At 40.3% G+C, this 60,948-nt stretch overlaps 1 long non-coding RNA gene across 2 annotated transcripts; it reads left to right on the top strand.

The window, feature by feature from the left end:
- The first annotated feature begins 13,613 nt into the window (after positions 1 to 13,613).
- On the top strand, positions 13,614 to 27,036 carry LOC140492401 (uncharacterized). 2 transcript variants are annotated; one of them, XR_011963558.1, is made up of 4 exons: positions 13,614 to 13,650; positions 14,704 to 14,810; positions 20,116 to 20,241; positions 26,928 to 27,036. It is a non-coding gene; the product is annotated as an uncharacterized lncRNA (long non-coding RNA). The 2 variants fall into 2 exon arrangements; XR_011963557.1 differs by lacking the exon at positions 13,614 to 13,650 and adding an exon at positions 14,447 to 14,542.
- Positions 27,037 to 60,948: the final 33,912 nt, after the last annotated feature.

Raw genomic sequence — 60,948 nt, 5'->3', positions numbered from 1 at the left:
TTTGGGCAGGTACATGGAGAGGAGAAGCTTTGAAGGGATTTGGGTCAAATGCAGGGAAACTCGAATCGTTCAGGGTCTCCGGTCATTATGGACTATTTGAATCAAAGGAACGGTTTCCGTGCTGTATGACTCTGTCTCCAGTGATTGGAGGAGGAGATTACTTAGATAAGGCATGTTGTAGACACTGAAGCAAGTTACAGCGACAGGGATGGTAGTCTGGAATGCAGTACATTTCAAATATGTGGAGGGACGATTGGGATAGGAGGAGGTTACAGAGATAGGATCTGTTATAGGAGTTACAAATTATTGAAGACACTGGTCCACAAGACATGCCGTAGATGCAACGTTGGAGAGTAGCAAGTCTTAGTACAACAGAACGTAAAGCCAGGGTGGTGATTGTGCATGAGGTGGGGATATTCTGTACTCCCCATCCAGAACTGTATCGATGTCATGTCTTGTTAACAGAGGTTTGGAGCCTTCTCATTGCTTTCTGCTCGGTTGTCGAGACTGGATGAAGTTAGCAATACTGAGGGTTGCAGAGTTAGCAAGGACTCTTTAGACTGGTCACGGTTACAAGCCTCTCGTAGGAGGCCTGCTTTCCCCTCTGTTGTCCAGATGCTCACCATGGCAGCACAGGCCTGGATTGAAAACTGGGAACTCTCGATGCTGTCTCAGTGCAAGAAAACTTACAGTGGGGGTGGTGATTGAGCCTGAGGTGTGTCTGTACTGTGCTCTCCCTCCAGCACTGTATCTGTGTCATGTCTTGTTAGCCGATGTTTGGAGATAGCTCATTGCTCTCTGCTCTGTGCACTGTGAGTGATCTTACCTCACTGCAGGATTTATTGAATGCTCCAGATCTCCCTGCCCTTTGTCTCTCTGGTTGACCAACCATCATCAATGAGGTGATGGATGAGACACCCAGCAATTGGGAAGACTATTGAGTCGGGAACTTCCTAAATACCTACAGGAGACAGAGAAATAGACAGTCTCTGAAATTAGGGTGATGGAAACACATGCAGAATGGTAATAATTGCCATACTGACCTGAAAAATCCCAATCTCTATCTCTGGTCTGTGTTGCTTCATCTCTCTGGAGAGATGGGTTCTGTTGGCTCAGGATCTGGAGTAGCTGGAAGAGTGAGAGACACTGACAGAGGCAACAATTAGACCCTCACAGTGAGGAATACCAAATGGAGAGATACTGAGTGATATCAGCAGAGCGCAGGAAGATTTCGTAACAAACCATTGTGTAGAAAGAAGGTTTTGATTCATGTTGCTTCTGGTGTCAGTGCTCAGGGATGGGAAACCTGTGAGAAGGTGAAGTGATGGCCTGGTGGTATTATCGCTGTGCTATTAATCCAGAAACTCAGCCATGTTCAAATCCCACTATTGTAAATAGGTGAATGCATGAGTGGTGTGAAGACTGGGGAGGGTTACAGTGATATCATGTGCTCTCCAGGCTGGAGGAAGGTGCACAGATGGGGAGGTTGGTAAGGATTCGAGAATGTTAGAGACAGGGTGGGCTGTAGGTTCTGGACATGATGACAGAGATGAGGAGCTTTTTTGAGCACAGAGACCATAACTGTTAGCTTCAAAGACATTATGGAAAAAGATAAGGGTAATGCAGAAGCTAAGTATCTAAATTTGGGGAGGCCATTTATCATGAGATTATCACTGTCATTCAACGTTATCATTAGACTGGCAAGCCTCGACTGCAAGGAACTACACTTGTTGGAGTCTCTATTTGGAAAACGGGAGATGTTAAATGTGATGCAGTGAGAATTCAGAGCAAATGTGTTTTGCGAGGAGTGAATGGCTCAAACAGCACATTTAGCAAATACTGATCAAGCGATATTGTGAGTTTGATAAAGAAAATACAGAGCAATAAAAACAGACGAAGCCATTCAAAAGTCTCGAGTGTGTGGGGCAGGGGGGGATGGGGTGGATGCTGGGGGTGGTGGTTGTAGTCCTTAAAAATGAACAGGCAAACAACGGTCACAAAATATCCTTAGCTAATAATGTTAACGATAAGCCACAAGGTACTTAATAAGCACAGTTAGAGTAAGAGAATTCCCAACTAAGCAGTGGGGCCTGTTAGAAACCAAAGGGACAATCAGTGCATGGAGCCAGAGGAAGAAGGTGAGGTCTTCAATGAATACTTCCCATCTGTATTCACACAGGAGAAAGACATTGAAGCCAGGGATGGTGAGGTTCAGGAACATGTTAAGATCAATGAGGAGGAGGCATTAAATATTTTCACAGGCAAAAAGGTGGAGAAATCCCCAGTAACAATAAAATACATCCCAAGCTGCTATGGGAGGTCATGGAGCAGATTGCTGGGGCCCTGGTGGATATATTTAATACTTTGCTGGCCACAGGTGAAGTGCTGAATGACTGGAGGATCGCTAATGTGGTTCCTTTGTTCAAGAGCAGCAGGGATAGGCCAGGTAATTACAGAGCAGATAGTCTGATAGGAGGGGGAGGGAAATTATTGGAAACAATTCTGAGGAACACGATGAATCAACATTCGAAAGGACAGGAATATATTAGGAATTGTCTGTATGGATTCGCTTGAGGACTGTCCTCTGATTTTGATGAGGGCAATGCAGATGATGTGGGTTACATGGAGTTCATTAAGGTCTTTGACAAGGTCCCACATGGAAGGCTGGTCCAAAAGGGAAGAGCCCATGGGATCCAAGGCAAGTTGGAAAATTGTATCCACAATTGTTGGAGGATTGTTTTTATGATTGGAAGCCTTTGTCCAGTGGATGTACAACAGGGATCTGTGCAGGAACCATTGGTGGTTATTATGTACATTGATATATCGGATATGAAAGCAGAAGGAAACATTAGTAGGTTTACCGATGACATGAAAAGTGAGAGTGTTGTCCACAGTGAGGGGGACAGTCTCAGGCTGCAGTCTGATATCAATCAGATGATAAACTGAGCAGAGGAATGGCAGACAGAGTTTACTTCTGATCACTGTGAGGTAATGCACTGTGGGGAGTCTCATAAGCGAACAGTATACGTCATGAATGGTAGGTCCTCCTGGAGAACTGAGGAACACAGGGACCTTGGTGGGCAAGTCCCTGGATGTCTGAAGGTGTCAGCACAGGTACACAGTCATTATGTAAATGGCCCAACTGGAGAATGGGGCTAAACCTGACCTCCCCTTGGGAAACAAGGTAGGGAACAGGACTGAGGTGTTGGTGGGGGAGCACTTTGGAAAGTCACCACAATTGTATTAATTTGAAAATAGTGATGGAAAAGGACAGGCCTGGTCGACAAGTTCAAGTTATACCACGGAGCAAGATAGTATTAGACATAAATTTTAAAAGTAGATCTGGGAGGCTATTTGCAGGTAAAGGGAAGTCTGGCAAATAGAAATATTTTAAAACCAAGATAAAAGGAGCGTTCAGCGCCAGCGTGTTCCTGTTAGTGTGCAGCTCAATGCTGACTGAATTAGGAAATACTGGCTGAATTTCGAGGCTGTGGTCAAGAAAACAGGGGGGCACATAACTGGCTGACTCAAGTGAATCCCTTCAGGAACATCGGGGCTGTAGAAATACTCTGAGGATGGAAATCAGGAACGTAAAGAGGGAGCAGAAGATAGCTTTGGCAGAGAAAGTTAAGGAGAATTGAAAGAGATTCTATAAGTGTATTAAGAGCAAAAGAAGAGTGAGGGACAAAACAGGTATCCATAATGATCAATGAAGCCAACAATGTGGTCAACTACAGGATCCGAAACAAATATTTCACTTTGGAACTTACTGAGGATAAAGACTGGGGCGCTCAGGGGACTAAACCATGTTTGTCCTGACTACTATTAGAATACTGTGTGCAATTCTGGTCTCAATGCCATCGGGAGGATGTTGTGGAACATGAAAGGTCTCAGAAGAAATGAAAAAGGATGCTTCCAGGGTTGAAGGGTTTGCTCTTCAGGGAAAAGCCTGAATAAGCTGGGGCTGTTTTCACTTGAACGTGGGAGGCTGAGGAGTTACCTGATAAAGGTGTTTAAAATCATGATGGTCATCGAGAGGGTCAATAGACAAGGTCTTTTTCCCAAGCTGGGGGATTCCAAATTGACAGGGCACAGCTTTAAAGTGCGAGGGGAACGTTTCGAAGGGACCTAAAGGAAAACTGGTTCCGGCAGAGTCTATGGAATAAACTGCCAGAGGAAATAGTGCAGGCTGATAGAAATACATTTTATATGATGGGTATATGAATAAAAAGGGTTTAGAGGGATATTGGCAAAATTCTGGCAAATGTGACTAGATACATCATGCAGGAGTTGGTCTGAAGGATCTGTTTCTGTGCTGTACATCTCTATAACTCAATGTCTTGAAATGAGTCCACATCATCGAAGAGGAGGTGCCGGAGGTTTTAAACCACAAAGGTAGATAAATCCCCAGGCCCTGATTCAATGTATCTCAGGACATTGTGGGAAGCTAGTGAAGAAATTGTAGGGCCCCTAGCAGAGATATTTGTACCATGTGTGATAGGCAGGTAGACTGGATGGTGGCATTGTGGACAGTGAAGAAGGTTTTCTGAGATTGCAAAGGGATCCTGATGAAATGCGTGAATGGCTGAAAAACTGTAGATGGAGTTCAATCTGAATAAATGCGAGGGAATGCATTTGGTACAACAAACACAGGCAGGGCCTATACAATTAATGGTAGGACCTTCAGTAGTGTTGTAGAACAGAGGGACCTCGAGGTATAAGTACATAATTCTTTGAAGTTTGCAACATGGAGACAGGATGGTTAAAAAGGGACTTGCCACACTTGCTTTCATTACTTTGGATATAGTAGTTGGGAAGTCGCATTGAGATTATACAGGCCATTAGTGAGTCCTCTTCAGGAATACTGTGTTCAGTTCAGGTCGCCCAGTTATCGGAAGGATATTATTAAGCTCGAAAGGGTTCAGATGAGATTTACTGGAATGTGGCTGGGTATGGAAGTTTTCAGTTCTAAAGAAAGGCTGAATAGGTTGGTATTTTTTTCATTGAAACCTGAATGTTGACAGATGACCTCGTAGAAGTTTATAAAATAATGAGGGGAATAGATAGAGTTAATGGGAGCTGTTTTTTTTTTCCCAAGGACAGGGGAGTTTCAAGACTAGAAGCTACATTTTTAAGTGTAAGAGGAGAGACATTTAAAAAAAAAGTCGTGAGGGTCACATTGTTACACAGAGGGTGGATTGTGTGTGGACTGAACTTCCCAAGGAAGGGGTGAATGTGGGGACAATTACAATGTTTAAAAGACATTAGGATTAGTACATGAATAGGAAAGGTTTGAAGGGATAGGATCAAGGTACAGGCAAGTGGGACAAGATCAGTTTTCGAGTATGGTTAGCATTGACCGAACAGTGTGGTCTGACTCTCTGACTATGATTATAATGTTGTGTCATTAATTAACAAAGGCTGCAAGAGGAAGCCAGGAAACTACAGACTGATGAGCCAGACATCAGAGTGCGTCAGTTGTTGGAGGTCATTCTGAGAGGTAGGTGGTATTTGGAACGACAAGGACTGATTACGGCAGCCAATATGTCTTTGTGCGTGGGAAAACATGCCTCACAAATTTGACTTGAAGATAGATGAAGGCAGAGCAACAGACGTTGTTTCTGGCTTCAGCAACAGTTGGTCAGGGTGTCGCATGATACATTGGATAGTAAGGTTAGGTCACAAGGGATCAGGGAGAGCTAGCCAACTGGATACAAAATGGGATGACAGTGGGAGACAGAGGGTGGTGGGAGAGGGTTGTTGTTCAGACTGGGGCCTCTGACTAGCAGTGTGCTGTAAGGATTGGTGCTGGGACCACTGTTGTGCACCACTTACATAAACAAGCTGAGTGAAAAGGTAGCAGTCCCTGTTAGCATTTTTGCCGATACCAAGATTAGTGGAAGAGTGGGCAGGGAATATAGTGATCAAAGGGGACGTTAATCAACTGGGCCAGTGGGCTAAGGAATGAAAGATGGAATTTAATTCAGGTGTTGGATTTAGTTCAGACAAACCAGGGAGGACTAAAACAGTTAATGGTAGGGACCTGCGCAGTGTTGTCGAACAGAGGGAGATCAAGGGGTGCAGTTACATTGTTCCTTGGAAGTGGCATCACAGGGGGACAGGGAGGGGAAAGCAGCATTTGGCACACTTGTCATCAGTGGCCAGAACATTGAGTACGTGAGTTGGAGATATTTGTAACATTGTCGTCAATATTTCTCCTGGGCAGAGGAGGCCACAGGTTGACCTTATAAAGGTGTATGAAACAATGTAGGCCTTAAGTAAGGTGAATTGCGAAGGGTAGGTGAGTCCAAATCTAGAGCCATAAACGTGTGGTGAGAGAGCAAGGATTTAAAGAGGGAGCTGACGGGCAACATTTTCCACAGAGGATGGTGCACAGATGGAACGGACTACCAGAGGAAATGGTGAAATCAAGTACAATTACAACATGGAAATGACACTTGGTCAGGTACATGGAGAGGAGAAGATTGGAAGGGATATGGGCCAAACACAGGCAAATGCAACTCATTCCATTTAGGAAACATCAAACAAAGAGTAATGCAGCACAGAAACAGACCCAACGTCTTCAGTTGTTGTTGGAGGAGACTATCGAGACAAGGCATGTTTGTCGAGACTGAAGCAAGTTACAGCGATACGGGTGGTCGTCTGGACTGGAGGTTTCAAATATGTCAAGAAATTGGTGAGAGGTGAGGAGATGACAGAGATAGGAACTGTTATAGGAGTTCGAATGATTGAAGACACTGGTCCACAAGATGAGCCATAGATACAGTATTGGAGAGGGAATAGTTAACAGAAAGATCCCAGGCAGCATTACCACTCTCTCATTGCAGGCCTGTTTTCCCTTCTGTTGTCCTGGTGCTCAACAAGACAGCACACGCCTGGATTGAAAACTGGGAACTCCCGATGCTGTCTCAGTACAATAAAACTTAAAGTAGAAGTGGTGATTGAGCCTGAGGCGAGTCTGCTCCCCCTCCAGCACTATATCTATGTCATGGCCTCTTAGCTGATGTTTGGAGCCCTCTCATTGCTCTTTGCTCTGTGCACTGTGAGTAATCTTAGCTGGCGGCAGGATTTATATAAGGCTCCCGACCTCCCTGACCTTTTTCTCTCTGGCTGACCAAACATTTTCCCAACCAGCAGTTGGCAGGTCTATTGAGGCAGTACCTCCTTCAGTACCTGTAGAATACACAGAAATAGGCAGAATGGGAAATTAGACTGATGCTTGTGAGGGTTACACATGTAAAATGGCACTGAGCCCCACAGAGATCTGGAAAATTCCAGTCTCCATTCCTGGCCTGTACTGCCTCATCTCTCTGGAGTGGAGAATTCTGTTGGCTCAGGATCTGGAGTAGCTGCAAGAGTGAGAGACGCTGACAGAGGCAGCAATTAGACTCCCCGAGAATGCTTTGGCCCCTCTCCTCACTCACTCTGGTTGGAGGACCGGCCGCTACTCGGTCCTCCTGTTCCGCCCCTTCCTCCCAATTGCAGAGTTGATTCAGGCGAGACTTCGCAGGCAAGGGACAAAGGAAGTTCAAGTCGATGTTTTGTGACGCGGTGAAAATATCCCGAATCTTGGACCGAGAGGCCTGGGTTCAATTCACAGCTTGTGCAGATGTGTGTAATAACAACTTTTAGCAGGTTCATTAAGAAAAACAAGGGAAGTCAGAAACAGAGAGAAAACAATAGAAAATGCATGCAATGTAGTGGGGCTCTCAATGCTCAGATGATTTGACTCTTTACCCAGCGTTTCAGGGTCCCACTACAGACTGTTGTGCGCCTCTTAGTGCACAGCCAGAAACCACGATTGTGGGGGCAAAATGTTGTGGTGGAATATAGAGATGCTTTTCTGGAAGTCGCTCGGTATTTGTGGTGGAAACTGTTGAGAAGGAGTCGGGTTTTGTATGGAGCTACCTGTCCCCCTCCTGTTGCAGCCTCTTATTATTGTCCTGACTCTATCTCGTACATGGAGAAAGTGAGGACTGCAGATGCTGGAGATCAGAGCTGAAAAATGTGTTGCTGGAAAAGCGCAGCAGGTCAGGCAGCTTTCTCTACCTCTACATGTTTGGTTGAGATCAGTGACACTTCGTAAGCCCACAATACAAGATCCATCACTCTATTTAAGACAGTAAAAATCTCTTGTCGCACAATAGTCAGAGAACAATACAGCGCAGAACAGGCCCTTCAGTCCTTGATGTTGCGCCAACCTATGAACTATTCTCAGCTCGTCCCCCTACACTATCCTGAAATCACCCATGTGCTTATCTAAAGGATTGTTTAAATCTCACTAACGTGGCTGAGTTAACTTCATTAGTAGGTAGTGGATTCCATGTCCTAACCACTCTGAGTAAAGAACCTTCCTCTGACATCTGTCTTAAATCTATCACCCCTCGAATTGGAGATATGCCACCTTATGCACACTAATGTCATAATCCTAGGAAAAAGACTTTCACTGTCTACCCTATCTAAGCCTCTGATCATCTTGTATGTCTCTATCAAATCCTCTCTTCGCCTTCTTCTTGCCAATGAGAACACGTTCAAGTCTCTCAACCTTTCCTCATAAGACCTTCCCTCCAGACCACACAACATCCTGGTAAATATCCTCTGCGCCTTTTCCCATGCTTCCACATCCTTCCAGAAATATGGGCACCAGAACTGCACACAATATTCCAAATATGGTCGCACCAGTGTTTTGTATAGTTGCAGCATGATATTGCGGCTCCAGAACTCAATCCATCTACGAATGAAATCTAACACACTGTATGCCGCCTTAACAGTACTGTACACCTGGTGGCAACTTTCAGGCATCTATGTACATGGCCTCCAACATCCTTCTGCACATCTACACTACCAAGAATCTGTCCATTGACCCAGTACTCTGCCTTCCTGTTATTCTTCACAAAGTGCATCACCTTACATTTAGCTGCATTGAACTCCATTTGCTACATTCAGACGAATTCTGCAGTTTATCCAAGTCCTCCTGCAACCTGTAACATTCTTCCACACTGTCCATTACTCCACTGACTTTGGTGTCGTCTGCAAATTTACTAATCCATCCACCTATGCCTGCGTCTAACACCTTTATAAAAATGACAAACAGCAGTGGTCCCAAAACAGATCCTTGTGGCACACCACTAATAACCGCACTGGAGGCTGATTATTTTCCATCATCCACCACTCACTGCCTTCTTTCAGAAAGCCAGTTTCTAATCCAAACTGCTAAATCACACTCAATTCCATGTCACTACATTTTCTCTAACCGCCTACCATGTGGAACCTTGTTAAAGGCTTTACTGAAGTCCATGTATACCACGTCAACTGCCCTACCCTCATCTATATGCTTGGTCACCATCACAAAAAACTCAATGAGATTTGTGAGACACGACCTGCCCTTGACGAAACCATATTAACGATCTGAAATCATATTGTTGTTTGCCAGATGATTACAAATAGTGTCTCTTATAATCCTTTCCAAAACCTTTCCTACAACAGAAGTAAGGGTCACTGGTATATAATTACCTGGGTCATCTCAACAGCCCTTCTTGATCAAGGGCATAACATTTGCAATCATCCAGTCCTCTGGTACTGAACTTGTAGGCAATGACAGCTCAATATCAAAGCCAAAGTCTTTGCTATCTTCTCCCTAGCTTCCCAGACAATCTACGGATAAATCCCATCTAGCCCAGGGGACTTGTCTACATTCAATCCTTCTAGAATTGATAACACCTGTTCGAAACTAACCTCTATCCTTTCTAGTCTAACATCTTCTACCTAATTATTATCTACAATATTCTAATTTTCCTGAGTGAAAACCAATGAGAAATATTCGTTTCGCACCTCTCCGATTTCCAGTGTCCACACTCAACTTCCCACTTCTGTCTTTGATCGGCCCGATTCCTACCCTATCCTTTATTCCTCACATACCGATAGAAAGCTTAAGGGTTCTCCTTTATTCTATTCACTAAAGACTGCTCGTGTCCTCTCTTTGTTCTTCTTAACTCTCTTTAAAGCCTTCCTCCCTGATCTGTAAGTCTCCATCGCCTCATCTGTACCATTTGCCTCATCAAAACATAAGCCTCCTACTTCTTCTTAACAAGAGATGCAATTTCTGTGCTAAACCACGGTTCCCTTACCTTATCACTTCCTCCCCGCCTGACAGGGACATACCTATCAAGGACACGCAATATCTGTTCCTTAAACCAGCTCCATATTTCCATTGTCTGCATCCACTGCATTTCGGTACCCCATCCTATGCATCCTAATTCTTGCTGAATCGCATTATAATTGCCACTGCCCCATCGATAAGTCTTCACCTGTGGCATGTACCTATCCCTTTTCATCACCAAACTAAACATAACTGAATTATGATCACTCTCTCCAAAGTGCTCACCTACAACTAAATCAAACACCTAGTCCGGTTCATGACCAAGCACCAGATCCAATGTGGCCTCCCCTCTTGTCGGCCCTTTGACATACTGTGTCAGGAAACCCTCCTGTACACATTGGACAAAAACTGATCCATCCAATGTACTATTTCCAGTCAATGTTGGGGAAGTTAAAGGCCCCCACAATGACCACCATGTTACTTTCACTCCTCCCCAGAGTAATTTTGCTTATCATCTCTTCCCCCTCCCTGGAACTCTGTGCTGGCCTATAAAAAATCCAAGCAGTGTGACCTCCCCTCTCCTGTTTCTAACCTCAGCCCACACTACTTCAGTAGACAAGTCCTCATCAAATGTTCTCTCAGCCACCGTTATACTATCCTTGACTAACATGACATGCATGGGCCCATTGCGGTGCTTCAAATTCCATGAGGCAGCCATACTGTCTATGACAGACAGACTCAGTCTGGAACCTCCTCTATCCTTAAGACCTTATGCACTGCCTACGCTCCTCCATTTCCCCTTTGCATGTTCCCTTTTCAACCCACCCCACCTGCATCACTCCACAATTGGAGCTGTCAAGGGCAGAAGTCTGTGGAATACCCTCTCTAACCTTTTCTCTCCTCCGTTAAGATGTATTTTAAAATCATTCTCCTTAATCAATGTTTTGGTCATCCATGAAGCACCTTAGGAGATTTGCCATTGTGAAAGATTCCATACAAGTAGTTGTTGTTATTGCTGTACATTAGGAGAAAAAGGAATGATGCTTTCAAAATTCTAACAAGAAAGTTACTGATAGGCACAGTGTGTAGGCCAAATAATAACATCACAATGGGATGGGCAATAAACAAAGAAATAACTAATGCCTGTAAAAATGGTACGGCTATTATCATGGATGATTTTAATCTTCATGTAGATTGGTCGAACCAGCTCAGTCAGGGTAGCCTTAAGGAGTTCATTAAGTGTATCCATGATAGTTTTTTTGAACAGTATGAAATGTAACCGACAAGGAGCAAGCTATCCAAGATCTGGCCCTTGTGCAATGAGACAGGAGTAATTAATGACCTCAGAGTTGGGATCCTCTTGGAAGAAGTGATCACTGTATGGTTGAAGTTAGAGTACATATGGAAAGTGTGAAGATAAAATTTAATACTTGGTCCTGTGTTTGAACACGGGAACTAAAATAGAATGAGGGAGAACCTGGATAAAGTAGACTGAAAACAAATATTTTATGGTGGGACAGTTGATGAGCAGTGAAAGATTTTCAAAGACGTTTTAGGAAGTGCTCAGCAAAGGCATATTTCAGTGAAAAGGAAGGATTATAAGAAAAGGCGGTGGACAAAAGATAGGGAATGCTACACCAGTTAGTTTATTCTCTGTCGTTGGAAAGATGCGTGGGTCTATTATCAGGGAAGAAATAGCAGGGAATCTCGATAGAAATTGTCCCATTGGGCAGACAGAGCATCGATTCATGAAGGGCAGGTCATGCTTGACAAATCGTTTGGAATTCTAAGAAGACATTTCAAGCAAGGTGGACAACGGGGACCCAGTGGATGCGGTGTACCTTGATTTCCAAAAGGACTTCAACAAGGTGCCACGCAAGTGGCTGTTGCATTATATAAGGGTGCATGGGATACAGTATTAGCATGGATAGAAGATTGGTTGACTAAAAGGAAGCAAAGAGTGGGGATAAATAAGCCTTATTCTGGCTGGCAATCAGTAACTAATAGTGTGCCTCTAGGATCAGTGTTGGGACTGCAATTATTTAGAATTGATACAGATGATTTGGAGTTGGGGACCACATGTAGGGTGTCAAAGTTTACATATGAGACTAAGATGAGCAGCAGGACAAAGTGTGCAGAGGACTGGGAAACTTTGCAGAGGAACATAGATACATTGAGTTAGTGGGCAATGGTTTAGCAAGTGGAATATTATTTTCATAAATGTAAAGTCATACTCTTTGGTTGGAGTAACATTAATAAAAAGATGATTACTTGAATTTTTAAAAAAGCTACATTATTTGCTATGCAGAGGCACCTGAACATTCTTCTGCAGGAGGGTGGGTCACCAGGTGTAACAATCAATTCAGAAGGCAAATGGAATTTTGTCCTTCACTGCTGAAGGGATTGTGTTTAAAAGCAGAGGTTATGTTCTCGCTATAGTGGGTGCTGGTGAGGCCACACCTGGAGTACTGCATGCAGTTTTTACTTCCTTACGTGCTCAAGGATGTACTGGCACTAGAGGGGGTGCAGAGGAGATTAAATATGTTGATTCCGGAGGTGAGGGGTTTGCCTTAACAGAGACTGAGTAGATTGGGATTATATTAATTGGAATTCAGAAGAATGGGAAATATATAAAATAATGAATGGAATGAATAAACTAGAAGTAGAGAGGATGTTTCCACTGGCAGATGAAGCCAGGACAAGAGGGCATCACCACAAGATTAGAGGAAGCAAATTTAGGAGTGAATTGAGAAGGAATGTCTTGACCTCGATCGAGTGCATTGCCCAGGGAAGTAGTTGATGCTAGTTCAATGAACGTTTTTAAAGCTAAGTTAGTTTTTTTTTAAAAAAAGAAATAACTAATTAAGGAATATGGTGAGAACGTGGGTAAATGGTTCTGCATCCACAAAATGATCAGCCATGACCTTATTGAATGGTAGAGCAGGCTCGAATGGCAAGACGGCCTTCTCCTTTTCCAAGATCTTTTGTTCTTATGTTATGCATTCCTCCCTCACTCGTGACTTGGAGATGCTGATGTTGGATTAGGATGGACAAAATTAAAATTCACAGAACACCAGGTTATAGTCCAACAGGTTTATTTGGAAGCACTACTTTGCTGGTCCTTCATCAGATGGTTGTGTGATTTTAACTTTGTCCCTCACTCTTGTAATTGAGAATCAGCAACAAAAGCCACGAAGCAGTGCGCAAGCTCCAGCCAACAGTTGGTTTTGTGGACAATGAAGAAGGTTCTCTCAGAATACAATGGGATATTGATCAGATGGGCCAATGGGCTGAGGACAGGCAGATAGGATTTAATTAGGTTAGGATAAATGGTTGGCATAAACCTGTTGGACCGAAGATGTGATTGATGTCAGCGGCGGACCAATGAAGAGGCAGGGGCGGAGCTGGAGGACCTGGCGGGGCAGTTGGTCCTCCGGCCAATCAGTGAATGAGGGTGGGACTAGACTATACCACGTGATCATCCTCGTGGTGGGTGCGGATGTTCGGAATGTCTGCGCGGAGAGCTGTCGGTAAGGAAAGAAAAAAAGAGCAGGAAGCGGGAGGGAAATGGTGTTGGTATGGTCTGAGAGGTTTTACAATCATTTGGTACACATCGGAAGATACAAATTTGAAACTTACAGTCCAGTTTTTGCAGCAAACGGGAATATGCCTCGTTGAGTAATCGGCCCGAGTGATCGCCGCCATCTTTATTCGGGGCAATGATTCACTGGACACGTGCGAGGCCGCCAGCTTTGTAGGGGGCAAAGTTCAGAGGGATGTATGTACTGCCTTCCCTGGTAAAAAGAGTCATAGGGCAGGATTTACACAGAGCACATTCAAACCCAGAGAAATGGACTTTTTTCTGGATTTGTTTCATCATTCATTTAAATGATTTGGATGTGAATAGAGGCCGTATAGTTAGTAAGATTGCAGGTGACACCAAAATTGGAGGTATTGTGGACAATGAAGAAGGTTATCTCAGAATACAGTGGGATATTGATCAGATGGACCAATGGGCTGAGGAGTGGCAAAAAGGATTTAATTTAGGTAGATTAGGTTAGGATATCTGGTTGGCATAGGTTGGACCGAAGAAGTCTGTTTCTGTGCTCGACATCTTTGACTGTGGGATCATAAAAGTGAACTCTGCTCTGGTTCACCTCTGGGTTCTCTGATGTCCACTTGTTCATGATCTAGCTTCCTCAGTCTCTCATGGGTGTATTTTTGCTCTGTATATTATTGTACTATTACTTTCACAGCTGTTTTGTAAATGAATTGAAAAATGTAGAGCTGGAAAAACACAGTAGGCCAGGCAGCATCCGTGGAGCAGGAGTATCAACGTTTCGGGCATAAGCCCTTCTTCAGGAATGTAAATGAATTGTCCACTGCTGCCCGGCTCCTGACCGTATGCTGTTCCATGATCAGGTTATTTTTTCCACAATATCTTTGACAGTCAAGAATTCTTTTTTCCAATAAGCGAGTGCATTTTCCTTCAATTTCTGACAGTCAAATTCTGCAACATTTTCATTCCCTGTAATTCATATTGCACTCCATGAAACATCAACTGTGTATTTCTCCTTCCACAGAAACCAGCGATCAATCCCAAAGCCTTGTTGCCTGTGGAGAGGGTGATGTTTGACTTCCTTGTACTGCTGTAGTTTGTATGGTGAAAGTGCTCCTACAACGTGGTTGGGTAAGAGACATTACAGATTATTCACTCAACGATATTGAAGAGTAGAAGATATCTGTACAAATCATCATAGTTTTAATTTCACAAAAATATTATTGAGAAGCTTTGACAGAAGGCTACAAATGGAGAATATTGTGCCCAGTGAGCAAAACCATTGCCAAATAAGCAGTTTTTCAAGAATGCCTTAAAGGAAGAAAGTAGATCTTAGAGGGTTAGAGTGTGGATTCCAGACCATGTTCCCTTGGAGTCTATAGAAACAGTCACACAGGTGAACTAAAAAATAAACACATCATTGAGAGTCTGAACTAAAATGAGTTATTGAGATATGAAAGGGTGTGTGGTGCAGGGAGGTAGGAATGATTACAGCCAGGAATTAATTCAAAGGTGCGAAAGTAAATTGTTGTTGCTTACAAATGGGCGTCTTTTGATCAGCAAGTTTTGGTACAAGTGAGCACTTCGGCAGGAGAGTTTTCAATATTCTTGAGATTATCGGGAAGGTGAATGTGGGATGCTGGCCATGAGTGGGTTTAGACAATGAAATCTAGAGTTAACAAAAGGAATGAATGAGAGTTTCAGCAAATGAGCTGAGACTGTGGTGAGGTCAGGTGATATCACTGAAGTCCAAATAGTGGTCTTGGAGTGGGTCTGGCCTGTCATCCTCACCTCATTGTGCTGTTTGTCAGTTTGTGAATCAAGTCTGTAACAAGCTCAGGAACTGAGTGGCCCTGGCAGAACCCAAACTGGGCATCGCTGAGTAGGTTATTGCTGAGCAGGTGCTTGACAGCATTGTTGATGACACCTTCCATCACTTCACTGCTGAGCGAGTGTGGACTGATGGAGGGGAATTGGCTGAGTTGGATCTGCCCTGTGTTGTTGTGTTGGAACATCCCTGAGCAATGTTCCACAAAGTCATTAGGTGCCAGTGCTGGAGCAGTACTTGCCTTGTTGGGCAGCAGGTTCTGGAGCACAGCCAACAGTATAATTGCCAGAATATTGGCAGGGCCCATACCTTTACACCGCTTATCCATTTCTTGATTTGATTGGAAATGAGTTTTCAACCAAGTAGATTCATATCTGTGATGTCAGGGACCAATGGAGAAGGCTCATCCACTTGGCACTACTGGTTGAAAATCGCTGCTAATGCTGTCCTCTTATCTGGTGCATGAATGTGTGAGACCCCTCCATCGGTAAGGGTGGGGATATCTGTGATGCTTCCTCCAGTGAGTTGTTTAATTGTCTATCACTATTCTTGACTAGGTGTGGCAGAACTGCAGAACTCCGATCTAATCTGTTGGTTATGGGATCACTTAGTTCTATTTGGTGTTGCTTGTGCTGTTTGGCATGCAGGTTTTGTAGCTGCACCAGGCTGGCACCTCATTTTTAGGTATGCCTTGTACTGTTCCTTACATGCCCTCCTGCATTCACCATTGAACCAGGGTTGATTACCCTGGCTTGATGTTAATGGTTGAGTGGGGGATATCAGGCTGTGAGGTTTCAGATTGGGCTGGAGTACAGTTCTGCTGTTGTTGGCCCACAGTGAGGCAGAAGTTGCAGGGTCAAGAGGGCTGATTGTGTGGTTGTATTTGCGAGTGCATTGGTAGATGTAATGTGGTCCATCCAGTTTCATTCCTTTGTTGAGACTGTGCAGTGATTAATACAATGAGTGACATGATGGGCCACTGTCGGGTTTCTTTCCCTCAAGGACATTGTAAATGACAGAAAAACATCCCCAATGGTTCCATGGCAAACAGTAGATTCTTCATTCCAGTTATTTTTTTCATGAATTCAGAGCCAACCTCTACCGATTTGGGATTCAAACCTGAACTTCAGTTGTATATTTTAATATTCTTAACAAATGATAAATATGACAGGTTTGTTCACTTATTTTTAGAATCACTATCACAGGTTTGGTTTATTGTTTTGGAGATAAAATCACTGTCCATTATCCTGTCTCCTCCATCCTCCCCTCCAACAACAAGAGTGAGGAGCACATGGAGTTTCTCTGTCCATAACATTGAGACAATCCGATCAGCTGCCTCTGCTTCTTTCCTCCCTCTCCACTAGCCCACCGAGCCACACTGCCTCACAAGGGTGCTCCTCATTTTAGTCCTAAACTTGCATTTCCTCGAGTCCCTTGTCAAGCCTTATTAGAGGTCATCTTGACCATTTACCCTAGTGTAGCTAAATCATGGACATTCCAAATCTGTGTCATCCTCCTGCTTGTCACCACTCTCTTTCCCCCCCTCGCAATTCACAGATATTGTTCCATGATCTGTCTGTCTGTCTGTCTTTTCTGGTTATGTCCTTCTCTCCCATTCTGCTAAAACCTAATATTTGACCTCACCATCATTGGAAAATCCTGCTCAATCTCCACTCTCCCTTTCCTTTCTGAATTCATTGTATTTGGTGTCCCTCCAGGATCTATCCTTGGTTCGTCCTGTTTCTCACCTACAAACTGCCAGGAGGTAACATCGCTCAAAAGCACTGTGTTAGGTTTCACATGTACACTGACAATGTCCAGCTCTCCCTCCCCATCATCCGTCTCCATTACTCCACTATTACTCAGTTATCAAACTGCTTGCAACGCTTCGATTAGCTGCAATTCACTCCAACGGAACACTGTAATTGTTAAACCCATTGCCTTCAGTTGCTATTTCAAATTCATTTCCCTTACTGCTGTGTCCCTCCCTCTCACTGGGAAGTGTCTGAGGCGGAACTACATTCTTCACAATATTGCTCTCATATCTGACCCCAAGGTGACCTTCTGATCAGACATCCACACAATCACAAACACCAGGAATTCCAATCTCTAAAACGTTGCTTGTCTCCTTCTCACCCCAGCTCCATTGCTCCTGAAACCCTAACCTGTGTCGGTGTTGCCTTTAACTTGACAAATCTGAAACAGAATCCTTGATTCCGCGACTGACCCAGAATCTGGTTCAAGACTCACCCGTAATGGGACACATCCTCTCCATATTTACCCTGTCAAACCTCGATAGAATCCTGTATGTTTCAAAGAGATCACCTCTCATTCTTCCAAAGTCCAGTGAGTAGATTCCCAACTTATTCAGCCTTTGCTTACAGGATAATCCCTTCAAAACAGGGATGATCCCAATAGATTTTCTTTGAAATGCCTCCAATAAACTATTCTATTTTGTTAACTAAAACAACCAAATCTGTTCACGTTACTCCAGATGTGGTCTGACTCGCCATTTGTTTAGTTGCCCTAAGGTATATACTCCAAACTCTTTGAAATAAGGGACAGCATTCCATTCCCCTTCCTGATTCCATGTTGTAACTGTGTGCTCCCTTTCTGTGTTTCCTGCTCATTTCCCCCAGTCCCTTTGTGGTGCAGCTTTCTACAGTTTATCCCAAGTTATACTCTATTTGACAACTTGTTGCCCAATTATCCTGTGAATATCTCTCTGTAAACTGTTTATAATCCTTTTGGAACTTTCCTGTTATGCCTTTTCTAGGAGATTTCCCCCCTCATTATTCGAAACATGTATTGTGAGCACTGGGCAGTGGGAAGCATGCTCAGTTGCTATCTTTCAGGGATACTCTGTTTCATGACTGGGAGGAGCTTGTTGCCCATTGGTCAGAATGGAGACATCTTGCCCATCGAGCTGCATGAACCTTTCACACCCCACGTCTTATTGAGGAGGCACAGCGGCAGAATGGAAGGAAAAAAAAGGAAGCAAATCCTGCTGTCCATATCTCACTGAATCTTGGGACATTCTGTCCCATGTTCAGTCACATGAAGTCCCAAGGTGGAAACTCATAGAAACCCACATAGATTTGCCCTTGAAGTGCCTGCTAACCTCCACCAGGTGTAATGTGTACAGTCCTCCTGGGCCAGGAGGAGGGGATTGTATGAGTTTCAAACTTGAACTGACAGTGACGGATTTTATAAACTTGTATTACAGACAGATATTCAGATGGTAATCTCAGTCATTGTAATGTCAAACTCTGACAGAATTACTGCATTCATCAGGAACTGGATATTCATATTGTGTGAGAGTATTGTGTTCCAGATCAATACCATTTGCTGAATAAAAGTTCTCCTTTGAATCAAACCATTCTCTCAATATATCTTCCCAAATCTTCAACATGTGTCCTGTAATCCTTGTATAATGAGCTGATGGGTGAAAGGTTTATTATTATAATGTGTAACCCCCCCCCGCAACAATATTAAAGAAAGTGAACATCCTCCAGGATAAAGCACTGTACCTGAGTGGTTTCCCATCCACCACCTTCAGCATTCCCTTTCCCCACCCTCGAGGCACAGTGGCATCACTGTGTAAAAGATCCAGTCAGAATTGTCCTACCCAACCATAGGACTGCTCTCTCATTAGAGAGAGAGATCTGGTAGTGGTTAACCTGAATCTTTACCACAGAGAAGGCAAGGGGAGAGGTTGAAAAGGAGAGTCCATTAATTGTGGATGGTTTTTCTTGATATGTATTAGCAACACACATGTCACGTGAACAATTAATGTTAATAAAGCCCCACAAATTCTGCAACCAAAATCCCCCATTCCTTGAACCATCCTGGTAAATCTCCAGTGCCCCCTCTCAGGGACCCTGCCATCCTTCCCAATGTGTGAGCGATCTGTGGTTCGCACAGACTCAGCTGCTCTGAACCCTGTGGGTGATAGCATAGAGCAACAGTTGCACTAAACCTCACTGTCTGGAAGAGAGTGAGAGACAGAAATCCCGAAGGCATTTAAAATCTATTTAGGAACACACTTGCAAGGCCAAGGCTGACAGGTCTATGGGCTCTATGCTGGAAAATGGGATTAAAATAGTTAGCTGGGAGATTTCTTTACAGCATAAACCCAATGTACCACAAAACCGTTTTCTGTCATGTTGACCACAGATGCATAATATAGGAATATGACAAGCCACAATAGAAACCAGGTCAGAGAAGGTGATATTAGAATAGATGATACATGATTGATTAATGTTCTTTGGAGGAAAATGTGACAGAGGTTAAGCGGGACATTGTGGAGCTCAGGGTGCAGGAATCTGAAATAGAAATGGGTTATCCTGAAGGCTGGAATTAAAGAAAGGCACATCACAGAGATTTGTGAGGGGGGACAAGATTAATGATAGAGAGTGTGTTGAGACTGGAGGAGATTAGAGATTGGAGGATGTTGCAGAGATTGAGATGTTTTTGATACCAGAGATAGTGATAGTTCTGAGGCTAGAGAGGAATTATAGAGATAAGGATGAGTTGTTCCCTTTCCCAACACTACCTCTTTACTGATAATGATTGTTTATCTGTCCTCATCTGCCATTGCCTCCATAGACCTCCAACAATGAGAGTACACAGACAGTATGTTCCCGTTAAGGCCAAGACTGGGAGGCTTTGAGAATGCTGCATGACCTGCGAAATTGAGGCTCTGGTCAAGAAAATGAAGGAAGGATATGGCAGGTACAGACCACTGTGTTTATGTGAATCCCTAGAGGACTATAAGGGCAGTAGGAGTATACTCTCGGGAAACCAGGAGGCAAAAAAGGGGACATGAGATAGCTTTGGGAAATAGGTTTAAGGAGAATCCAAAGAGATTCTACAAATACACTAAAGACAAAAGAATAACTAGGCAGAGAATAGTGAGCCTCAATGATCAACAAGATTGTCTATGGAACAGCAGGAAGTGGGAGAGATTCTCTAAGTATTTCATGTCAGTTTTTACTGAAAGGGCATATGGAAGTTAGAGAAGTTGGAGAAATAAATAGTGATAACTTGGCAAGTGTACATATTACAGAGGAGGAGGTACTGGATGTCTTTAAATACATAAAGATGGATAAATCCCTGGAATCTGATCAGGTGTATCCCAGAACATTGTGGGTAATTAGGGAAGCTTTTGCTGGGCCCCTCGCTGCGATACTTGTATCATCGATCACCACAGGTGAGGTGCTGGAAGATGGGTGCCATTATTTGAGAAAGGTGGTAAGGAAAAGCCAGGGAACTATTGACCGGTGAGCCTGAAGTCAGTGGCTGAGAAGTTGTTGGAAGGGATTCTCAGCGACAGGATTTACATGTCATTGGAAAAACAAGAAATGATTAGAGAGTCAGCATGGCTTTGTGCATTGAAATCATTAACTTGGAATTGAGAAAGACACAAGGTTTCACATTACACACTGGTTAGCAGGTTCAACACCATAGAATTCTGGCGGAACTCGCTGTTTGGATACGGAATTGGCTGGAAGGTCAAAGAGTCATAGATGGACACCACAGAAACAGAGACCTGTTGGTCCAACCAGTACATGCTGATCAGATATCCCAATGCAATCTAGTCCCACCTGTCCGCACCCGGCCCATATCCTTCCTATTCATATACACATGAAGGTGCCTTTTAAATGTTGCAATCGTAATGGCCTCCACCACTTCCTCTGGCAGCTCATTCCATACACGTACCACCCTCTGTGTGAAAACGTTGTCTCTCAAGTCTCTTTAAAGTCTTTCCCCTCGTACCATAAACCTATGCCCTCTACTGCTGGGATCCCCCACGCCAGGGAGAAAAGTCTTTGTGTATTTATCCGATCCATACACCTCATGTTTTTATATACATAGATGAGATCACCTCTCAGCCTCCGACGCTGCAGGGAAAACTGCCCCAATCTATTCAACTTCTATTCAACCCCCCAGCCTAGCTCAAATCCTCCAATCCTGGCAACGTTCTTGTAAATCTTTCCTGAACCCTTTCAAGTTTCACAAAATCCTTCCAATAGGAGGGAGACCATATTTGTACGCAACGATCCAAAAGTGGCCTAACCAATATCCTGTTCAGCCACAACATGACTTCACAACTTCTGTACTCAATACTTTGTCCGATAAAGGCAAGCATACCAAATGCCGCCTTCACTACCGTATCTACCTGCACTCCAAGGTCCCTTTGTTCAGTAACACTCCTCAGGACCTTACCATTAAGTGTATACGTCTTGCTAAGATTTGCTTTCCCAAAATGCCACACCTCAGCCAATTCACCCATCTGATCAAGATCCCATTGTACTCTGAGGTAACCTTTTTCACTGTCCACTACACCTCCAGTTTTGGTGTCATCTCACTAACTAAACCTCCTATGTTCACATCCAAGTCATTGATATAAATGACGAAAGGTAGTGGATCCAGCAGTGATCCTTGTAACACTCCACTCGTCACAGGCCTTCAGTTTGAAAGCAACCCTCCATCACCACCCTCTGTGTTCTGTCTGTGAGCCAGTTCTGTATCCAAATGGTTAGATCTCCCTGTATGCCATGAGCTCTAACCTTGCTGAGCAGTCAGTGTCATAGTGGAGGGTGCTTTTTGGACTGGAAGCCTGTGATGAGCAATATGCTGTCAGGCTGGGTACTGAGTCCACTGCTTTTTGCCATTTATATAAATGATTTCTATGTGAATATAGGAGCTATGATTAGTAGGTTTACAATAGATACCAAAATTGGAGGTGCAATGGATAGCAAAGTTACCCGAGAGTACAATGAGACTCCGATCAAATGGGCTGAGGAGTGGCAGATACAGTTTAATTTAGATAAATGTGAGGTTCTGTATTTTGGAAAAGCAAATCAGGGCAGGACTTCTACACTTAATGGGAAGGTCCTGGGGAGTGTTGCTGAACAAAGATCTTGGAGTGCAGGTTCATAATTCCTTGAAAGTGGAATCATAGATAGGCAGGGTAGTGAAGAAAGTGTTTGGTGTACTTGCTTTTATTGGTCTGTGCATTGAGTACAGGAGTTGTGACGTCAGTGTGCGGCTGTACAGGACATTCATTCAGCCACTTCTGGAATTCTGCTTTCAGTCCTGGTCTCCCCGCTATTGGAATGATATTGTGAAACTTGAAAGGATTCAGAAAAGATGCAAAGGTGTTGCCAGGGTTGAGGGATTGAGCTATAGGGAGAGGCTGAATAGACTGAGGCTGTTTTCACTGGAGAATCGGATGCTGAGAGGTGACCATAGAGGTTGATAAAATCGTTAAGGGCATGGATAGGGTAAACAGCCAGGGTCTTATTCCTGTTTAGGTGAGTCCAAAACTAGAAAGCACAGGCGTGAGGGAAAAGATTGAAAAGGGATATTAAGGGCAAAGTTTCAAGCTGAACGTAGTATGTGTATGGAATGAGCTCCAGAGAAAGTGTGGAGGCTAGTACAGTTACAACATTTAAAAGGCATCTCATTGGATATGTGATTGGGAAAGGTTTAGAAGGCTATGGGCCAAGGGCTGGCATATGGGACGAGATTAATTTAGGATATCTGGTCGGCATGGACAAGTTGGACTGAAGGGTCTGTTTCTGTGCTGTACATCTCTATGACACTAATAAATTAAAATTAAGATGGGTTTCTCTTTATGGAGAGTTAGCAGAAGTTCAGACAATTCTCCTTGGAGCTGAGAAGGTTAAACAGTGATTTCGACCAGGAGTTGATTTGTTTCCAGGGTATTTCATTTACAGAGAGACAGTGAGAAATTTTTAATGTCACAATTTATAGTAACTATTTTCGGGTAACTGGCAAATAATGCAGAGGAAAAATGTGAAGATTATTTTACTCACTAAGTTCTTAGCATCTGGAACAGTTTAAAAGACAGCTGGATGCAGATACAGTAGTTATTGTCAAAACAAATTTGAAATTTAACCTTTTTAAGGAAGGATTTGGAGGGCGATGTCCAATGGGAGGTGAGTTGGGATAGACTGGCACCATCTCCAGAGGGAGAGAGTACAGCCCCAATGGGCTGAATAGCCCCCAGCCCCTGTGCTCTGTGATACTGACCCATTCACTGTGAATGATGAAGCTCATCACAGGGCAGAGCCGTAGAGATGTACAGCATGAAAATAAACCCTTTGGTTAAACTGGTCCATGCTGACCAGATATCCCAACCTAATCTAATCCCATTTGCCAACACTTGGCACATATCACTCTACACCCTTCCTATTCATATCCCCATCCAGATGCCAAATGGTTTAATTATACCAACATCCTCCACTTCCTGACAGAAGATTCCATACACACACCAACCTTGGTGGGAAAAGAAATTGCCCCTCAGATCCATTTTAAATTCTTCCCCTCTCATCTTAAACCTATGCCCTCTCATTCTGGACTCCCCGACCCCAGGGAAATGACCTTGTCTATTTATCCTACCCAGGCCCCTCATGGTTTTATAAACCTCTATGAGGTCACCCCTCAGCCTTTGATGCACCTGGGAGGATCCCACCACTCATGTCACAGTAGGGCCTGGCTGATTGACACAGATTCAGACCAATAGGAGAGTTGGTGTGATCCTCCAGCCAATGGGAGTGAATGAGGGGTGGGTCCAGCAGGCCAACACATGACAATCAGTTTTGCAGGCGCAGTGTCACTGTGAGGGGGGACTGAATGTGAAGGAGTGGGAGAGACAGCAGATACTGGGAGAGAGATGGAGTTAGTGTGGACTGGGAAGGTTGATAAACACTGTTTCCGTCTGCTGGACCTGAATTAGATACTCCGGGTAATGCATCCAGCTGTCTTTTAAACTGTTCCAGATGCTAAGAACTTAGTGAGTAAAATAATCTTCACATTTTTCCTCTGCATTATTTGCCAGTTACCCGAAAATAGTTATTAAAAATTGTGACATTAAAAATTTCTCACTGTGTCTCTCTGTAAATGAAATACCCTGGAAACAAATCAACTCCTGGTCGAAATCACTGTTTAACCTTCTCAGCTCCAAGGAGAATTGTCTGAACTTCTGCTAACTCTCCATAAAGAGAAACCAATCTTAATTTTAAGAACTTCGGATGCTGTAAATCACACACAACAACCAGAAGGTACTGGAAATGCTCAGCATATCTGGCAGCATCTGTGAAAAGAAATCAGTTCGCATTTTCGATCCAGTGACGCTTCCTCAGGAACTGATGTTACTAAGAAAAAAAGTCTGTTTTTATGCAGAAGGTAGGGGTTAAGGAGTAAATGATAGGGGGGGGATAGAGTCCAAAGAGAGAGATAGGAGCAGTTGGACAAAGGAGTGAATAACGATCGGACGGGGGGAGGGTGAATAGCTGTTTATGGGGACTGTATAGTGGCTAACCATAGGTAGTGTGTAATGGCAGGCTACGTAATAACAAGGCCTGGAATGTGGGGTGGGGGCAAAGACACTAGGACGTGGGAGAGTTCAGGACCTAAAATTATTGAATTTGATGTTGAAGCCAGAGGGTTGCAGGGTCCCCGAGTGGAAGATGAAGTGTTGTTCTTCCAGCTTGTGTTAAAGTGTGATGCTGGAAAAGCACAGCAGGTCAGGCAGCATCCAAGGAGCAGGAGAATTGACGTATTAGGAATGTCAGCACTTCATCAGAAATGTGGGTGGTGGAATACGGCTGAGAGATAAATAGGGAGGGGGGTTTGGGGTTGGGGGGAAGGGAGCTAGGGAGGCAATAGGTGGTTGTAGATGGAGGGTAGTGGTGAGAGGGTGGAATGGACAATTGGGAAGGAAGATGGACAGGTGGGCCTGTTCAAGAGGCCAGTGCCGAGTTGGAGGGTTGAATCTGAGATAAGTTGGGGGAGGGGAGATGAGGAAACCTTGATACCGTGTGGTTGAAAGTTCCCAAAGTGGAAGATGAGGTGTTCTTCCTCCAGATGTTGGGTGGCTCGGATTTGGGGATGGAGGACTTGCATGTCCTTGGCAGCGTGGTGGCGGAGGGAGTCGGGGGTAGCCGAAATGGTCGGCCACAGGGCGGTGGGGTTGGTTGGTGCATGTGTCCCAGAAATGTTCCCTGAAATATTCCACAATTTGGCCTCCCGAGAGCAAGGGACACACTAGGTGAGGTGTTTGGGTGGGCAGGGAAATCTCTGCTGGATGTGGGAGGATTCAGTGGTGCCTTGGATGGAGTTAAAGGGAAGGTTTGGGCAAAGATTTTACATCTCTTGCAGTGGCAAGCGAAGGTGCCTGGAGTGAAGAGTGGGTTGGTGGGGAGTGTGGATCTAAAGTGGAAGTCACAGAAGGTATGGTCTCTGTGGAATGGTGAAAGGGGTGGGGAGGGAAATATATCTCAGGTGGTTGGATCTGATGGTGGAAAGAGCAGAGGATGATGGGTTGTATCTGGGTGGAAGGTGAGGATGGTGGGATTCCATCTTTGTTGCATTTGGAGGGGTGGGGTTCAAGGGCAGTGGTGTGGGAAGTGGAGGAGATACACTGGAGGGCATTGTTGACCACATGTGAGGGGAGATTGCAGTCCTCGAAATAGGAAGCCATTTGGTATGTTCTGAAGTGTTCTTCCAGCTTGCATCAAACTTCACTGGAACACTGCAGTAAGCATGAGACAGATGTTGGACAGGGAACAGTCTTGTGTGTTAAAGAGCCGGCAACTGGAAGCTCAGGGTCTTTTTTGCAGGCACAGTGTAGATCATCAGCCACCACTGCCACTGAGATGCTAGAAGGTTCCTGTCTCCTCCATTAACAGCTTTCCAACTTCCCACTCCTTTATCTTTCCAAATGTTCCTGTCTCTCTTTGGGCTCTGTCCCCAGCTCTTTTTACTCTTTAACCCCTATCTCCTGTAGTCCAAAGATCTGTAGGTTCGGTGAATTGGCCCAGCTAAGGTTCCTGTAGGGTGCAGGGATGTGCATTAGTTCGGGGGAAATGGAGAGTAATAGAGTAGGAGAATGGGTCTGGGTGGGATAAACTTCGGAGGGTGGGTGTGGAATTGTTGGGCCAAAGGGCCTGTTTCCTGAAGGGATTCTAATTTTCCCAGCTGTCATCTTTTCTGAGGAAGGGTCACTGGACCCGCGATAACCCATGGTGTGTACAGGAGACGGAAAGGGGAGAGTGGCAGCAGAAACCAGATGAAATGTATCAGTGTAGACTGGGAGGGTTTAGTTACACTCTGTGCAGGTCGTTAGTCTGAAATAGAAACTCTTGGTCCCACGTTTGATGCAAAGGGGAAGATGGCTTGGGCCTCAGGCAGTGAGAGGTCCTGGGTTATAGCCACCATCTTTATTTGGGGCAAGGTACAGCAAGGAGCATGCACCTGTCCTCTTCCTGGGTGGGGGCGGGGTGATTTGAAGAGGAGCATTTACACATCAAACACATACCAAGAGAAGTGTTTGCCTTCGCTGTTCATCTTGCACTGATTGAGCTTTGTTTTGTGAATTCATTTTATAGAATATTAATTGAGAATAATTGAGACTGGGATCTCAAAAAACAAGTTTCTACAGTCAGCGGAGTCATCAGGATCTGAATATCATCGGCATTTAACTGTGGAACGAGAAAGGTTTGTCTGTTCTGTCTGTGGGAAAATAACTTCAATATTTTTGTCAAGCCAAAAGCAGAAATATGTTCAAGTTCATGGTTGGATGACCCTTGGGGTATGAGTTCAATTCTTAGCCCTGCAGCTGTGGAAGGAGGTATTGGCCTGAGAGAGAGCACAGATTTATCTAAATTACACCTCGTCTTTTTGCAGGAACTGTCAGATTTAGTCTCAATCATACAGTTTATAACGTTAATCTGTAAACTCCCTACTTCCAATTCTCTCATTGAAATTTCTCATTGAATTTCCTTGTGAACTCAAATTCCAGCACCATTTCAGCTGGAACGTTCCAGATTCTGACAACTGTCTGTTCATTCAGAAACTGCTGAAGTCCATTTTGACTCTGGGGTTACAAAGGGCTGAATTGAAAGATGATTTGCTGTCCCTGAGCTCCCATTGTGTTGTATCGGAACAGTACAGGAGGCTGAGGGCAGTGTAGGTGTGAGCAGACAATGCAAATGCCCGGGCTACACTGTGATTGCTGTTTGGCTCAGAGAGAGTGTTTTGGAGTTGGGTGTAAATAGTGAGGTGAGATAGGGAGAAGGTGAAGCTGAAACTCCGTTTTAGTTCAGGCCTTTCAGAAATTCACAGTCCCAATGGGAATAGCCAATTTGTCAGTGATACCTGTGGAGTATTTAAGTTTTTAAAGTATGACATATCAGCTTAAGTAAAGATTTTTTTTGTTATTATAATGGACATGTTTGAAGTGAAGGAAGGTTACTCACTCATTTAAATTCTCTTAATGGGAGTAACTAGATGAATGTAGAGAGGCGTTGTGACAGGAGCCCTCAGACCCGTGGTGTGCTCCTCTTGCACAATGTGGGAAATAAGGGCCGCTTCCAGTGTCCCTGACGGCTATGTGTGCAGGAAGGGTTCCCATCTGCAGCTACTGGGAAACTGCTTTTCAGAGCTGGAGCTGAGAGTGGACTCACTGTAGAGCATCTGCAATACTGAGAATGTTATGGACAGCACGTTTAGGGAGTTAGTCACACTGCAGGTGAGGGTTACACAGGCAGAAAGGGAATGGGTGAACATCAGATCTAGTAAAAGGCTCAGGAAGTGAGTACAGGAGTCTCCCGTTGTTATCCCCTTCTCATACAGATACTGTCTACCACTTGGGATTCTGTAAGTTCGTGAACGGGTGGGGTGGCTTCTCGGGAAATCAGTATCAGCCAGGTTCATGACACGACAGAGAGCTCTGCTGATCAGAACAAGAGGAATGAGAGTGGCAGGGCTATAGTGACAGGGGATTCAATAATCAGGGGTACAGCCAGGCACTTCTGTGCCCACAGAAATGAATCCAGGATGGTATGTAATCTCCCTGGTGCCAAGATCCATGATATCATGGAGTGGCTGCAGGACATTCTGGAGCTGGACGGTAAACAGCCCGTGGTCGTGCAACACACAGATACCAACGACATCGCGAAACAGAGGGATGAGGGCCTGAAAGCTGGACATAGGGAGAGCAGAGATGCATTAAAATGTAGCTCCTGAAATGTACTAATATCAGACTTACTCCCAGTGCCATGTGCTAATGAGAGCAGGAATGAGAAGGTAGATCAGCTGGATGTGTGGCTGGAGAAATGCTGTACCAGAGAAGTGTTTTGATTCTTAAGGCACTGGGACTGTTTCGGGGTGGGACCTATACCAGCCTGACCGGTTACCCCTGGGCAGAGCTGAGACAAATCTGGTGGGGGCTTTTGCCAGTTCTATTGGTGAGTTTGTAACTAGTCTGGCAGTGGGATGGGAACGGAAGTGTAGGCTTCTATGGGTCAGATTCAGGACAGGGAATGGGAGGTAGAATATTAGTGATGTAGTTTGCGGCTCGGAAAGCCAAAGAAAAGGAGGATTAAACGAAGATTGAGTCCCTCTTCATCCATCAGTCCTGACATCCCAGGAATGTGAGTCAACAAAATCTGGAGCTGTTTACATGTCGATGACTCTGTGCTTCAGCAAAATGGAGGAAATCTGCAATTAAAAAAAAGTGCTGGAGATCCTCAGCAAGTCTGTCAGCATCTGAAATGATGACAGATGCAGGAAACATTGCAGCCTTGAAGAAGTGTTTAGATGATCACACCAAGCACTACAATATCGGTTACACGCTGAGTGCCAGAACGTGGGACTAGAATTAATAGGTGCTTGATGACCAGCATGAATACGATGGGGCTGGAAAGTTGACGTTTCGGGTCAGGGTTATTTATCAAGACTGACAAAGGGTCCTGACCCAAAACATCAACCTTCCTGCTCCTCTGATGCTGCCTGACCTGCTGCACCTCCCCAGGTCCACATTGTACAGACTCTGACTTCCAGCATCTGCAGTCCTTAACTATCTTCACATCCCAAGAATCATCTGGTGATCCTGCTTTACACTCTCTCAATAACCAGGAGAGCCTTCCTTGGAAAAGGGGAACAAAGGTGTATACAGTACTCCAGGTGTGGTCTCACCAAGGCCCTTCCAGAAAGGGATCCCTGCCCCCATCTTATCCATAATCATCAAGCACACATGCCTGGTGTGATCATCTAAACACCTCTTCAAGGCTGCAATGTTTCCTGCATCTGTCACCATTTCAGATGCTGCCAGACCTGCTGAGGATCTCCAGCACTTTCTGTTTTCTCTGTTATAGAGTATTGAAAGGGGGGATTTGTAGTTGAGAAATTCAAATTGAACTTCATGTTACTGGATCCATGCCGATCGGAATATCATTGACCTTTTCATCTGGATGGAAAGGTGGTGCATTCTGTCCGTGGACGAATATTTCAAATGTCCGTGTGACTGGAAAAAAGCACTGAGACAGTGAAGTCCATGTTAGCGTGGGGACTGTGGTGAGAGATTTCATTGGTTTTTGAAAGTCTAAACAATCATGGCACATTTTCCTGGAACAGGTAAGACACAGATTGGTTTTGTATGAGGACAATTAACCCTGAAACCAGAAAGACAAAAGGATTCCTGCATCATGGAAAAATCTATGAAAATGGGATTGTTGTAATGGAGTGAGTTATCGATCATTGATTGTAATCCATTGGCGTTGTCACATCGGTTCCAGTGCCGTGGGGAAATACAGGAAATTTGATGAGTGCAGTGTAGGTTTCAGTTATTCAACTGGAAAGGTGAAGAAGAAATTTACAAGGATGATGCCAGGTCTCGGGGGTCTGAGTTACAGGGAGAGGTTGGACAAGTGAGGACTTTTTTGTTTAGAGCAGAGGAAACTGCGGGGGAATATTTTATAGAAGTGTATAAGACCATGAGAGGCTTGTGTAAGGCGAATGCACTCGGTCTTTTTCACAGGGACTCAAGGATTGGTGGGCATTAGGTTAAAGGTCGAGGAGAAAGAATACATGGGAAACTGAGGGGCAACTGTTCTACACAAAGATGGTATGTATATGGAATGAGCTGCCAGTGGAAGTGGTTGAGGTGGGTATATTAACAACAAGTAAAAGTCATTTGGACAAATACATGGATAGGAAAGTTTCAGAAGCAGATGGACCAAGTGCAGGGAAATGGGGTTAGTGTGGATGGACATTCTGATTGGCATGGGCCAGTTTGGGCCAAAGGGCCTGTCTCTGCTGCAGGGCGTTATAACTCTAAGTGCATTTGCTATTTCTCCCCCTAACTCTGTTGGTATCATGGGATGTATTCTATCAGGGCAATGAGACTTGTGTACCTTTAACTCCATTAGCTTGCCCAGCTCTAACTCTTTCACGATAATGGTTATTATCTAGGTCCTCACCTTCCTCAGTCTCCTTATCAATTACTGGCATGTTCTTCGTATCCTCCACTGAGAAGTCTGACTGCTGTGTACTCATATTCCTGAACCCTGATGAATCGGAATTACAAGGCACAGAACTCTGAGAGGTCTTCTTTGAGTCTTTATTGATGAGACACGGCAGCTCCCTGGATGGTGTACATGCAAAACGCCTTCAGGCAGCATCAGGTCACTCCCCGCCTGTCCGATGTATGGCTCCCCTTCTTATACCTTTTGTGGTTTGTGACTTTGAATACAGACTATCTCTCAATATTATCTCCATGGCAATGGCAGTTCAAAAGTCTAGTTTAGTTCAGCACTTTGTGGTTTCTATCGGGATTCTGATGTGGAGGAGCTGGGGTTGGGGTGGGGTGGACAAAGTTCAAAACCACACATCACCAGGCTATAGTCCAACAGGATTATTTGGAAGTACAAGCTTTTGGAGTGTGCTGTGATTTTTAACTTGATCAGGATTATCTCTATGGTAACAGTTATGTGCTTCAATAATTACAGAGGCCATATGTTCCCCAAACAATAGGTTTCCCTCGAGCAGAGTAAACTGCTATTCTGTCCCTGCGGATAGCTACTCATCACTTTTTATCCCCAATTCCATCATGCTTTCTGTTGATCTTTTGAAGTTTTTCCAATCTCCAAATTTATCCTTGGTCTTTGCCAATTTGTATGCCTTCTACTTCAAATTCATAGACTCCCTTATTGCCTTAGACATGGCAGATTACTCCTTTTTCTACAGTCCTTCCTTTTCACTGATATATACTTTTGCTGAGAAATTTGAAAAATTACTTTGATATTCCTCCACTGTCCATCAACTGTCCCACAGTAAAGTCTTTGCTTCCAGTCTGCATTAGCCAACTCCTGCCTCATCCTATTGTAGTCTCCTTTGTTTAAGCACAGTATCTTGGGATTGGATTTAATCTTCCCGCTTTCCATCTGTGTTCTAAATTCACCCAGATTAATGACAAGTCTTTTTATCAGATTACGAGGGGAGGCGATGTTTCCTGGGTGTTTTGGTTTCTTTCTCAGTGACCTTGGCTTTGTAACAAAGTACAGGATAGATATTCACAACAGAGTACTACACAGTCTAAAACCATAAATCACTCTCTCCCCTCAGTTTAAAATTGCAGAATCATTATCTCCTACACGCTTCCTCACTACCTAAGTTTGGAACGCTAATCCACCTGACTATCCTGCTGTTGCTGAAAATCTCCTTTTGTGAAGGTGGTGAGTTTTGGATTCATCTTTCCGGTTATTACCGTAAGAAGATAAGCACTGGGCACTGGAGAGGCAATGCAGCCCTTCGAACCAGCTCCACCATTTAATACGGTGATGATTGAGCTCACATCGGTCTCGGCTGGATTTTCCCGCCTGCTCTCTCTCACACTGCAACTCATTGCAAATTAAAAATCTGTATCTCTTCATTAAATTTGCTCGTTGTCCTGGCATCCACCGCATTTTGAATAGGAAATTCCACAGATTCACAACACATTGAGATAGGTACATTCTTCGTCATGAGAATAGAATAGAATCCCTATAGTGCAGAAACAGGGTATTCATCCATTGATTCCACACCAACCCTATGATGAGCATCCCATTCAGACCCACCCATTCCCTGTAACCCTGCATTTCCCGTGGCTAATTGCCTAACCAGCACATGCATGGACCATGTGAGCAATTTGGCATGACCAATACACCGAAACTGCACATCTTCGGACTGTGGGAGGAAACTGGAGCACCGAACAAAACCATGCAGACATGGGGAGAATGTGTAAACTCCACACAGTTGCCTAACGCTGGAATCAAACCCGGGTCCCTGACGCTATGAGGCAGCAGTGCTAGGCACTGAAACACCTCTGCTTAAAATTTGCTGCCCATTATTAACCTCCCCACCCCGCAATTGGCTGAATGTATATTCCTTACGTCAGAAATCGGGGTCTCTAAGCGGATGTCTTAGTAAATCCCCGTGACAACCCACATGTCCTGTGTGTCTGAATAGATATCCGAAACACAACACCCTCCAGCCGACTCTTTCTCTCACTTTCCAGGGACAGATCTCCAGAGGCTTCATGGGGACTACAACTCCCACAGTCCCTGAGACAGGGACCACATGTGTGTGGGGAAACCCACCACTGTACATGTACAGAATGTGGGTGGGTTTTGGAGCATGTTCTTTGGGGTAACTAGTGGAAAGCATTTCACACTGTGATTGGCTGGAGAAGGGACGCATCTACCTATAGTATTGATCAGTTGGTGGGGGGGGGGGGGGGGGGGTCAAAGTGTCAATACGCCCAGATGGGACCAAGTTCCATTCGCAACTTGTCATAACACTGGGAATTGACCAATGGGAAACAAGGAAGAATCTGACCCATTCTCCCAGACTGAAGGTTCCTGTTCAGTCCAGGATCTGCCACCTCCCTTTCTGTTTCCTTTTGTTTCATTCTGCTGTTACATTATTGACTTGCAGCAACTGAAGGGAAAGGAAGTGAACCCAGAAAGGGTCCAGAGTCTAACCAGAGACGGGAAGTGTTGGCATGGATCTGTTTATCTGTTACTCCATGAGAATGGGGAGGGTGTACATTAGGGGTAGCAGAGTCAGAATGGTGGGAGAGAGTAAGTGGGCTGGAGGGTTACAGCTTTGGGGGAAGAAAGGGGAAAAAGATATTCCAGAGAAACTAGAATTGTCTGTTCTGAATTTCTAATCTGTACATATTCCTTTATACAGGGTGCTAGATGGTGAAGATTTGCAGACTGAAATCTCAAAATCATGTGCCGATTGTGATTAAGTTAAACAACATTTGAAGAACCAAAGATGGAGAATCACTCGGCCAAAATTCTGCAACACTCTCCTCCCAGCATTGTCGGTCTATCTGCGCCAAATGGACTGTGAATGGTACAAGACAGCAGCTCACTACCATCTTCTCAAGGGTAACCAGAGATGGGGAATAAATGCTGGCTGAGCCAGTGACGCCCATATCCGGGAAATGGGTTCTATCTCTCGTTGCTGAAACCCAGTTGATGTTACTGCAGGATGATGAGGGACGCTGAGTGCATCCTCCAGGAGGCAGCACCATCACATTACTCCTGCCTACACCCACACAGTAACACCGCAACGCCACTGGAACAAAAGTCAGTGAAGCCAAAGGAGGATTGAGATATAGTTCTTCAAGGTAAAGTCATGAAAAGGGATTGGAACACAACAGGAGACTGAGCTGGATGGTCAGCTGTTTCCCATTGAATGATGGATTGAAAGGCTGAATGGTCTCCTCCTGCTGCTATCTCCCAGGTATGTATATAACCACGGAGCCCGGGTAGGAAGAAGGGGGCAGGGATTCTCCAGGAGATTGCACTTCCACAATAGTTTTCAGTGAGGGATGGTTTGATGGATTTTATTTAACATTTATCTTTAACACAAGGTTTCTAAATTTTGGTTTTAAAATGTTGCAAGAGCTTTTTGCACCGCAAGTAAAATTAAAGAAAATAAATTGAACTGTTTGAATATAACAGTTTTAAAGCTTTCAACCTTTGCAAAACATAATCCTGTCTATTCCCAGACACCATCACTTTCCAGCTACTCAAACTCCAGGGAAATATTCCCTCCCTGTTTGAACCTTTTGTTTGATTTAACAGCTTTTCAGTTCTCGTTCTGTGAGCTGTGAAGCGTTCTTTTTCCCCATTTCTCTGACCCAGAAATGTTATCACAGCAACCTTCCCACCATCAAAATCATCATTATGCCATTTTGCTTTTGGTTAACATATAATCACCAGCAGTGCAAAAGTGAGGACTGCAGATGCTGGAAACCAGAGCCTAGGTTAGAGGGGTGCTGGAAAAGGGCTTTTGTCAAAACGTTGATTTTCCAGCTCCTCTGATCCTGCCTGACCTGCTGTGCTTTTCCAGCACCACTCTAGTCGAGACATATCATCACCAGCAGTAAACCATTTGTGTAACCAATTGAATATTTCCAAACAAAGCCCATTACGGGCCAAGCAAACCATTACAAGTGACGGAGTGAGAAGGGACTAAATCAAAGTAGAGTTGTGCGGAGGGGGCAGCGGTGGAGATAAAGCACTATATCCCCTGCAGTGCCCATCTCTATCTAAAGGCATCGAGAGCATTGATCCACACTACATGCTCCTTCTCCAAGGACCCCCTGCTGTGTAGCCTTAGAATAAAATTATAGAATAAAATCCCTACAGTGTGGAAGGAGAGCATTGGCCCATCAGACCCCACCGACCATCCAAAGAACACCCCACCCAGAGCACTCCATCCCTGTAACACTGCATTTCCCATGGCTGATCCACCGAGTCTGCACAATCCTGGATAGTGTGGGCAAGTTAGCACGACTGATCCACCTGACCTGCACATCTTTGGGCTGTGGGAGGAAACCAGAGCACCTGGAGGGGACACACACTATCATGGCGAGAATGTGGGAACTCTACACAGGCTGTTGGACAGGGCTGGACTCCAACCTTGTACCTGGTGCTGTGAAGCAGCCGTGCTACAGTCACAATTTAAATCAAAACAGATGATTCCTGTTTATTGTCACATTGCTGTTTGTGGAGACTTACTGCCCAGGGAGACATCCTGAGGTTCAGAAAGTGGCAATGGAAGTTCCGTCACCTCCAGCCCAGTTAATGTGGTTAACAACAACAACATCAATACTCCAACAGTGTCATCATGTACAAGGTCCACTCCTGACTCTGATGGACAGTAACATCAGAATCAGAGTCCTGCAGTCCACATGAAGCAGGGGGATGACCACTTCCCTGTGAGCACTCACTGGGCTCTCAATCGTGTTGAAGACGCAGCAAATCCCTTGTCTCACAGAGGGGTGAACAGCTCCTACCAGTGTGAACACGCTGGGGTCTCGGGGCATGATGAATCACTGAATCCCTTCTCCCACACTGACCATCTGAATGGCCTCTCCCCTGGTGTGGACTCACTGGGGACTCCAGAGCTGCTGCATTTGAGGGAATCTCCCCGCACACTGGGAACAAGTGAATGATCTTTCCCCACAGTGAGCTCGCTGGTGTTTCAGCAGGTTAGAGGACTGAGTGAATCCTTTCCCACACACTGAGAAGGTGAATGGCCTCTCCCCGGTGCGAATGCACTAATGTCTCCACTGATGAGAGATTTGAATGAATCCTTTCTCACACATGGAGCAGGTGAAAGGTCTAAGTCCACTGTGCCATCTCTGGTGCCTCAGCAGATTGTAAGATCGAGTAAGTCCTTTCCCATACGTGGGGCAGGTGAATTGAGGGCAGCAGAGTTGAGGGGCTGAATGGCCTCCTCCTGTTCCAATGTTATCCATCGGCAGCTTGTGGTAACATTTCCCCTCACTGTTCACTTCACCTCCATGTCTAACACACTGTTTCTGACTGAACAAACCTCCCGTGTTTGAACTAAACCTGCTCTTGTTCAGTGGCTCCCTCTCCTCCCACCTGGGTTTAACTCTCATCATGGAATGCTGTCTTGTATTACTTGTATTACAGCAGGAATGCCCACAAGGACTAATCCTGGAGTCTGTATCCCCTGGGATCCACAATCACTGTTTATTTCCTTCTTCCTCTTTCATTCTGGCATTGAACTCTCGGTTTCAATCCATTCTCCTGTCATGCTCTTCAACGTTCCCCTGTGGGTGGACGAGAGGTAGCTGGGATTTAATGAAGGGAAGTGGGGATAAGGCGGAAGCACGAGGAGCGGTGACAGCAAAGACAGTTCTCATTGTAACGGCAGAGTTTCTCATTGACCCAGTGAGTGGTGAGGCACCTGAGTTTGTCGGCGGAGACAGATTCAATCAGGGATTTGATAAGACACTCAGACATTGACCTGTCCATCTGATTGTTAACTCAGATAGAAAGAAAGAAAGATGCACATTTAGATAGCACCTTTGATGACCTGGGGCAATGAAACATGCTTCCAACCCAATGATTTCAACCACAAATCTCTGAAAACACAAACACAAAGCTTTCTACTTGTACCAGGCTGTCTCTGATCCTCCTCTTTTCTTGAGAAAAGTGTTTTGAGCTGTTCAGCCTTTCCTGGTGATTATAACCGCTATGTTCCTGTAAGATTTGTGACTGCACCTTTATTTCCCTGTTCCTTGTGAGTGATGAAAGGAGCAGAAACAGTTCCTGACCTGTGACGGGTTTCGGTTGGAGTATTTATATTTACAAATCCATTCCCACCCTCACATACAGTATGAAGTTGATGTAAAACTGAAGGGAAGGAGTGAGTGAGCACCCACAGAATCATATGTGTGAGTTGAATGAACCTGGCATGATGAAAATGGGACAACACTCACAACTAGTTAGAATCACAGAATCTAGTGGGTGCAGAAAGAGTCTATTCTGCCCATCGTGTCTGCAATGACCTGCTCACCCACCCTACCCCCATGACCCCACGTTAACCATGGCTAGCACAACCCACATAAATTGCACACTGCAGCCATGTTCGCATGGCCAATCCAGTAACGTTACACATCTGTGGGAGGGTCACAAATTACATCCAAATGCTCGGAATTGTGGGTGAAGGTTCACAAATACTTGACTCTGACACAAATACTCTGCTTTACAAAATAAAATCAGGGGGAAACTGCAACCAGAAAGATTTCTGATTATCTCAGGAGGAAGAGAATTCAAAACTCGTGCCATTGACCCAGGGGGCGCAGTGATAGTTACAGAGGTCTGGAAACCACCAGAAATGTAACAGGTTGTGAGCAAGGTGGGGGTGAGACAAGGACATAAAGACTCTCTGTCACACAGCCATAGGCAGGAGAGATTAAATAGCAGAAATGGTCGCCCCCCCACCCCAAAAAGGTCATGGGGGATAGAATTAGGACTGAGAAAGAAACAAGGAAACAAGGTGTGCAGCTGTCAAAGAAATATGTTAAAAACAGATTACAAAAGCATAGAGGGCAGAGTACAGTCTGAAATTGTTGCTCTCAATGGTGAGTACAAAAAGCTGTAAAGCCTGGGGAGTTTACAGCCTACACGTACTCAGGATTGGCCAAATGGGCTTGAACTGTGCTGTAACTTTCTGATTTTTTTTTCTGACATTTGTAGATAAAGTCTGATGACGCTAGTAACTTTTCAAATTGGACTGGAGTTTAATATTCTGGAGGAGTGTCAAATAAATCACATTGATCACATTCTGCAGATCTTAGTCCATTACCCTGCATGTTCCAGCATTTCAGTTCCATCCATGTCCCCTGCCAGTGGGACAGGACGTACAGGGATGGTAACGGTGGTGTCTAAGTCATTGTAAGCTATGATTCTGTGCGTATGATTGTGTCAGCTTGTTGCTTGACTCGTCTGCGTTCCAGCTCACCCAATAAGATGTTAGCAGGGTGAGACACTACAGTTGGAGCTCCTCTTCTCGCCAGTTCCTTTCTTTTCTCCTTTTAAAAAAATCCTTTCTCTCTTACTCTCCACTTTGCAGACTCTGACACAAGTGTCTCAACATTGAATCATGACAATTTTTGTAAAAGAACATGTCCCTACAAGAAAACCAATGGAGGAAAATATATTATTCTTGCATCAACTGCATTTTTGAACAAAAACAATACTGTTCAATAAACACTGTCTCATTTTTTCCATCAATTCTATCAAGCGAGCTATTATATTTGATCCCTCAGTTTACCGATCTTAATAAATATACAATCAATTTCACAGCAACATGGTTACAAAGTATTGAACCAATTTATTTTTTTAGGTTTTAGCATTAGTTATTAAGCCATTGCCATTACAATAATTGCATAATAATTGGTCTGTGTAATAAGTATACTGAGGTTCACAATTTAATTTATTGATTGTTTGAAAAATGTTACAGTATATTCTTTTTTTCTGGATTCTAACAGTAATTATTAAAGAAATTGCATGACAATAATTATTATATGGTTTAGTTTATGTTGCTAACAACTACAGTTAAGTTTATATTTGAATTTAATCCAATCTTCCCTAGTACCTATACAGTAATATAAAAATCCATTTTATTTCCAATCAACACACCGACAAAAGAATCCATTATTTCTGATGCAACACGCACTGTTAAAAATATGACTTTTGCTCATTTGAATGATCTGTATTATCCCAGCCTTATAAATTTAGAAAAACCTAATTATTTTTCCCTGCAACAATTCCTGTTTATTTTTGCATATCGCACAGTCAAATAGCAAGATGAAATTTATCATTATTCTTAAGTATGCTAATACAATTTTGAAAATCTATATGTTGCTAATATATAAATGTTCATTTCCGTCCATAGAATATAGAACAGTACAGCACAGTGCAGGCCCTTTGGCCATGATGTTGTTCCGACCTTTTATCCTCTTCTAAGATCAAACTAACCAACATGCCCTTCATTTACTATCATTCATGTGCCTATCCAAGAATTGCTTCGATGTCCCTGATGGATCTGAATCTACTACCACCACTGGCAGTGCATTCCACGCACCCACCACTATCTATAAAGAAACTATCTCTGACATCTCCCCACAACTTCGCCCATTCACCTTAAAATTATGCCATTTTGTGGGGAAAAGTCTTTCATTATCCATTCTATCTATGCATCTCATTATCTTGCACAAAGCTATCAAGTAAACTCTCATCCTCTTTCACTGCAATGACCAAAGCCCCAGCTCCCTCAACCTTTCTTCATAAGACATGCCTTCCAGTCCAGGCAACATCTTGATAAATCTCATCTACACCTTCTCTAAAGCATCCGCATCCAATGTGTAATGAGGTGATCAGAACCAACCACAATATTCCAAGAGTAGTCTCACCAGGGATCCATAGAGGTGCAGCATAACCTCGTGGCTCTTAAACTCAATCTCACTGCTAATGAAAGCCAACACACCATGCACCGTTTTAATAACCCTATCATCTTGGATGTCAGGTATGAGGGATCTATGGCCGTGGACCCCACGATCCCACTGTTCCTCCACACTGTCAAGAGTCCTGCATTTAATCTGAAAATATGCATTCAAATTTGAAATTAAAAAATGAATAACTTCACATTTTCCCCGGTTGAACTCCATCTGCCACTTCTCAGCCCAGCTCTGCATCCTGAAAATGTCCTCTAGCAATCTACAAATGCCCTCCACACTATCCACAACTCCACCAACCCTCATGTCATTGGCAAACCTCCTAACCCACCCTTCCACTTCATCATCCAAGTCATTTGTAAAAATCACAAAGAGCAGAGGTCCCAGAACTAATCCCTTCAGAACACCATTGGTCACCGTCTCCAAGCTGAAAACTATCTATGTAATCTCACCCTATCTTCTATGGGCCAGCAAATTTATTATCGAGCCAGGCAGGTTTCCCTGGATCCCATGCCTCATTACTATCTAAATGAGCCTACCATGGGGAACCTTATCAAACACCTTGCTAAAATCCATATACACCACATTACCTACTCTGTCCTCACCAATATGTTTGTCACATCCTCAAATAATTCAATAAGGCTTGTGAGGCATAACCTGCCGCTCACAAAGCCATGCTGACCATCTTTAATCAATTAATGCTTTTCCAAATAATCATAAATCCTGTCTCTCAGAATCCTCTCCAATAATTGCCCACAACTGAGGTAAGACTGACTCATCGATGAGTCCCAGGATTATCTCAATTGCCTTCTTGAATAAGCGAATAACGTTTGCCACCCTCCAATCATCTGGTACGACTCCAGTGGACAGTGAGGGTGCAAAGATCATTGCCAAAACACAGTAATCTCTTGCCTCCCTTCCCATAACAACCTAAGTTATATCCTTTCTGGACCAGGGGACTTATCTATCCCCATGACTTTTCAATATTTTCAGCACATTCTCAGAGTTAACATCGACCTGTTCGACCATATCAGCCGGTTTCACGCTGTCCTCACAAAGAACAACGTCCCACTCACTCGTGAATACTGAAGCAAAGTACTCATTAAGAACCTCCCCTACTGCCTCTGACTCCTGGCACAAGCTTGCTTTACTATAACAGATATAAATGTGGAATTACGCCTCAGCACTGAATTAATGTAAAGATATTGCAGTGTACAATCACTCGATTACTTTGAATATTGAACTGTATTTTAACTGAGAAAACACAGTTGAATTGATTTGATTATATTTCACATCATGCTAATGGTTATTGTATTTCGAACCACAGTAAGAGTTTCATTTTTACATATATAAAACTTAAAATTCATCGCACGTTTATGTACAGAAAATAGAATTACCATCTGCTTGTTCCTTCCTTTTTCAATGACTGTTCATTTTGAATTTGTGGAAGTTGTACGTTGTTGAAAGGAAGGGAAATTGTCTTCAGCTGAATATTCGCATTGAATTACTGATGCATTTTTAAATCAAAGTACAATGATCACGCAGTTTTGTCAATTTGTCTTTCAAAGAATTGTCATGAGATTCCTGTTTATTTAAGAGTATCATTCATTTATTCTATTGTTATTGTAAAATATGGTTTAATTTCCAGTCCATTACACACAGAAACTACCGAATTAATTCCCATTCAAATTACAACAATAAACAGCTGATTAGTTTTCATTTGAGAAACTACATGAAACACAATGTTGCAGTCCTGCCGTCCTGAGTGGGAACATTATGAAAGGAGCTTATGGAGCTGTGGTAGTGTCTCTATTACTAGACCCGAGGGAAGGTTTCAAATCACACCTTCAACAGAAATATAGCAAGAGCTATCTGAATGTTGATTAGAGAGTATCTAAGCACAGACTGAATTGCTATTCAATCCAACATTAGATCTGCTTTTATCAATTATATCAATAATCACAAAATTTAATACTTATCAGATTACCAGGTTACCAAGAAATATGTGTTGGAAAATTCGTTTTAGCCACTTTGCTTTTACAAAAGACTTTCATCTGTCCCTGTTTTCTCTAACTGAAAGAAATATGAAGAGGATTTTCACTTTTACGAAAAAAGTGGACATGTTTCCCATATAAATTAATGCTTCTTCGACTAACGCCTTTTCAGATTATGTAAGGTTTCATAATAACGCTTTACCTTCGGATAGTGGGGATACCTGTATCTAATTCTGTCGCTTATAAGTTCCTGGAGAATATTTGAAAATGTTGCAGAATTCAAGATTACTATGTCTAAGTAATTAGATTGATTTTTTTTTTGTTGCAAAGGGGCAGGCCAAACAATTGAAACACATTAAACGTTGTTCTCTCATGCTATAAATTTGAAATAAAGTTGATACCTTCTTCAGTAAACTAACAAACTCTACCATCTATTACTTGTCAGTCAGCTGATTGCCTCCTTTGTAACTAAATGTTGTGATTCATCTAAATATTACTCTGTCCTTTGATCAAAGTGAATTTGTAATTGTTGTTCAGTTTATGAGTTGTCAGACACTTGTTTTTATTTTTCCATTCACCTGTTCATTTTGACTGTAAGATTGAAATGCTTTGAAAATATTGGAGTTCGTTCATTTAAAAATAAGGTTTGCACATCTCTCACATATCTCATTTCTTGTATTATGATTCAAGAATGTTTTCTGGTGGAATTCAAGTAAATTCCAAACATTTGCTCACTTCAAATAAGGTCTTTAACACTGATGTTAATGTTTCAGCTGCTTACATTGACATTGATTAGGTACTCATTCAGAGAGATCAACTGACAATTATAAACTATTTGCAGGATTATTGAATTGAAAGAAAGATTCAGACGTGCAAACATTTTTTGGAAGGAATTGCTTTTTCATTCAAATGTGGAGGCTTTTCAAGAATTCTATATTGCCTTTCACTGGTTTTCTTGACGAGAAATCAAATTTATAATTCATGTGAATTCTAATTTGTTCGCATTTTGAAATTTGCATTAGATTTAAGAAGAAAAAGAGGAAGAATTAACATGGAAACTTCAGTGAACAGAAAGCACAGTAAATTAAATTGACAGAGGCAACATTTAGTATTATCTCTGAATATTCAGTCAAATATTTCTAATGTCAAACGAGTGTGGTGCTGGAAAAGCACAGCAGGTCAGGCAGCATTCGAGGAGAAGCAGAATCGACGTTTTGGGCATGAGCCCTTCATCAGTAATCTTTTCTGATGATGGTCTAATGCTCGACAGATTGATACACCTGCTCTTTGGATGTGCCTGCCCTTTTCCAATGCTACAGCTTTCCTCACTTTCTCCAAATATGTTTAATGAACACGAACTGAAAATGTTCGCATCAGCAGTTGAACAGGACCAAATTAACACATTTTCTTGCAATATTTATAGTGAAAACCTGTTTGAGAACATGCCACAAATCAGATCAAACAACATCTCTTGCCATTAGAACCGTTGGCCATTCATAATAAAGTATAACCATGCTTTGAACAACCAGTATGGTGTATAACTACTGAACTGAAATGCCAGAGGACAACGATTGCATTTATTGGAGGGAATGATAACCAGATCCTTACTGTGATAGTGATGATTCATCTCAGAAACAATAAAATTTTACTGTGATTATTCCACTGAACAGTAATTAGATGGTCATGAAGATATTTGTGTGGCTTAATGTGCAGTGTTTTGTGTGAACATTGATTTCAGTAACATTGAGATATTTTACAAGATTGACAATTAACAGTTAAAGATAAGTTTTAAATGCAACATTTAAAAAAATTGTCAGTTTTGTTTAGCAAAACACAATTCTAAGTTTATGGAATCCCTACTGTGTGGAAACAGGCCATTTGGCCCAACAAGTCTACACTGACGTTCCAACGAATAATCCACTCAGCACCATTCTACTCTCAGATTACTGGACATTTAACCCTGACTAATGCACATAACCTACACATCCCTGAACAGAATGTGCAGCTTAGCATGGTCAATGTACCTAACCTGCATATCTTTGGATTGTGGGAGAAAACCAGAACATGCAAACTCCACACAAACATGTGACCAAGAATGGAATCAAACCCAAGTGCATAACACTGTAAGACACGAGTTCTAACCACTGATCCTCTGTTCTCAATGTCCAACCCCATGCAAGAAGTGAGATAAGTGAGAGACGTGCAAAGTCAAATTTCAAATGAACACTCTCTGATGTTGCCAAAGCGTATCAATCTTACATTCAATACGAATAGGTGAATCGAAAACAAAAAATAGAAATCCCTGACAAATCATGAATGAACAATCATTAGAAAATTAATACGATCAAAGGGCACAACAACTAACTAATGAATAACGGGAAGTGACATTTGTTTACTTCACTGATGAAGAAATTGACTTGCTTTTCATCTTTGTAACACTGCAGAATAGCAATTTATGTGCCTGAAATGTTTGAATTAAGCTCTTCCCAATAAAAAAAATCAGTAAAATCACATTTACTTCTTCATCTTTAAGACTGCAACAACATCAAATACTTTCCAGGAATTTAGAACCAGCAGAATTAGTTAATTTGGTTGCTTGGGAACTCAAAGAGAATAAACAGCAGATTCTGTGAATTAGTCATTCAATGTGACTATTCAGCTAAAGACAACATCCCTTCTTTGCAAAAATGCTCAACTTCGAAAAATTCAAAATGCATTCTCATTGTTTAATGAAACAACACAGAAATGTTAATTCTTTTTCATTTGACTTCACAAAACGCAGTAATTTTACATGATTTTGTGTCATGAAAAATACTTAAATCTTATGATGATTAGAAATACCGTAAATGTTCGCATCAAAGTGAACTATATTTAAATGAATTCAATTATGTTTCTGCGGGTAAAATAAGAATTAATATTAACAATGATTGAGAGATTGCACACTATATAAGTTATTCATGTAAAGAGCGGTAATTCCACGTTCACAGCACGTACTGGATTGAATAATTATCAGGTATGAGCAGCAACTGAATTATAAATTTCGATCAATGAATTTAGAAATAATGAGAAATCTCATTTTGCTATTTGACTGAGGAATATGTGCAAACAAACAGGAATTATTGCAATGAAAAGTAATTGCCTGTCTGTGAATTTAAAGTCTGTGATTACGGAGATCATTCAAATAAGCAAACATCAGACATTCACAATTAATGTTGGATGGGAAGTCCTTGGATCCATAGTGGGAAACGTGACCTGAAAATAAAGTTTCATATTGCAGTGTTGGTACTCAGAAACAATTGGCTAAATTAAAATGTGAATCTCACTTTACTTGTTCAAAAGACTTTCTTAAATAATTGCACAATTATTATCATGACAATGACTTGATAATGTTGCTATATGAGCAATTAAAATGATTCAGTATTTCAAAATATTTGCTGTAATGTTGATTGGATATTTATTAAAATTGGTAAATTGTGGAATAAAATATAGTAACTCCCTTTATGAATTGAAGAAAAAATGAGCCATTCAGTGATTATAGAAAATTTTTTTCTTTCTTTACAAAAAAATGAAGGTAACACAAGAAATATGAATTTCTATCAAATGGTTTCATCATAGAGACATGTTATTTAATTTAGATGATTAATATTATGGTCAGAGTTCAGACATTTGTGTCAGAATTTGGAAGAAAGTTAATAGATAATGAAAGTGAGCATGAAAGTGAACAAATGATACAGTCAATGACATTCGGTACAAAAAGGATTATAATAATTGTACAGTGATGTTGGAATAGAAAAGACAAAAAAGAATTAACATTTTCAAAACAGTTATTTTTCTTACAATTAAATGAAACCAATAATCATTTTGCAAAGCACGTGATTTGGAAAAAAAACAGTCATTTACTGTGTTATATAAACTGAAAACTACTTCCATTTTGCAAAAATGAAGACTTTCCCAAATTCAAAACTTAGGTTTGCTGAATTATACAACAAAAACGGTTGTAATTTGAAATATCTCTTGCACACACATTTAAAATAAGTAATCTTAAAGATTTTTAGAATCACAAAACGTTTGTTGGTTGCATGATTGTATTACAGTCAATATCATGATAAAGGAGAAGCATTGTTTTAAGCAACATAAATCATCTTTAACTACTGAACTGAAATAGAAGATATCAGTTCCACTTGTTGCATGGAATAGTAAACAAAATGCTTACTGTTGTCATTGGTTTCAGGAGCAATAAGGTACTTACTCAGGTTAATCTACTGAACAATAATCAGATGGTGATGAAAGTCTTTGTGTTGTTTTATGTGTATTGTTTAGTATGAACATTGGTTCGATAAAATTGAGATATTTACATGAATTAGGAACAGAGTGATAATTGGGTGCGAATGATCTGACAGTTTTACAAAAAAATCAGACAGTTTTTGATATTTACAAGGATTGCTGAATGAAACGTTCTTAAACCATCATGCAATCACTGGGATAAGTGAGAGATATGCAAATTGAACTTTCAAATGAACACACCCTGATATTTTCACACCATTTCAATGTCACATTCAATATAAATAGATGACTGGAAAGCTAAAAACAGATCTCACACAATTCATAAACTGACCAATGACCAAAAATTGACAAATAATAGCAAGTGACATTTGTTTATTTTACTGATACGTAATTGATCTTTTCTCATATTTATAGCAGTGGAGCATAAAATTCTGTGTTGTTTTAACTAAGATCTACAGAACAAGAGAAAATTAATGACTATCATGACTGCATATTTCAGTTTTATGACTGCAACATTCTCAAATATTTTCTCAGGAATATTGATTGAGTGGAATTAGATACATTTTGCTATGAGTGACTAGAAGAAAGTAGATAGCAGATACTGTGATTATTGGAATGGACGATAATACCTCCAAATAATCTACTGATATTGTGATTGGATATACAGTAAGTGTCAGAATCAAAGTAAATTATAATCAAATCAATTCAAAAATGTTTCCAAGTTTAAAATAAATACAATATTCACAATGATTGAGAGATTGTACATTGGAATGTCCTTGCAGTATTTATTGTACAGAAGCATAATTCCACATTTGTAGCCCTTACTGGATTGCACAATTATTAGATATAAGATATATTAGCAACAAATGGATTTTTAAAATATATATTCGTGAATTTGAGAATAATGTGATATCTCATCGTGATATTAGACTGAGTAATATGTAGAAATGAAGAGTAATATCGCAGGGGAAAGTAATTGGAGTTCTCTGAATTTCAAAGGTTGAGATAATTGTTATATTTCACCTGAGCAAAAATCAGACATTAACAAAGAATTTTGCAAGGGATACTATTGTTCGTTTGGTATGTGCATGGGCCTGAACAAATAGGTATTAATATAGTAGCATTGACAACAAGAAATAATGAATGAAATTTTCAAAAAAACACTGCATTTTTACAAAAGTCTATGTTAAATTGCTGTGTAATTATTGTAATTGATAATTGCTTTTAGAATCCTGACAGATAAATTGACTTAATATTTTGAAAACACTTTGCTCTGATGTTGATTGGATATTCATTAAGATTAAGAAACTGAAAATTAAAGCATAAAACTGAGCTGGATGGTGTGAAAAACATCATTCAGCTGCAATTGAAAAAAATGATTTTGTTTAGAAATGCAGGCAATGCAAGATTTATATGGTTCCAATAGTTTTCTTGAAGAGTCATGTCAATTTTGTTGATGTAATTTTTACCACAATAAATGTTCTGATATTTATTTCAGAATTAGGAGGAAAAGAATTAGGCCATGAAAGTGACTATTATTGTGAACAAAATACAGGGTCACTGACATTTGATACGGAAAGGAATTCTCATAATTGTGTGATTATTGTTCACTGACATCTAATACGGGAGGAAAAAGAGAATTGTCAACATTTCCAAGCAATTTTTTTCTTAGAATGAAATGAAAATAAAAGTAATTTTGTAGGGCTATTTATTTGACAAAAGGAAACAGTCATTTCATATGACATTTGAGCTGAAGACTCGTTCCCGTTTCCCCCATTGTAGTCTTCGCAATAATTTAAAACTAAGTGTTGGTTGAACAAAAGAACAAATGGATATAATCGAAATCTTTTCTTGTACACCAAAAAAAGTAAATGTAAAGCAATTTTATCATGAAAATTGTATCGCTCTGAATGTAATCATTTCACACGCAATAAATGTATGTGTTGAATTGAAATGTCATCATAGCTGTAGAATTGTTTTCACTGGCAGGGAATGAGGACTCAGGAGGCAATCTGAGCTCAGGCATGTGGAAGATGTTTCCTCATGCAGCAACCAGTTAATGAAGGGATCATCCCCGAGGCCAATCTCGGAAGGGAGATCCATAGCACACTGTAACATGTACAGTAAAAAGCAGCATTGTTATGGACTTTCTGCATCACAATGGCCTCATGCAATGTGATTACAGCCCTTCCCTCCTCATCCATCCACCCAATTGAAAAACATAATCGCAGATGGGCATTCTAATAGACATCCCCAGATTCCTATTGGGATCTTTCCATGCATCTTATTGACTTAGATTCCAAAGTTATTCCTGAACTCCCTCGGGCCTCTCAGGATACCTTATCAGCTGGGACATTTTGAGTTCTGCTATTCATTATATTTTATTTTATCAAAGCCAATTACTCCTCATATCGTTCACTGTCTTAATTATATATGTACAAAGAAATAGAAAAGACCATTAATTTTAGCTTACTTGCTATAAGATTAGTAATATGACTTGTGTTATAAAGTTTGTTATATTGTGTAAAATTATACAGCTCCTCTTTCTGTCAGAACTTTATAATTAATGAGCAGTCAACATCATACCGTGAAGTTAATTCCTAAAACTAGCTAACTTCAAATCTCGATCTAAATGCTTTTCTATAATGTTTTTAGGAGGCATTGGTTACATATATCAAACTCAAGAATCTGTAATTAGAACCTTTGTTTAATATTCTGAGTAACTGTAAAATAATAACTATTTCTGACAAATGAACTCTTCTGTTGTCATGATAGCTGCTTAGTGAGTTAACTGGGCTGCACCCTGCAGCTGCTGTTTATTCATTTACTGGGACAATTATCCTTTCATTTATGAAGATCAGGATCGGTCATTTGTCTGTATGTCGGCATGCTCTTATCAAGAAATGTCTGGAATGCTGTAGTCTTGGCGTTGGAGTAGGTCCATTGGTAGTGTGTTTTCTTTTAATTTAAGGCTGGAACAGAACGTTAGTCTAGTTTATCACCCCCTAACACCTTGTATTTTTGTTCTAAGGTAGGCTACCTGTTTTGGATTGTCAGGCATTTTGTATGAGCCAATATGGACCATTCTATTCCAGGTGGGGGCAGGTCATGCCCAGAACAGCAAATCAACTAAGATTCAAGTATGAAACTAAAAATCACAATTCAATACCATTGGTTTCTGTACAATGCAATACGTTTACGTTACTGAGCCTTAATTTCACACTTTAAGCTAGATATACTGGATTTGATCAATTCTTAAATATTAGATATAAGTAACAATTAATCTTAAAAACATTTCATAGCAAACTTAAAAATGATTAGAAATCTCATATAGCTGCCCGTCATGTGTAAAAATGAGCAGCATTTATTGGAGTGTAAAATAATCAGACGTCTCTTCATATGTAAGGACGAATATTAATCCAATGATTTCTGGGAACATTCAGATGAGAAGGGAACAGATATTATCTGTGAGGTTTGGATAGGGAATCATTAATTAGTTTGTGTTTGTGTTATCCTGGAATAAGAGAACTATTATTCTTCTTTTAATATTGACACTAAGAAATAATGGATTAAATTAAAATGTGAATTTGATTATGTTTGTTACAAAACCTAAACTGAATTATTATGTGACTTTTGGAATGGCAATGAATTGATAATTAATTTTAGAACTTTGGCAAAATAAATGATTCAATATTTACAAATGGATTTGCTCTGATGTTGACTAGATATTTCTTCATCTGTCAGCTGAGAATGCAAATTCTGGCATGATGATATGGAAAGACATTAGACATTCAGTGAATGTTGATCAGAAATGGTTTGTCATTCAAAATTCTCAGATCTTCAAGTTTTCTATACTTGGTTTCTCTACTTTTCTTCTGGAGAAATATAATATATAACAAGAACAAATTCTGCATTGTATTTAATTCATGCAATTTTTCATATCATCAATATTTAGACATTTGAGTCAGAATTATAATGGAAATAAGTCAATAAGGAAGATTTATTTTCACAGAAGCATACAGTCAACAGCATTTATCAACGTATTTGTTTCAATATTGTCTCTGAATAAATGGTTAAATATGTTTAATGGGGATCTGTTGACAATGTAATGAACCAAAATATAATTTTTATCATAATTTTTGGATTGGAAATCTATCAGAAAAAAAATCCTATATTCAGGACTTGCTTCATCTCGATACATGTTACACGTAGTATCCTCAGGCATAAGTAATAAGTTGTTATCAATAATCTGGGAAAGATGTAGTTGTGTAAATTATAATAAGGTGTCTCTTACATATGTTTGGATCCGGTGAGACTGTGATGTTTGCTATGATTATTCATCCTGAGAACAATAAGGCACATACAAAGTGTTTTTCACTGAACATTAATTAGGTGGTCTTGAAGACCATTACAAGTATTTTGATTTCAATAATGTTGAGCTGATTTCCATGATCTGGGAAATGTTTCACAACATTTTACCAAAATTCTGGATTCTAAGCATTCAATGGGTTTCGTGCAAACACCCTTCACTTGTTGTCATTCTCAAGTGAGGTGTCTAATGCTCAGGCACTGGCTGGAAGTCAAGGTGCCAGGAAGTCTGCTTCAACCTCTCCAAAACACAGTTCTTGGGCTGGTTGTAACAGGGTCTCCCGAACCTTTGTGAGCTCTTTGACAGGGCTTTCCACTGTTTTCTGGAGCTGGTTACTTTGTCTACTGTTTCCTTTAGTTTGACCTTTTTAGCTCTGCTTTCCCCAGCTGTAGGAATATTTAGAATGTTCAATTATGGGCCACAGGTCACTTGACCTTAGCGGACAGATAAAATATGGTTCACTTATTGTTGTAATAACGAATTGAGAATGAATCTTTGCATTTTAACAAATAAAATGTTTCAATTTTATCAGTGGTTTACAATGACATTGATTAGATAGTCATTAAGAGAGATCAACTGACAATTATAAGCTATTTCCTGGATTATTGAATTGAAAAAGGATACAGACGTACAGAGATTTTTTTGGAAGGCATTGCTTTTTCATACTAATATCTTTGTTGTTCAAGAAGTCTATGTAGCTGTTCATTGGTTCTCTTGTCCAGATGCTAGTTTATAATTCATATCGCTTTTATTGTGCCAAGAGTTTTGAGATTTGTATCAGATTAAGAAGAAAACGAGGAGTTATTAAAATGAGAACCTGAGTGAATAGAAAGCACAGTAAATTTAAATTACAGAGGAAACAGAGAGTATTTGCTCCAAATAAGCAAATATTTTTTATGTCGAAAGTGTGGTGGTGGAAAAGCACAGCAGACCAGGCAGCATCCATGGAGCCAGAGATTCCCGATGAAGGCTTATGCCTTAAACATGGTTTCTCCTGCTCCTCAGATGCTGCCTGACATACTGTGCTATTCCAGCACCACATTCTTGACTCTGACCTCCAGCATCTACTTTCCTCACTTTCTCCAAATATTTGTAATGGACATGAATTGAAAATGTTAGCCTCAGCAGTTGAACAAAACAAAATTTACACTTTTTTGTGCAATATTTGGACTGAAAATTGTTTGTGATCATGCAACACATTAGGACATATGAACACCTCTTCCGTTACAATCCTTTGCCATTCATAATAAAGAATAACCACTGCTTTGAACAACCAGTATCGTGTGTAATTACTGAACTGAAATACCAGAGGACAACTACTGCATTTATTGGAGGGAATGATAACCAGATCCTTACTGTGGCAGTGGGGATTGATCTCAGGAATAATCAGATAGTTATTCTGATTATTCCACTGAACAGTAATTAGATGGTCATGAAGACCTTTCTGTGACCTCATGTTTAGTGTTTTGTGTGAGCAATGATTTTAAAAATATTGAGATATTTTACAAGAGTTAGGTACACTGATAATCAAGTGTTAAAGGTATTAACTAAAGTCAACTTTTAAAAAGTTAGAATTGCTTAGAGAAACGCAATTAAACTATTGTAGAATCCCTGTTAGCACAGTGTGGTAACAGGTCATTTTGTTCAAAAAAGTGACCCTCCAAAGAGTAACCCAGCCAAACACTTTTCCAACCATATTCCTCTACATTTACTGCTGACTAATACACACATCCCTGAACACAATGTGCAATTTAGCATGGCCAGCTCACCTCACCTGCACGTCTTTGGATTGTGGGAGGAAACCGCAGCAAAGTCACATACATAGAGTCGGAGAGAATGGGCAAAGTACACAAAGACAGTTACCCGAGGATAGGATCAAACAGAGATCCCTGGCAGTGTGAGCTAGCATTGTTAATGATTGAGCCACTGTGCAACTATATGCAATAAGTAAAATCAGTGAGAGGTATGCAAAGACAAATTTCAAATAAACACCCTCCGCTATTGTCAAAGCATGTACAATTTACATTCAATAAGAATAGATGAATGGAAAACAAAAAAAAAACTCCAACAATTCACGAATGAAAAATAATTAGAAATTTAATTTGATCAAATGTCATTCCAATATTTAGATGAATTGCAATTTTTAATAACAAATGTAGGTAATTAGCTGACTAATGTATAATTGGAAGTGGCATTTGTTTACAGACGAAGAAAGCGACTTGTTTTCTCTCCTTGTAACACGGCAGAATAACAATGTGAATGTCCAAAATGTTTGAATCAAGCTCTTTCGAACAAAAAACTAATCACTTACGATCACTTAGCTTTTCACCTTTAAGACCACAACATTCTCAAATATTTTCCAGGAATTTAGAACCAGCAGAACTAGTTAATTTCTTTTCTTGGGAACCCGAAGAAGAGAATAAACAGCAGATACTGTGAAGAAGTCATTCAATGCAAACATTCAACTGAAGACAACATTCCTTCTTTCTAAAAATGTTCAACTTTCAAAAATTCAAAATTTATTGTCATTGTTTAATGAAATAATAGAGATGCTGATGCTTTTTCATTGGATTTTGTTGCATGAAAAATGTTTAAGTCTTAAGTGTTAGCATTGAAGTGAAATATATTTACATTAATACAACTATGTTTCAACAGGTAAAATAAATATTGATTGTAACAATGAATGAGAGATTGTACACTGCAATGCATATGAAGAATTAACATGATTCAATATTTCAAAAGCACCTTGCTGTGATGTCTATTGAGTATTTATTAAGATCAGTGAACTAAGGAATAAAACATAGTAGCTAGCTTTACGTATTAAAGAAAAAATGAGACATTCAGTAATTATTGAACAAAATTCTTTTATGAACTCAAAAATACATGCAATATACAAATTGCGAATTTCTTTCCACTGGATTCTTTGTAGGAATGGTACGTTGATTAATATTATAATCAAAGTGTCAGAATTAGGAAGAGAATTAATAGATCATGAAAATAAACAAACAATGAAGTCACTGCTGGGTGGTATATAAAGCGATTGTAATAATTGTGTCATTATTGTACAATGATGAATAATGTTGGAATTGAAACAACAAAACATTCAACACTTCTTTTCTTACAATGCAATGAAAGCAATAATCATTTTGTAGCATGCATGATTGGAAAAAGCAGTCTTTTAATATGACATACAGTGAAGACTAACCTTTCTGCAAAACTGTAAGAAGTTCATAAATTCAAAATGTAGCGTTTGTTGAATTTGCAACAAAAATGGTTATAATTTGAATTGTCTCTTGCACACACACAACAGAAGAGGAGCTTAAAGATTGTTAGAATATTTTTAAAAAATGTTTCCAGTGTTATTGTATTACAGTCAATATCCATGATAAATTAGAATTATTGGTTTAAACATCAAAAATTTTCATTAACGACTGAACTGAAATAGAAGATATCAAATGCACTTACTGCATGGACGAGTAAAAAAATGCGATCTGTTGTCATTAGTCTCAGGAACAATAAGATACTCAGGTTATTCCACTGAACAGTAATCATCTGATGATGAATATCTTTGTGTCGCTTTATGTGCACTGTTTTGTGTGAACGTTGACTTCAAGAAAATTGAGATATTTACATGAATTAGGAATAGATTGATAATTGTGTGTTAAGGATCTTATTTAAGATTAGACTTTTTAAATAGTTGATAGAATTGCTGAGCAAAACACACTTCAGACATCATGCAATAAATGAGATAAGTGATTGTGAGAAACAAAGTTCAGTCACTTCAATAACTTCAGTCCGGAGCAAGACCTGAATCAGTAATATCGTTTATTACGCTGTTGCAAGAGTGGTGTGGTGTCCACTGTCCGCAAGGCACACACACACACTGAATTTAACGAGTACACAATATTTATGTAATTCGTTACTCTTCCCTCCTCCCATTGCTCCTTCACTGTTTACAACTATTTCTAATCTAAACCGGCTGTTTATCTCTGAACTCATCCAGCCTCGTCCCTGACAAAATGTTTATCTCTGGCCTCACAAGGCCGTTTGACCACCTCCCTCTGTGGTCTTATTGTTATTTATCCTTCTTCACTGCCATCTATTTCCGTGCTCACCAAAGCATAATTTCTTTTTATTCTTTATTTACACGGAGCCTTATGACCTTTTGATGGTGTTTTTTTTGTTCCTGCTGAAGTGGGAAACAGATGCTTGTAACTGTTTGTACAGGCATATCTAGCTTAACCTACACCCCTCCCCTCACAGCACCTTAACTATTTGTCTATAACATCTACCGTTATTTGCAGGCACATTTCATTCTTGTATGCACATTTTAGCTAATACAAAAGCAATAATATATTTCCTTCACATAGTTTTCATTCTTGTTAACTCAGCTCTTGGCTGAAACAATTATACATTGGTGTGAGTTCATTTCCCTTGAATACAATTATTATTGCAGAAGTAACACTGCTGTACATATATCCCACAGTGATAAATATGCAAAATCAAATTTCAAATGAATGCACTTGGATATTTTCACAGCAGTTCAATCTCACATTCAATATAAATAGGTGAGTGGAAAATGAAAAAAAAATCACACAATTCATAAACAGATCAATAATTAAAAATTGATAAATAAAAGGATTTGGCATTTGTTTATTTGACTGAACAAGAAATTTATTTTTTCTCCTCAGCACTGGAGCATCAAGTTTATGTACTGTTTGAACTCAGCTCTTCAGAACAAAAGAAAATCAATTAATATCATTACTTTCTTGATTTCATCTGTATGACTGCAACATTCTCAAATATTTTCCAACGAATATTGATTGAGTGGAATTAGATACATTCTGTTATTAGTGACCTGAAAAAAATAAATAGCAAATACTGTGATTATTGGAATGAACAACAGATCGAAGCATATCTAATATTAAATTGAAAGGCAATTCAATTGATTCTTAGATATTTTCTAATCAACATTCAGAGCTGCTCTGGCACATCTCTGTGCAGGGTGGGAATTGAAACTGTACCTCCTGGTCTGGTAACAGCGACACTACCAGAGCTGCACAACATTCCTTCATAATGTTCCGAACCAGGCTGGGCAGGTCTATAATCACATGCTCACTGTGGTTACTCAAGTGAAAAATAATCAGATGTTTATTGTGATAATTGGATTGGAATTAAATGAATGGATCCTATGTATAATGTACTTAAAATTAAATAGTAATTTACAATAATGATGGGCGTTAACAGATGTCTTAATTAAATATGATTTTATGATAATTTGTGGAATGACAACTTGACAGATTTGTGTGATTACTGTAAATTGATAAATAAAAATGAATACAATCATTCTACATGTTCATAATAGTTTCTCGTTTTATAAAATGCAACGTAAATTTTGTTTGTTCTACACGTAAATTGGAACAAAATGATGACTTGGTCAGTCAATGGGACTATTCAGCTGAAGACAACTTTCATTGTTTCTGAAAATGTCTGTTTTCTAAGAAGTCACCATTTCCCTTGAGTGTTTAATGAAACAAGAAAGATGTCTATCCTTTTTTTGTGTACTTCAAAAAAATTCATCGGAATTTAAATAATTGTGCACAAGAAAAATATTCAACTAATATTGTGATTAGAAGCACAATAAATGTTAACATTCAAGTGAATTACAATCAAATTATTTCAGAAGTGTTTCCAAGTTTAAAATGAAAAGCAATATTCACAATGATTGAGAGATTCTACATTGCTAAGTCCTTGCAATGATTATTAAATGGAACCATAATTCCACACTTACATCCTTTGCCAAATTGAACAATTATTTGATATTAGCAACAAATTGATTTTAAAACTACTATTAATGTATTTAAGAATAATGAGGTATCTCATCTTACTATTTCACTGAGTAATGTGCAGAAATGAAGAGAAATATTGCAGTGTAAAGTAACTGGTGTTCTCTGAACATCAATGACTGTGATGACTGTGATCTTTCAAATGAGCAAAAGCCAGATATTTACAAAGGATGTGGCAAGGGCAGTTATTGGTCTTTTCTGGGTGTATTGGCCCGACCAAACAGGTTTTTATTTTGTAGCATTCACAATAAGAAATATGGAAAATATTAATAAAACATTAACTTAGACTTCGTAACAAGCACAAAGTGCTGTCTAATTATTGTAATTGTTAATTGTTTCTAGAATATTGATAGATAAATTAACTTAATATTTTGAAAGCAATTTGCTCTGACATCGATTGACTCATAATTAAAACTGATAAACAGAAAATTAATATATCAAAAGTTGCTTTAATAATTATAAAAAAATACCCAGCAACAATTGACACAGTTCAATTTTTGTTGAGTTTTTGTTGTTGTGTTTATTTTTAAAATTTTTATCGTGATAAATGTTTAGACATCTATGTCAGAATAAGGAAGAAAATAATTAGACCGGGAAAGTGAGTACTATTGTGAACAAAAGGTCATATAAATGACATTTGGTACAGAAAATTATTTTGCACAAAATGACTGATAATTACGTGATTTTTATTCATTGACAACTAATGCTGGAAGTAAAAGAAACAGATTCTAACATTTCTAAAGCAGGTTTTTTTTCTTATAATGAAATTAAAATACAAATCATTTTGTATTGATTTGAAAAAGTGTCATTTAATGTGATATTTGAGATGAAGAATCGTTCTTTTTCCCCCAGTGTAGTCTTTTCAATAATTTAAAATGTAGTGTTATTTGAGCTAAAGAACAGATGGATGTACCTACATTACTTCTTTTGTACGCAAGAAAACAAAGTCAACAACATTTTTAGGTTTCGTAGAGTTAATTAGCAAAATGCATTGAAGCTATCATGCATGAAGTGAGATAAGTGAGAGAGAGAGACAAATTAAATGTTCAAATGAACACGTCGATATTTTGAAAGCATATCAATCTTATGAATTATGAATTGGTGGATGGAAAATAAAAACAAATTCCTGACAATTCAAGAATGAATAGTAATAAGAAATTTAATTTGTTCAAAGCACATAACAATATTTAGATGAATTGCAATATTTAGTTACAATTGTAGGTGATCAACTGACCAATGAATAACATGAAGTTGCATTTGGTTATTTTGCTGAAGAGGAATTTTTACTGTTTATTTTTTCATCTTTATAATACTGGAGAATAAGGATTTATGTGCTTGAAATGTCTGAACTAGGTTCTTTCAAACAGAGAAAAAAATCAGTGAGTATCATTTCTTAGACTCTTCCAACTTTAAGATTGCAACATTCTCAATTACTTTTTCAAGGAATGTTGAACTAGCAGATATGATAAGTTTTATTAGTGACCTGAAGAAAATAAGTAGTAGATATGGTGATGATTAAAATGCACAGCAGAATGAAGTATATTTCATGTTGTTTTGAAAAGGAGTTCAATCTATGCCAGGTGTTTTCTCATGAATATTTGGAGCTGCTCTGACACATCTCTGCTGAAGGTGGGAATTGAAATCATTCCTCCTGATCTTGTCGTAGAGACACTGTCAGAGCTCCACAAGGATCCTTCATAATGTTCCCACCCCGGAAGGGCAGGACCATAGTCACATGCTTACTGTGGCAACACAAATGAAAATGAATCAGATGTTTATTGTAATAATTTGTATGGGAATTAATTTCATATTTCCTGTGTGTAATGAACTGACAAAATGAATTAGTAATTTACAGTAAAGTTGAAACCAAGCAATAATGACTTTAATTAAATATGAATCTCATGAAGATCCATGATTGTAAAAAAAGCCTAATCATTTGATCATTGTACACTGATGAACAAAAATCAAAAAAATAGTTCCATATGTTCAAAGCAAGTTTTCACAGAATAGAAAGAAAATTAAAATGCTTTTGCAACATAAATGAAGAGGAAAATAAATGAATTAGTCACACAATATGACTATTCATCTGAAGACAACTTCCCTTCTTTCCCAAAATGTTCAAATTCCCAAAGTTCAAAATGTACTGTGACTATTTCATGAAACAATAGAGATGTTAGTTCCGTTTGTTGTACTTCAAAACGTCACAAGAATTTTAAATGATTTTGTTCTATGAGAAATGATTAACTTGTATCGTGTTTATAAATACAGTAAATGTTAACATGTAATCGAAACAAAATTAAATCAATTCAACTTTTGCTATGGTTAAAATAAAAATTGATATTGACAACACACACTTCAAATCTTTACATTATTTCATGCATGAGCCATAATTCCACAGATATACCCTGAACTATATTGAACAATGATTAGATAATAGCAGCAATTGGCTTGTCAAAATTCTATCAGTTAATTTAAGAATACTGAGAAATCTTAGTTGATTATTTCACTGAACAATGTGGAGAATTGACCAGGAATTATTCTAACGAAAAGTAATTGCAGTTTTCTGAATGCTTCAGACTGAGATTACCGTGATCATTCAAATGAGCAATCATCAAATATTTACAATGAGGCATTGAATGGGAAGTCATTGGTTCCATTATGGGATCATTCAGCTGAACAGTAAATTGATTTTTATTTTGTAGGGTTCATACTCAGAAACAATTGATGCAATTAAAATGCGATTCTCACTATATTTGTTGGAAAGATTAACTCCAATAATTGTGCAATTATCGTAATGGCAGTGACTGGAAAAATATCATTATAATCTGAAAAAATAATATTCTAAAAGCACTTTGCTGTGATGATTATTGGATATTCATTAAGATTGGTAAACTGAGGAATACAATATAATGGCTAGCTTTATGGATTCACAAAAATGAGCAATTCAGTTATTATTCAGCAGAATTGTTTTTGAGTCAAACATGCTGGATTACAGGGATGACATATTACCATCCATTGGTTTGCTTCTTGAGACGTACTTTTAATTTATGTACTTTTGATCATGACCAATCTTTCGACATTCCTGTCAGAAGTAGGAAGTTAATAAGTAGATAGTGAAAGTGCGTATGACAGTGAACGTAAGATACAGGGAACTTCCATAATTTTGTGATGATTGTACATTGATAAATAACATTGGAGTAAAAAAAGTAAATCAACATGTTGAAAGCAGTTTTTTTGCTCATAACAAATTGAAAATTTAAAAAATCCTTCTGCAGTGCACATGATTTGAAAACACATCAGTCACCAGTCACAAAAAACATCGGCGCGGAACAATAAGACCCTTATGAAGGATATTCAACTCAACAGTAATTCGAGGACCTTGAACATCTTCATGTCGTTCTTGCAAAGAACACTCTTATTATTCCGAAAGTTTTATTATCGTAAATATTTTGACATTTGTATCAGAACTAGGAAGAAAATGAGAAGTGATTCACATGAGCATTTTCATGAGTGAAAGTCAAAATAAATTTACAGTGCCATCTTTCATTATTTTCTCTGAATAAGCAGATAAAGATTTTTAAGGTGCAAGCTCAAAATGTTTTCACCTACAGGTTGTACTGAGCCAAAATACATCATTTTATTTTGCGATACTTCAACTGGATTGGAAATCTGCTATGTATGCTGACGTTAGCATCCTCGCTCATTTGTAATAAAGCATTGTTATTGGTTTTAGCGAAATATTTTGTGTGCAATTACTGAAGTGAAATGTAAGAAATCAAGTGCATTTATTGCATGGAACTGCTCACCAAATGTTTATTGTGGTTCTTGTTCTCAGAAACAATAAGATACTTACTCAGGTTTAACTCTGGAGCAGTAATTAGATGACCAGGAAGACATTTGTGTAGCTGTGTGTGCCGTGTTCAGTGAGCACTTTTTTTCAATTTCAACTATATTTTAAGAATATAGGAAGGGATTAATAATCTTGTGTTAATGCTCTTAATTAAAGTCATATTTTCTTTTAAAAATTACGAGAATTCCTTTGTGCAACAATAATTTAGAGATCTCGGTATTTGACGAGGGTGGACAAAGTTAAAAGTCACATGACATCAGGTTATAATCCAAAAGGTTAATTTGTAAGCACTAGCTTTAAAGGCTATGTCTCTGCATCAGGTGATCTGGTCTCTTAGGAGAGACACTACGAGAGATACACAAGTGCCTTTCATTATCGTCCCAACAAGGAAGGTTGGGATTATAATCAATTGGGATTACTCAAATGAAAACTAACCAGTGTTCATTCCGATAATTGGGCTTGGAATTAATTTTTTCTGTGTAATGGACTGCGAATGAAATAGTAATTCACTATAATAATGGTACTAAGCACATATGCTCTTACTTACAAATTAATATCAGAATAATTGGAAGAAAGATAAATCGACATATCATGAGCTTATTGTAAAATCACAAAAAATACAACTGCTGAATACGTTTAAAGCAGTTTTTCTTATAAAGAAATAGATAATGAGAATGTTTAGCAGTCGGACGGAATCAGAAGAAAAGGTCATTCACTGTAACTATTCAGCTGCAGACATCTTCTCTTCCTTCCACAAAAGTATAATTTGCAACAATTCCAAATGTACTCTGATTGATAAAGGAAAGAGCAAACACCTGTAAATTCTATTTTTTTGTTTATAAAAAGGTCACAAATTTAAATAATCTTACTGTGATCAGAATTACAATAAATCTTTGTTTTGAAGAAAAATATAATCAAATCAAATCAAAATATACATCGATATTCACAATACT

The sequence above is a fragment of the Chiloscyllium punctatum genome, chromosome 21 (genome assembly GCF_047496795.1).
Source record: "Chiloscyllium punctatum isolate Juve2018m chromosome 21, sChiPun1.3, whole genome shotgun sequence".
NCBI classification, from domain to species: domain Eukaryota; kingdom Metazoa; phylum Chordata; class Chondrichthyes; order Orectolobiformes; family Hemiscylliidae; genus Chiloscyllium; species Chiloscyllium punctatum.
Note: the sequence above shows the minus strand (reverse complement) of the source record. Positions and strands in the feature narration are given on the sequence as shown.